The sequence below is a fragment of the Salvia hispanica genome, chromosome 2, assembly GCF_029641045.1.
Source record: "Salvia hispanica isolate PSC_SH4W2 chromosome 2, Shi_PSC_v1, whole genome shotgun sequence".
Taxonomy (NCBI): domain Eukaryota; kingdom Viridiplantae; phylum Streptophyta; class Magnoliopsida; order Lamiales; family Lamiaceae; genus Salvia; species Salvia hispanica.
Genome location: NC_142693.1, coordinates 6,770,570 through 6,835,672, shown reverse-complemented (window position 1 = coordinate 6,835,672; position 65,103 = coordinate 6,770,570). Strand labels below are relative to the sequence as shown.

The following is a 65,103-nucleotide window of genomic DNA, read 5'->3' as shown; positions in this document are numbered from 1 at the left end:
AGGACCAACATGTTGGTGGAGTTACGATTATGAAGTCCATATTATCAATGATCTTCCTTCAAGTATCAGTGCCCCAGACTCTTCTATACCATTGCGGTTGCATTGTGCATCCGGAGACGATGATTTGGGGTATCATACTCTTCACACACAGCGTGATTTTCATTGGAGTTTCTGCATGAACATTATGCGAAACACCCGTTTCATATGTGATTTATGGTGGGGCTCTACAATCGCAAAATCATTTGACGCGTTCAATTTGGACATCGGATTAACGTGCAACACAACTTGTAACTGGGTAGCTAAACAGGATGGCATCTATTTTACCGGCAATCGTGATCCTACTGCAGACTTGATAAAGAGATATAATTGGGCTTTTATTGAATGATACATCCTTTACTTTATATCTGACTTTCAAACATTGATTAGAATTAGCATATATAAATTTTAAGAAAGACAAATAAGATTATTAGTTACCAAAATATGATAATAGGGTTTATATCACATATTGTACTTCAACAACAATTCCTTTACGATCAAGGAAACTTGGTAGTGACATAATTTATACTCCATTCATCCCATAAAAATATGCACATTTTATATCAATAGTCCACTAACAAATACTCCAATCAATGACGGATCCAGGAATTGACACTCGTGGGGTCGAATATATGACTACAAAATAATGAAATATAATATTTAATTAATTATTTAATAAAATATATTATAATTTAAATAGTTTATTTTCTATTTAGTACTATATTTATTTTTAAGTTGCATTAAAATATTTATTTAAAATAATCACTTTAATGTTTATTGATAAATTAGAAAAAGCGAATAAAGAAGTATTACGTTAACATGATATTATCACCAATAAAAAATTATTAATATAATTATGTTATGTTAATCAATAAGTATTTTAATTGAATAAGTCTACCCATCACAATTTATGTACAGTAAAGATTCTAGTTTTAATAGTAGGCCCAATTTTAGCCCATTTTATCAACTATAACGCGTCTTCTTCCCCAGTAGATCTGAACCCTGACTCTGCCCTCTCCATTCTCTCAACTATTCTTCCCAAGACATTCTCTATCTTTCCTTTTATTTCCAGCGAAGGATGAAGGATTGTGGTTGAAATCCGTTGTTCGGGGTCAAGGCGGAGCTACGGTGGGTCGAACGTGGAGTTTCGCGGGATCTCGGAACTCCATGAATGGAGTTTCCGGCAGTGCTCGTCGGACGATGGTGGGGTCGGTCGACCCCACTCGATCCCACCTGGGTCCGTCATTGACTCCAATTACTTTTTCTCTCTGTCTCTCTTACTTTGCCAATTGTGTATTAAAACTCGTGTAGACCTAAACGTCCATATTTTATGGGATGAATGGAGTATGTTGGATCATCAAACTTTGATTGTGATGACAAATGAGTGTTCAGTTTGCAAGATTGTATCCCGAGATTAAATATGTAGTGTGTTTGGTTCATGAGATTAAATACCACAACTCAATCATAGATGGATAATCATGGGATAATTAGTCATAGCTAACCTCCTATGACTAAAATAATCTCACAACTCTATCCTAGATTGTATCGTGTACTATTTTATCTAGAAAATCGAACACCACCTTAATGATTTATTTCAATTAATCTCATCCTAATGCTTTTGGTGGGCTACGGCTTCACATCAGAAGATATATGTATGCGTAGATCCGGGAGATGTGCGATGTTACAAGAAAAAAAGAATATGCGGTTTAAGTGTCAGACTTAAATTTAATATTGCTTGGACATGCAACAAATTGACCCAAGATAGCACTAGGCGATTTCCTTCTTCTTCGGGGCGACGTTGGAACCAAACGAAGGAGGCGGCCATGCAAAATTTAAATCCGGGTCTAGAGTAACTAGTCGTCGGGGAGGAGCGATCGCACTCTCCTGCCCCTCCCTGAATCCATCGAATGATAATTTGTCTTGGTCGACCTGCAAATTATGATTCGTTTTTTCCAAATGTATAAACTTATTAAAAAACATCTAAATATTTTAACATTGAACATTGTAAAAATAGAAATAAAGGTAAAATTCACCTCTCTTATATTATGGGACCACAACTTTAACAGCTCAACCTTTAATAAACATAAATGACTAATAATTAGCTAGCAACATAACTACTAGTATAAGAGTATTTAGTTTTAATTAGTAGCTAATTCTCATGCATGTTTCATTGCCCACCTACCATAAAACTAAATTGCACCAAAACTTGGAACACCTTCATTCAAATCAACCTTGATTTCCCTTACTTTCACATTTTAATCGAGATTACATGATTCATACAACAAGATGAAAAGCATCTTAATTTTTATTTATATTATTATCATTATTAGTATTTGTGGTGCTAGTTCTTCGCACGTTGTAGGTCCAACCTGTTGGTGGAGTATAGATTTAGAAGTTCATATTATCAATGATCTTCCTTCAACTATTGGAGCCGAGGACCCTCCTATTCCATTGCGGTTGCACTGTGCATCTGTTGACGATGATTTGGGATATCATACTCTTCCTACACAACGTGATTTTCATTGGAGTTTCTGCGTTAACTTTTTTCTACCCACTAGTTTCTCATGTGATTTATGGTGGGGCTTTAAAATCACAAGATCATTTGAAGCGTTTAATGTAGGAATCAGTTCAACGTGTGATACGACTTGCAACTGGGTAGCCAAACAAGATGGCATCTATTTTACCGGCAATCGCGATCCTACAGCAGGCTTGGTAAAGAGATATAACTGGGTTGAAATGGATTGATAGCGTTTAGAAAATATTGGTTTCCGAGTAACATTGCCCAAACCATTTGGGCTGACAAAACTAAATCTTATTACTCTAAACTTTGCTTTGTTCTCTTTTTTTTTTTTTTTATTACTATAAAAACGTTGATCATTATATATATTAAATTTGAATATAATATTTTTAATTTTACATGTCAAGTGGGGTCGGGCGGGATTAACAACCCCGCCACTAGTCCATGTTATAGTCTGGGACTTATCATGGTGGGTGTATGTTACACATCTTAGGAAATGCATTTTCATGATTCGGATAGCTACTAAAAGAAAAAATAATGATCTTCCAATCCAAGCGGATGCAAACGATGCTCATCATTCTTCAACTGGCAAGCTCCACCCACAAGTTTTGTTTTCTAGATCCATCACTCATTATAATAAGAAAAATCTTTAAAAAATAAAAGAAAAAATGAGTTACGAAATCCACACTCGCATAAGATATGATGGCAACTAAAATTCAAATTTTAACAAAATGGAATGTTCAAATTACATGTAGCCTTCAACTAGAAACCCATATATATTCATCAAACAAATCGGCTAGAAACTACAACACAAACCATTGATCGTCATCTCAATAAAAGATTGTCTTGCTAAATGCTAATCATTATTTGCTAACAAAAGCTAGTTTTATCTTCAATGTGTGAGATATAAAATAGATGGTGTATCATTCGAATTCGGACCAATAATATCTCTTTACCAAGCCTTGTGCAGGATCTTGATTGCCGGTAAAATAGAGGCCATCGTGTTTGGCTATCCAGTTACAAGTCGTATTGCACTTTAATCCAATGTCAAAATTAAACGCTACAAATGATTTTGCAATTGTAATGTCCCACCATAACTCACAAATGAAACGAGTCGTTCCCCAAATGTTCATGCAGAAACTCCAATGAAAATCACGTTGTGTGAGAAGATAATGATATCCCAAATCATCGTCGTCAGATGCACAATGCAAATGCAATGGAAGAGAAGAGTTTGGGGCACCGGTGTTTGACGGAAGATCATTGATAATATGAACTTCATAAAAGTTATTAGTAACTGAACAGCTTCGTAACCTTCGTCTTTTCTCCATGCCTAAAAAGCTAGCATGAGAAATACTAAAAATTATACAGATGGAAAATATGACCATTTTCATTGTGTCGTGTGAATTATGTAATCTCGACTAAGTTGTGGAAGGAAGTGAGTTTAAATGAAATTAAGGTTCATTTGAATAAAGGTTTTCCAAATTTTGGTGTAATTTAGTTTTATGGTGGGAGAGCAACGAAGCATGCATGAGATTTATAGGTATATAGTAGTAATTGCTAAACACTAGTATTAATTACATTTATCCATCTTCAAATTATAATAATTTTCTCACAATAATAACTTGAGGCTGAACAAATTTCTCATTAGAAAATGTGTACCATTTCATTTTGTTTCTGTTTCTAGTACTTTAGCTTAATTTCGTGATTGTTAGTTAGGCTTTACTAACAAATTGGCAATATAACTATTAAGAATATTTACTTTCAAATAGCTTAGTTGATTCTATGATTTACTAATTCATAGTTAGAGTATAGTATGGGAAAAAAATTCTAATTATACTGCCATATTAATTAACCATGATTAATTTAATAATTAAAATAACGAATTGTAACCTTCATACATGCATGCTTCGTTGCTCACATACCATAAAACTAAATTACACTTGCAATTCACCAAAAAACTTAGAAAAGCTTCAAATCAGACTTAATTTCAGTTTTCTTGTGCACTCATTCCTTAATTAACTCCACATCTTGGTCGACATTACGTAATTCAAACAAGATGAAAATGATCATCGTTTTTATTTTTATATTTATTTGTATTTCTGATGCTAGTATTTTTGGGTTTAAGAGTAATTGCTTACTTACTGGGTTTTATGAAGTTCATGTTATCAATGATCTTCCTCCAAACAGAGGCATCCCAGACTCTTCTTTTCCATTTCGGCTGCATTGTGCATCGGGTGACGATGTGATAGGAATTAACGTGAGGTTAATTCCTATGGAAGAGAAAATACTGAAGAGAGGAAAACAACGTGACTTTGTAGAGATCTGGAGAGATTGGCGGTTTCTCCAAGAGGGAGAACCGATGGAGAGAACGAGATTAATAATTTAATTCTTCATTCTGCTTGATAATAATAAAAGACTTCATACATATTTATAATATGAGTGGTACAAAAAAGATCTCCTAAACTAGGGAAGTAAATCAAAAGCAAATCAAATCCTAACCACTAGGGAAAGTAAATAAAATCTTATCAACTAAATAATACTAAAACATAAATAAACTAAATAAATATTTGGAGACAATATCAGCTCCCTTCCGGAATAAAATAGAATATCAGGTCCCTATCAACTCTCCCACCGTTGAAAATCACCTTGCCCTCAAGGTGGAAGTCAGAAAAATAATCTTCCATCTCGTTGTCTTTGTTTGGATCTTCGTCTGCAAACAAAATTATATCGTTTAGGACAACAACGAGTGATGGAGAATCCGTCTTTGGACATGAGATCTCTTCCGGGACTTCAGTGACATAACCAATGATGACAACATTGATTTTTGGGTTACGGGATTTTGGAGGAAATTTGGTTTCCACCAAAACCATTGGCACATCCAGCTTTTGAGGCGATTCGTCATCAATTTTTACCATCTCTTCGATGATGGGATCAAACTTGACATTTGTTGTTGGCTCATCATCCTTTTTTGCAACAAGCTTAATGACAGAATCAGATGTGGCCTCCTTTTGAGCCATAGCCTCCTTTTTAGCTAAATATGCCACTCCCTCTATAATTTTGTTGAGAAGTTTATTCGTCTCAGCGAAATAAATGGCATCCTCATCAAAATTATGATAAACAGCATCTAGAAATTCTTGCCATGAGCAATCAGGATTCGAGCGTCGATACTTGTGGAGCCATACGGGTATCAGAAAACAAATGATAGTCAAAATACTCCTGAACATCCAAAATCCATCTCACATGGTTAACACCAGAAAACCGAGGAGGAGAGTCTGGAGGAGAGTTTGACAGCAAGACGGACATGGTGGTAGAAATCAATAGGAGGATGAGAACCTAATGAAAGCACCAATTTGATAGGAATTAACGTGAGGTTAATTCCTATGGAAGAGAAAATACTGAAGAGAGGAAAACAACGTGACTTTGTAGAGATTTGGAGAGATTGGCGGTTTCTCCAAGAGGGAGAACCGATGGAGAGAACGAGATTAATAATTTAATTCTTCATTCTGCTTGATAATAATAAAAGACTTCACACATATTTATAATATGAGTGGTACAAAAAAGATCTCCTAAACTAGGGAAGTAAATCAAAAGCAAATCAAATCCTAACCACTAGGGAAAGTAAATAAAATCTTATCAACTAAATAATACTAAAACATAAATAAACTAAATAAATATATGGAGACAATATCAGCTCCCTTCCGGAATAAAATAGAATATCAGGTCCCTATCACGATGATTTGGGATTCCATACTCTTCCTGCACATCGTGATTTTCAATGGAGTTTTTGTGCTAACATTTGGGGAAGGACTTTATTTTTTTTTGAATTTTGGTGGGATAATATACTTATAAAAACAATTGAAGTGTTTAATTTTGAGATCGGATTAACGTGCAATATGACTTGTAATTGGACAGCCAAACATGTTGGCATCTATTTTACCGGAAATCGCGATCCTACGGCAGGCTTGGTAAAGAGATATAATTGGGATCCAACTGAATGATAATATCTCTTCTACTTAAACTATGTGCTATATGTCCTCACACATTCATCACAACTACCTTCTTAATCATATACTACTACGACTATTATTATTCAAAATTTCAAATAGAAACCTTCCATTTTAATTAGGAAATTCTTCTCCCTCTAATGAAAGGGAGAGTCATTTTCCACTAACACAATTTTTCAGCATTAGTATTAATTTCAGCATCTAATAATGAATTTCCTCCGTTTCATAATAGGAGATCTATTTGGTAATGACACGGGTTTTAAAAAATATATATAAGAAAAATGAGTTGAATAAGTTAGTGGAGTATGAACCTTATTTTTATATATTGATTTTATAATGAATGTCTATTTATGGTTAAAGTGAAATATGACTCTTATTTCAGGGATGGATGGAAATGACAAAGCATGACTTTTACTCAGGAACTTAGGGAGCATGACAAAAAAAAAAAAAACAAGCTATTCGTAGCCCTATTTTGAGATCATTTAGTCGAAGTATAGAATTAGGCTGCATGACTTTTTCATTGAAGTATAGAATTTATCAAAATCCAAATGATCAAAAGTCAAAACTAGTAGGGAAATTGTAACATCCCGAATTTCCGAACCCTAATTTGAGAGCCCTTTTAATTATTAGTAATGACGTGGAGTCGTGAATGTATTTATTGTATGTGATGCTATGGCCGAGTTGAGTCTAGGGTTTGCGTTGAAAGTTTGAAAAGTCAAACTTATTGATTTTATGATGTGACATGTGATTTATTGAATTATGAAATTTATGTGATTAATTAATTTATAAGGTGAATTATTTGTTTAAGGGTGAGTGAGAATATTAGAGGAAATTCCCATAAATACTTGTCACCTAAATTTTTGGTTTTGTGATTTTCGACCCCTAGCCTTTTGGAGGAAGAATTCTATTTTTCCGGATTTAATTTAATTCTTGAGATTTTTATCCAAATTAAATCCAAAACTCAATTATTCCTTATTCTTTTTGGGAGAAAAATCGAGCCCTTTGTTTTTCTAGTGATTTTCAAAAATCACTTGTTATAGGGAGGAAAGAATTATTTTATTAATCCCTTGTTTGATTTCTTTCCATACCTAGAATTTAAATATTCTACCAAATCTTTCCATACCTTAATTTAGTCAACATTCAAAAAATCCATGCCTTATTTAGGCACCAAATCACACGCCTATTTCTAGGCCAATGGGGGAGAATTTTTATTTCATTTTTGCTCCGTGATATTTTATTCTACTCCGTAAAATATACCAAAACGAAACCATGGCTAATTAGAAGGCCTAATTTTCGAAAATTCCATGTTTATGCCTTAGAACTTATTTTTGGTATTTCTTCTTCCCTACTTCACAATATTATTTTATTCATTGTGTAGAATAAAATCTTACCAAATATTCTATTCTATTTACCTAAAGATCTTATTGAGCACTATAAATAAGAGGAACCCCTAACCCTAGCCCCATAATTTTCGCCTCCCTCCCTTCTTCACTCTCTCCAAATTTTTCTTCTTCCATTATCCATTATTTTGTCATCTTTTGAACAAGAATTGAAGTTTGATCCAAGAATCTTGAAGAACCAAGCCTAATACTTAATTTCTACCGTTCATTTTTCTCATAAGATATTTTTATATCCATCTTCTTGTTTCTACTTGATTCCTCTTCTCTCTAACCGATTAATCGGTCTTCTTGAACCCTCATGCTTCTTGGTTGAGTGAAAGGGGGATATAAAGGGATGTGGGAATATGTTTCATGTGTGTGTGTGTGTGTCATGTGTGTGTTGTGTTTGTAGAGTGTGTTTGATGGCTAAATATTATGGTACGATAGACATGATTTTTATTGATTAGTAATGATAAGATAAATCGTTGGGAAGAGGGAAAAACATCGAGACATGCATCAGTAAGAGTAGTGTTGAACCTAATTTGTGATATGTGTGCCTATGTGATTAAAAAAGGTGAAACCTCAGTTGCGAAGCCGGATAGCAAAGGAAAGAACATACTTGAAACCTAAGCAGTCGAGGTGGGCTTTATTCTTAAACTCTTTTACTTCTTGCAAAAATATTTATTGGTGTTATAAGGGTAGTTTAACTGTTATGCCATGCCTATGTTTGTTTTGTTGTGATATTGTGCGCCTGATGCCTAGTTTGTGAGTTCGCTCCATTGGGCTAGGGCTGTGGATATGTTATACGAATTCGGGTCTGAGTACGGGCCGCAAACCCTACCAGGCTGTGTACACGAGGGGATCGGGAGCTATCATTGCTAGTCGGCCGGTCTCGTGGGCGAAAAGTGTGGCCACACTTTCGTCGCACTATGGAAAGATTGTGATTTATGAATTGATGAGAAAATGGGGAGTTGTTTGATTGGCCAATCTATCTTAAATATTTTGTGATACTCGTGAAATCCTCTTTAAACTGCTTAAAACTCGAGTTCACTTGGTAAGGGTGGCATAACTTATAAAATGTTTTGGCAACGAGTTCACTGAGTATTTCAAAATACTCAGCCCTGCATGTGTTTTCCTTATGTGCAGGTTGAACGATGACGAGCGGTGGCGGGTGTTGAGCATGATAATTAATTAAGATGGATATTTGAAATATCAAGCGTAGTTGTGTCTTCATACATAGCTATTCTTTCTCTTGGTCGTTTTCCCGCTGAGTTTTGATACACTTATGTTTATTTCGAATATGTTGCACTCTCCTTTCGAGTTAGAGGCTTTAGACTATCTTGTGGTTTTTATCTTGGAAAACTATGTCATACTCTTGACATTGTTGAACGTCATTTATTACACCTTCCTTTTCTTATTCGAGTTTCGAGGTTAAGTTATTGCTTTAAACACTCTGATAGTTCTTTCTAATCTTTTGTTCAACACTCTTTAATTGAAACCCTAGCCTTCGTTCATTTCTTTGAGTCCGTTTTGGTAGCAGTCGCCGCATTTATTGTACACTAGGAAAGCGGGCTGTTACAGAAATCCTACAAAGGTCAAAATCCAAACTATTTTATTTTTAAATAAAAAATTATACTTACTGTATAAAATGGCAGTACTATATTATTTAAATGATAAAAATGGTTGAGACAAATATAATTTGAATGGCATCACCAATATAGTTTGGAAAAAATAAATTAATTTATACTCCCTCTTTTTTCATTAATGTTGAGACATTTTTTTATAATAAAATTATTTTTAAAAAAATTATTGTTATAAATAAAAGTGATTATTTTTACAGTAGGCGTGTGCCCCTTCTAAAAATGGCACAACGCTTGCAAATTCGTTAATTGCGTAAAATATATAACATAGTTACCAAATTGTTCATTTAACATCATGTTGTATCAAGGCTAGTCCTCTTCCCTCTGTTGGAATCATAGTCTCTCCACGGTATTTAACAATTTAGAGCACACAATAAGCCAAGCTCTAGTATCATATCAAAGAACTAGTATCAATATCTAAGCACAAAATAACTGGATCACTTTATTAGAAAGAAAAGAATATGCTTAGTGTTCTAATCAGCTTTGAGAAGAAGATGATTACGTACAAAATTAATATCCCCTAAACATAATACTAATTCTATGGTGAAACAAAGCTTCCTTCGTACTCAATGATATTATCAATCGTGTTCGAGCTCTCATGCATCTTGAAACATCCGATCAATTTCCGAGCACGATAATCATACAAAATCACTTTGCCCGACTGACAATCAGTATTATAATTCATCCCAATAGGAATATAATCATTCCGAATACGCAACTCTCTAAGGACCACACAATTATCATTCTTCCTAATAGGAATATCATCAATCCACCAAATAGGAATATCATTAATCCTCCTAATAGGCGGGGCCGCAGAAAAAGAACGCAGTTCCACATTATTCACATTATTCCAAATAAGTTCACTTCCTTCACAGCTCAACTCATAAATCTTCAACTTCCATAACTCTATAATAAACATAACAAAAGAGCACTCACCCTTTGCAAGAATCATTGAGTGACCAAGTACACTGTCACACAATATTGTGATTGTTCGAAACACTTCATTCTTTATATCAAAGCTTAGTATAATCTCCTTACCAGTTGTGTTTTGCCCTTTCCAGTGTGCAAAGGATCCATTCTTGCAAACCGACTTGATGGGTTCATTGATGACCAAATTTGGATCCAAATCCAATTTTCTCCAAGAATCTGTCATTGCCAAATACAGGTTGGCGTGCAAACATCTAGGCTCCAAGGACGACAGCAGCTGCACCACTTTGTAATCTTCGTGGAAACCCAGTCCCACCACTTGGTGATTAATGTGATGTCTTTGGGAGTAAGTAGGAGAAACAGGTAAAATCTTGAATTGACCTAAAAAGGGATTGCATATTGCAATGTCTAACGAACAAGGAGAACTTAGGCAGACTAGACCCTTAACCGCCTCAGATACTACCCTTAGGTAGATATATGAGTCGTGCGACTTCAATGACTTCCCGTTGTCTAGGAGATTTATCGAAACTTGCTTCTGAAAAAGACTATATTCACGATTTAAAGAAAAGTGTAGATATACCTCCTCATCATTCTTGTTGTTAAGCCGCAAGGTGTGCTGATATTTAAAGTGTGAAGAATCAATGATGTAATACCAGAATTTGCAGACACTTATGAATCTCAAGAGGGATCGTACAGGAAGATGCAAGAGGATCTGGAACAGCATATAGTTGTTCATAGCTATGTGGCTGAATGCTGTATAATTCTATGAATTGTTTGAATATATTATGCGATGTGCACGTTTGGAATTAGTCTATATATAGAGTGCATATTTCTGTTATTATTTTTGTTAAAGATTAAGCGTCCATTTAATTTCCTTTTAGTATAGATTTATATTTCCAAGTCAGAATCCTGTTCATATATACGATGATTTGATTTCCTTTTAGTATATTTATTTATATTTCCTTTTATACTATTTTGATTTCCTTTTAGTAGATTTATTTATATTTCCTTTTATACTAACTCAATTAAACATTGGCCCAATATTTAACACATTTGATGTTTCCATTATTCTGAAAAAAAATATACATTCATAAGTAGAGCTATCGAAGCCCAATTGCAATGTTTTGGGCCAATTGATTCATTAATATTAATCACGTGTAATTATGAATGAGTTAAAATTCTATAATTAATAAATATTTCTACTTTTTGATGTCAGCTCCATCCTTTCGAATTCTGATAGGTGGCATTATTTCCGCTTTTAAAATATTGTTAGACTTACTATTTGTTTAATATATTGAAAAAGGCTCGAGCCGACAAGCAGCAAGCAAAGGTTCAAGACAAGCGGTTAAATGTCAAGCTGCAAAAATCGAAAACAGAAGAGTACAACGACATTTAAGTCAAACACCAACAGACAGGCTAAACTCTAAACACTCAAAGAGCCAAAGAAACATCAACCCCAACAACACAAACTTGGTATCAATCTTCACTCCAGAACCTGAGGTCGTGCACTTGATCGATTGACATCTGTGTTATGGGGGAGGTTAGGACAGTCACCTGTATTCCATAACGTAAGTTGCCAAAATGGTCTTCTCTTTTCGATCTTCTAGTTTGGCTCAAACTTTTGAAAAATCATTTTATTATGTATGTTCCAGATCGACTAAAGATATGATATAAAATATAGAGATCACATGTCTTCTTGTCACCCTTTTGAAGAGAGGTGCCCAACAAAGAGAGGAAACACGCCCCTTAGGAAACCTTTACTATGTTAGACAGGGACGGATGTACATGCATCCTACAGGGGGCAAATGCCCCACCTCAAAAAATTTCACTAGTGCTATTTTGATCATTATTTTTTAAAAAAAATTGAAATACCATTATAAATGCCCCTTCATGGATAAAGTGTGTGCTGCAATAAATAGGCCATATCTATCCCTCGGAGTTCTAGGTGGAGGAGAGTGAGTTCACAACATCATCCAAAACTTGCACCGCGATTCCTTTGCAAGGCCGAGAGGGACGTCACCAAATATCCTATCCCGGAATGCATGTGCAATGCCAGTCACTCATTTGACACAATAAGGACTAACGTCATCTCAACTAATGTCATATGGCGTGATCCTTCAACTTCATGCCCGACAGACAGGACGCCTACGGCTCTTCTGGTGGCGATGCGATCGACCTTGGCCAGACTCTGCTGGCTTGTGATGGTATATTTATAGCTCCACGAGTCTGTCTTGTTTAGTTCAATACATCTTTAGTGAGGAGCGTGTATAGTTATAGGATGCATATATGTACTAATTCTTTTATTTATTCTTTATGTTGTAGTATTAAGCATAAGAAAATTGATCAATACAAAAATTGAGACCAAATCCTGAGATTTGACAACTTTCACAAGTTTCAGGTATATCTAAAAAATGAACACGACTCTAACTCTATCGATTATGTACGGCCAACTTTCAGTCGTTTACCACAAGTTTCAGGTAAACAGCTGAAAGTCATTATTCTTATAATAAAATTATTTTCAAAAAAAAAATTGTTTTATAAATAAAAGTGATTCTTTTCACAGTAGTGTGTGCCCCTTTGAAAAATGGCATAACTGCAGATTTGTTAATTGCATAAAATAAAGTTACCAAATTTTCACATAAACTTGAACTGATATGTGGAAAACTAAATAATCCTGCATTACAAATTAAATTATGAATAACAATAAATTGTTCATTTAACATCATGTAGTATCAAGGCTAGTCCTCTTGCCTCTGTTGTAATCATAGTCTCTCCACAAGATTTAACAATTTAGAGCACACAATAAGCCAAGCTCTACCGATCATATTATCGATTTTCTTCACCATCTCCGACTAATAGTATTAGCTCGGGAAACAAACAATCTTGAATGGAAGGTAGGTTTTACAAAGAGGGATTTATGAAATGCAATTAATCCTTTGGCTGTTAATTACCAAACTAGTGTGATTTACAGAGTATATTAATCACACTTTCAAGAAGCTGAGAGCAGGGAGGGAAGGGAAGGGAAGATTCACAGTTTTCTTTTTGGGGTTATTGAATGGAAGAGACACGGCCGATTTATGGCTAATTTACACTTCACTACACTCGTTACAGGTGACAACATGGCCTCGGCCCTTGACCTCCTAGGGATATACATAACCTGAAAACGTAACCACCAATGAATAAATGTTAGGCAGCCAATCCAGCAAGACAGATATGAAGCTAAAAAAGAAAGCTACTAAATCTCAGTAGCAGAAAGAGTACTTAATTCCTTGATCATTAATCACAATATTCAGTCCTCAAACCAGCAATAGGATAACTAAAAAATTCAATACTAAGCTGTTGAAGGAGCTCAGCATTTGCTTACTCTTCCAAGTAGTAAACCAGAAATAAGTGTTTTTGCATTCATTTCTATTTGGATTCGAGAATGATAAGCCAGGTTAAAATATTTAAGACACGTGGCATGGCCGACTCAAATAGAAAAGTGATATGAAATGCAAGGCCTATCAGATTAGCTTAAGCATAGAACCAAGGCACCACAACTCTAATTCTGCTTTTTATGTAAGTTAGACAACCTGTCCTAAACCACCAAGCCATTACAACAATGGAATTAATAAGAGCTAACAAAATACACCTGATAAATACATTTTTACCATAGAAATAGTACAGAACCTCCAAGGTAGAGTTAATAGAGTACACATTTTATATGGCCAGATAAAGTTTAGCATCACAACTCGCTATTATGGCAAACATGTCATCTTTTTATCCCAAATGACTAACTATCCAAACAGTTTATAATTAACAGCTATAAACAGAATGCAAGACAAGTGGTCAAGGCAGTCAACAAGTTTGCAACAAATTGTGTCCAGCCAACATGTGCAGGAAATAACACAAGCTCATTGAATCAGCAACCCCAATATTCGGCAAATAACTTTCTCTGTGATAGGCATTGTACTGATAATAAACTAAGCAAAACTGTGTCGCGGTGATTGTGTTATCAACCAATCTCTTAGAGAAGTGTGGATCTTTTCAAACAAATAGTTCTCAGCAACCACCCCCATGCCCCAAAAAAATAGTCGTCACATATGAGAAAGGGGGGATATGGGAAATGCATAAATTAGATAAATCTAGATGAAGGGAAAGTATCAGACTTTATAGAACACAAATTCAATCAAGTGAGCCCTAAGCTAAGGAGTTCTTAATGGAGGGAGATTCAGAGAACAAAATTCATAGCGCAAAAGATGGTTGCGGCATGATTCTTTCTCCTTTAAGAAGCATACACCAAGGATGTAAGCTAGAGGCTACCGTTTAAACCATATGGGTAAGTCAAGTTCTAAACCTTCATAAAAATCACACTCCCTCCGTCTCATCCTAAGTGACACATTTTCCTTTTTGAGATGTCCCACCCTAAATGACACATTTCTTAATATAGAAACATCACTCTCTCTACTTTTTCTTCCCTCTTACTTCATTAGCTCCACTTAACTCACAAAACAACACTGCATAAAATCACGTGCCAAAAAGTAAATGCACTACTTAGGGTGGGACGGAGGGACTACTATTTTAGATGCCACCATGCATGCCAACACCCCTCCCCCCCAAACCAAATGACAGAGAACAATTGTAGCAGTAGAGCCAACAAACGGGTGTAAAGGTAAGTGTTGACAGTTCATGCATAAATGTCTGTACTTTACTACTTTTACAAGAAACATCATGATTTTACTAAAAGAGTGTAAGCTTATATACAATCTTAATCAAACTGAGGTTAAAAACCAATTGGAGACAATCACCAAGCACCTACCATAGAGTTCATTTCTGCTGCATTTCCAATATATGATCACCATTCTCTAATCATTAATTGCTCACCTATATTGATCATTTACAATGTTCAAGGAAAAGGGCTTATTTTTGCAAGGTGAAAAGAATATTGAATTACACACTAAGTGCAAGCAATATATACTTCCATCTTTCCATGTACCAAGCTAAATTATTTGTTCAACGTAGCTTTCAGAAAACTAGTTCTTGGCCAACTATGTAACAGCATATCCAATGTCTTGAATGTAGCCTAATCACTTATGAACTATGAAAATTCAAAGAAAAAGTAGCTTTCTAGCAACACACCTTCTGACACCATTAAACTTAGCAAAACCTCGTTCTATGCTTATTCAGTAGCACAAAAACATTTAGGTGAAGCGAATGGAAGTTTATCAAGCACATTGTATATGAAATGAGTACAATTGGAATAAAAGATGACTACTTCAAAAAAAGCCCTCTTTCCTTCGCGTAAACTAAAAAGTGTTGTATTAACTCTGGAATAAGTAAAAATGTGAACTTCAAGAAACAAAAGTTATTCAAAACTAGTATCAATACCAAAGCACAAAGCAACAATTTTTTTTCAAATGGCAACTTAGGTAACCAGCACTCCAAAAGCAAGAACATGAAATAGCATTCCATACAATCAGTACATGCCTACAGCCTCTAGGATCATGCTGCACACTGATGTCAATCTTTGAAAAATGAGTTCTTTGAGCTTTAATATTCAAGAACACTTTTTTTAATGCAATTTATATCATCTAATAGGTCAAGACTAAAACTTTTGCACATATAGATAGCTTCAAGAAAGTAACCAAATTCATCCGATTCAACTCCAAAACAAAAGAAAGAAGTAACCAAATTGTACCTCTAATTTATGGCGTAACAATACAAAATCCAATTAGAACTCCCCACCAAAACCTCAGCTTCGAGCAAAAGCATCAGTATCGTCAGTTCCTCCTCCTCCGCCTCCTCCTCTCTCCTCCGCCTGCCACCTCGGCCAGCTCGACACAGTCTCGACGCTGTTTTCCCTCTCCAAAACTCCATCCCCTCTCTCCACCTCCCCGATCTGCGTCGGAGAAAACAAATTCCCCTCACTCCCACTCCCACCATTACTCTCATCATTATTCCACCGATGCCTCCTCGCTATATGCCTCAGCGTGTCCCTAAACCCGTACAAATCCGCCTCATCATCCACCAATTCCTCAATCCTAACCGATCCCACAAACCCCTCCGCCCCCCGCTCCTCCACTGCGGGCAGCTTGTAGCGGCAAACAGGGCACGAATTGTTGATCTGGAGCCACGGCACGATGCAATCGGGATGGTAATTGTGGTTGCAAGGCATGACCTTGGCGACGGAGTCCACGAGAAAGGGGTCCTTGCAGACGGGGCAGAGCATGGAGGCGTCGGTGACGGTGAATTCCTTGAGGGAATCGATGGAGGATTTGGGGGCGGGGTCGGATCGGGGGTCGGCGGCGGCGGAGGTGAGGTGGTGGATGAGGCGGTGGAGGTAGGGGCTGTTGAGGAGGAAGTTGTCGTCGGGAGGGGGAGGGGGGGCGGCGGAGGAGTCGTCGATGTCCATGTCCATCTGCTCGAGGGAGTCGCGGTGGCAGTGGGGGCAGAGGAGGGCGTTGGGGGTCGGGGAAGGGGGGAGGCCGATGCTCATGTCGCAGGAGTGGCACCAGTAGGCGGGGTGGTAGAAGAGGCGGGGGACGACGGTGGAGGGGGAGGCGGACATGATTGCGGTGGTTGGGATAGGGATTGGATTGGATTGGGTGTTGGGAATTTGGTTTGGGGGAAGAGAGGTGAAGTGGGGTTAGGCCTTACGTTTCGTCACGGTCCGTAGGGGAGACGTCGATGTTGACTTTTAACATTTACACTTTATTAATTGTGTAATAATGAACTAATCAATTTATCATTAACTCTGGACTCGTTTAAATATGAGTATGGAGTATATTGAATCAATATAAACTACTCCTGGATTCTATGAAATTGTGCAACTAGTTTGGGACGAATACTTATATAAAATGTAGGTGATACGAGTAATAGAATATAAAAAATACTTATAAGTAAAATAATAAATGAGATAGTATATAATTGTGGACGGATATCAAAATAAAAATGATGATTAGATGTTTGAAACGGAGATATGAAATGATTGAATGAATTAGTTGAAACTTGAAAGAGTGTTTAAGTTACTTTATTATTTTTCAAAATAGTAATCTCCCCTTCGTTCCAAAGTAATAGAATCATTTTATCATTTTGATACGTTCCATAGTAATAGAGACATTTCCATTTTCAGTAAAAGTCAACACATTTTTCCAGATCTACTCTACTCTCTCTTACTTTATTTTTTCTTCATCTCTCTATCTTTTTTATTTTCTAATTTACTATCTCTTTATCTAACTCACCTAATACAATTTTTCTTAATCTCCGTGCCGAAAAAAAACGTCTCTATTACTATAGAACGGAGGGAGTACTCTTCTACTCCCTACGTTCGCCATTATGAGTCTCATTTATGGGCGGCACGGGTTTTAAGAAATATTAAGAAAAGTATGTGGAAAAAAGTTAGTGGAATAGGGGTCACACTTGTATATATTAGTTTTAAATGAAATGTGAGTGGAATGAGTAGTGGAAGGTGGGATCCTATTACCATTTATGGTAAAAGTGAACCGGGACTCTTATTCGCGGACGGACTAAAAGGGGAAAACGAGACTCTTATTCGCGGACGGAGGGAGTATTTCATAATAGGAGTTATATTTGGTGTGGACATGAGTTTCAAGAAATATACTACCCCTCCAGTTTTACTATAGTTGAGGTGGAACTTTTGGGCATGGAGTCTAAGAAAGGGATGTTGAGTGTGTTAAATAAATAGATAAAAAAGTAAGAGAGAGGAAAATGTAAAGAGAATAAAGTATAAAGTGAATAAAGTAGAGAGAATAAAGTAAAAAAGAGAAAAGAGTTACTATTCCCTCGTCCCACAAAAGATATCACACTTTCCTTTTTAGTTTGTCCCACAAAAGATGTCACATTTCCCTTTTTGGAAAAAGTTTACTCTCACAAGAATATAAAAATTATATTTTCTCAATCCATTTAACACACAAAACAAAACCTCCTAAAATCTCATGCCGACCCACAAGTGTAACATCTTTTGTGGGACGGAGGGAGTACCATATATGGAAATGACTCAATTCTGAAGAAACTTCCCAAAATGGAAAAATGATTCTACTATAGTGAAACGGAGGGAGTAATAAATTAGAAAAATTAGTGAATATAAAATCTATATTTTTATATTAATTTTATAATAAAATATAAGTAAAGTGAGTTGGTAGAATATGAAATCTACTTATCATTTTTGTTAAAAGTAAAATGTGCCTCTTATTTTGGGAAGAGAGAGTATCGTAACGTATGTCAATTTGAGATATACTACTAAAAAATATACTCTCACTTTAAATAAGCAAAACAAGTGGAGCAGTAATATGAAATATAAGTCGTGGAATATTTTGTAAGTTAATTACAGTTCAACCTCTATTTGTGTGGAGGTCTTTTGTTCTTTTGACTACTCGTTTTCACCAATACACGAGTCAAAATACAAAAAAAGCCAAGAATTTAGTTTGAAGGTCGAATCAATAAAGTGACAACATTGAATTTTGAGGTTCCGTAATTACACTACCAAGTCTAAGATTGTAATTTGGACCAATAAGAAGTTCAAAAGATTAATAAAATTGAATGATAGTCTAGACACCTAAAATCCTCAATTAAGTTTTAATTTGGATGAGATGTATCCTCAATTAAGTTTTAATTTGGATGAGATGTATATCTAAATTACAGCTATTTGTTTGTGTGTTTAACAATGAAGAGTAGACCTATTTATAGGTAAATTTATGCCGCTTTTGTAAACTTTAAGAGAATTTTTCAATTTAAACTCATTTAAGAAGAGTGGTTGAGCCGCAATGGTTAAAGTCATATATATACGACTTATTTTTTTAACTAAAAAAGGAGAGCAAAAACTCCTTAGAATGTATTAAAATGAATCACAAATGAAACGCTTTGTATTATTTATTCAAATCTAAAACTCTTTGTAACAATATGAAACTATAATGTAAGTAACTCATACAACAAAAGGTGCAATTATATATATAAATAAATTAAAAAAGAAAAGAAAAGCATCAAGACGCTTTGGCCGAGTGGTTAAGGCGTGTGCCTGCTAAGTACATGGGGTTTCCCCGCGAGAGTTCGAATCTCTCAGGCGTCGTTTCCTTTTTTCATGTCCTAATCATCAATTTTGAGTCATTCGATTGGATATAGAATAAAGTCTTACACCAATTCATACATTTAGAAATTCAAAAACATTAAAATTCCAAGGAAAACTAACTACCATAAGGTCCATAACCATACAACACAAACACACATTTGCCACAATAACTGAAAAAAAGAAACAAAAACAGAGCAACACAAGTAAAACATGAAAAGATGATGATGAATTCAATTAGGCTTAGCAGTCTTGGAGGCCTCGAGATCGGCGGCCTTCTTGAGGAGATTCCGATCGCCCTCCTCGAGCGCCATCTGAATAGGGTTGGAGCCGAGGCCGTCCGCGATGGCCAGCAGTATGTTCCTGATCTCGTCCCTGAACTCCTTCTGGTCCACCGTCCCGCTGTTGTCGCAGTCGAACCTCGCGAAGATGGAGTCGTACAGCTTCGTCACATCCTCGGGCGACATTGCCACGTCCACGCCGAAGTCCGTGTCCACCAGGCGCGTCGACTCGAACGCGCGCCTCAGCTCCGACCGCGACAGCACGCCGTCCTGGTTCAGGTCCAGCGCCACGAACGCCTCGTCCACGCCCTTCACGAAATGCTCCTCGTCGTTCACGAACGACCTCACCGTCGTCCCGTCGATCATCACCACCCCCATCTCCGATTGCTTTTTGGTTAGTATTTGAGTTTGATGATCTCTGATTAATTTCGTTTCTTTGTAGAGAAGGGGTTGGGTGAAAAGGAGGCCATGTTGAATTTGGACCGTCGGATAGGTGGAGTCCTATTCATAGATTTCGGCCACGTGGCTCACTCGGTAATTCAAATTACTACTACTATTATTATATGGGGGCATCGAATAAATCGTGCTCTAATTAGTGGTATGAGAATATTATTCTATTTTGGGTGCTTTTGTTGGCCGTTCCTTTGTCTATGTGGTAGGATTGTCAAACCCTTACTTAGCTCATGCTTCATTAAATATATCATGTATGTTTTTTTGAAGTAATAGGAGTGGTATATATTTATAATAGCATGTTTGTTCTTTCAAGACATTGAAAAGCTAGATTCTCTACGTGTCAATAATGAGGTGAAAGATTTAATCTAAACCTTTATTTTTTATCCCAGTAAAAGAATAACATATGCACAAAGTAATAATCAAACTGTAGTCCTCCAATTTTGACTATACATGAGTATTATAAGCTTCATGTGAGGACCACCTTTTTCCACTCCAACCACTTTCATTTTTTCATGTCTATTTTTTTGTCTTAAATTTAATTTTTTATACTTCAATTGAATTTTGTCAGATTTTTCCTAAATGAATTTTAGGTAAAAAATATTCTAGTGTAAAGGAATTAAGTTACAAATTAATTTCAACAAAATATACTACTCCTACATTTTAAACTTTACTTAATGTAGTAAAACAAAGCAAGATCATTATTGATTTCATGCAAGATAGAATTCTCAAAATAACTGCCGATGCAACAATTGCCACAACTCATGTTACTTCAATTAATTAACCCCCTATTCTTCCATAATCAGATTTATTCAATTTGAGTCTAACAAGGAAGATCCCCTTACTCTCCCAATTACAACTACCCCTATGAATATGATCCTTCCTTTTCTTCCCTTCAAACTTCTCCGGCCATTCACACAACCCCGGGTTTGCCACGCGTTCGTGTGTCCTCGCCACGTCATCGCAGCCTTCCACGACATCCACATCAGCACCCAAAATCTTAGCCTGCATGGCCGCGAGAACAGCCTTGACCGCCACGTCAGCATCCCTCCTATTCCTCAGCATAATCTCCCCAATCTGAGCTGGCGTGAGGGCCCCACCACCCTCCACGCACCTCTCCACGTCAGCAAACAGCGCGTGCGAGTCAAGCCCCAGGTAGTTCCTCGCCAGCGCCCTCACGGCGTGCATCCCGCACGTGCCGAGGCTCACGTGCACGTCCATGCGCCCGCGCCTAAGCAGCGCCGGATCCACCGCGCCCCGGTGGCTGGTCGTGAACACGATCACCCTCTCCTCCCCGCAGCACGACCACAGCCCGTCCGCGAAGCTCAGCAGCCCCGACAGCGTCACGCGCCGCGCGTGGTCCACATCCTCCTCGCTGCCTCTCTTCGCCGGCGCCGGCCTTCCTCTATCTCCGGTTAGATCTATCGAGCAGTCGATGTCCTCGATCACGATGATCGAACGGTTCGTAGTCTGGAGGAGTAGAGCCCTGAGCTCGGAATTGTCCTTCACTTTGCTCAGCTCCAGATCATACACGTCGTAGCGGAGGAAATTCGCCATGGCGGCGATGAGACTGGATTTCCCGGCGCCGGGAGGTCCGTACAGTAAGTAACCCCGTTTCCATGCACGGCCGATTCTCTTATAAAACTCTCCGCCGTCAGCAAACGCCGTTAAGTCCTCCACCAGCTGCTTCTTCATCTCCGGCTCCAGCGCTAGCGTATCGAACGTGGAGGGGTGGCGGAACGCCACCGACGACCATCCCGAATCGAACGAGCCGCGTGCGCTGTTAGTGAAGAGGCGGCGTTCGACCATCACGCGCTCGAATTCCGCCGCACGCGCCGCCACATGGTCCAGATATGGGGCGATGATCGTGAGCCTGGAGTGCTTGGGGAGCTTGAGCGTGAAGGTGCGCCTTTCCTCGACCGAATCTTCAACGGTGTCCACGTGGTGGGTCCAGGAGAGGCGGTGGCCGCGGAAGGAGTCGACGACGGTGTGGCTGGGGGCGACGGAGTAGGAGATTCGGGTGGAGGATTTGGAGCGGGAGAGGGAGAGGCGGCGGCAGGTGGAGGCCGGGTTGATGGAGTTGAGGTAGAGGGTGGCTTGGCGGTAGAGGTCGTTGACGTCGACGCCGCCGTGGCCGGTGAATTCGGGGATGTCGAAGGAGGAGTGAGGGCTGAGGAGGTCTTGGAGGGAGTCGGAGAGGCAATGTAGCCATGCAAGGAGTTGAGTTGGGAGAATGTTTTGGATCATTGTTAGAAGCCCTAATAGAGACCACATTTGAGATAATATTTCCATGACTATGTTTGTTTCAATTAATGTTGCTACCATGTGTTAAAGATAAATTAAGATCTTGATAGAAGAAGACAAGAAGACATCTATAAGTATAAGCACACACACATATTAATTAGGGTTTTGAAAAGTTGATGCTTTGATGGGTGAGGAAATAAGCTGTAAAGAGGAGTACTATATATATGTATATAAAGCTAAAGATGGATTGATAAGACCAATTTTCTTGCTTTTGCTTTCACTGTTGTTGATTTTTGGAGCATCCCTAATCCCTATATTTATCCATATATTTTCTCTTGTGAATCTATAAATTCATTTGTGTATGTTGTCGACTGCGCATTAGTCAGTATTGAATTAACAAAATAAATCTTTTTGAGTAAGATTTAGGTGTTTGAATTTGGAATGTTGGAACAATATTCTATATAAGAGTATGATATATTGACCTTCTAAGCTAGGATAAATAGAATACTAGTAGAAGTTGTGTGTTTGAGTTGGTCAAGCAGTAGATAGAGTGTATTGTATGAGTTTTGGATTCTAATTCATCGTGGTGCGGCCTTTAAATTTATATTCCCTTCGTCCCATAAAAATAGACCCAAATTCTTTTTTCACATGTCCCATAGAAAAGTCTATATTCATTTATTATCTTTTTATCATTCTCTTTTACTCAATCATTTATGGATCAAACCATTTACTGTACTATTTCAACTACTTTTATCATACTCTTACTTTATCAATTATGTATTAAAATTCGTATCATTTCAAATGACTGAGGAAGTTTTTATTTGCCATTACAAAAAAGGAATACGAATAGATGTTATATTCTTGTAAGTACTATTTACAAATGATCACTAGCATTGCTTTACTTTTATGCCTACCTTTATCTTTAATTTGTTCTTCAAATGTTGAGACTTTTTAAGTATGATTATTCTTTAGTAGTTGGGGTAATTTACTATTGTGACTCATTAGATCAGGTAGAGCAAGGTTTGATTAGGTTTCTGGATTTCTGTATAGATTACGCAGTCCTATTTGTTTAGAGTTGCATAGTGATGCGATGCAAGCTAGAGCTTATTAAAAAGTGACACATACTATTCATCTCCTTTCAAAATATCACTCCATTACTCATAGCTTTTATAAAAGTTATTACTCATATTTTCTTATCCAAATCTATGAGACTCCAATTGCCCTTTCTTTTTTTTAAAAATCACTTTTTATAAGTCCCTTTTATTACACGCCCCTCTTTTTAGGTCGTCAGCATGTTTGGTAAAGCATAATTTATGAGAATCAACAAACAATGACAAAAGGAAAATGCCAAATAAATTGACTTCACATGGAAAGCCCATAATTGATTATATGTAATCCAACTCATTTTATTTTGGTAGCTGCGGCTTTTCAATCCACTCCCTATATATAGTGGTAATAAGATTTTTCTTAATTTGTTTTGAACTGTAGATCTTAATAATTTATTATAATTAAATTAATTTGGGATCGATGCTTTCTTTGTGGTATATGGAGTATTATATGCACGTACACTTTTAAGAACTCTTTGTGGTAGATAATATAAAAGCACACTTTTGTGGTAAAGGAACTAAACAAACAAAGGCCAACCTAAATGAACTTCGTTTTGGGTGTACCAGCAGCCGTTTATTTAGTGATAGAACAAAATTAAAATTATATTTAAATGATATTATAATCAAGTAAGTTCAAAATTATTTAGTTCATCTATATAAATACTAATGGATTAGTTTAAACATTTTTATCAACTTTATCCTCAAAAGTAAACGTTGCTCTGATGATTGCTATATTTATTTTGTAAGTACTACTACCTCCGTCCCCCAAAATTTGCTACACTTTGACCCGACACGAGTTTTAAGAAATGTAATGGAAAGTGAGTTGAAAAAGTTGGTGGGATGTGGGTCCTACTTTTAAAGTATTAGTTTTATAATAAAATGTGAATAGGAATGAGTTAGTGGAATATGGGGTCTACTACCAAAAATGATAAAAGTGAAGTGTATCAAATTTTCAGGGACGGACTGAAATGGTAACATGTATCAAATTTTCAGGGACAGAGGTAGTATATTTTTTTTAATATGTTTTGTCATTTAGTTGATTTGTATAATCATCAAGTTTTGATTCCTAGGGTAGAGATTGGGTTTATGGTGGGTCACAGTTAAATATGCGGCATGTCTCCACTGGGTTGCATAAATTTCAAAATTCAATAATAATGCGATAACGTTGCCAGAATATTAGCTTTTGCCACGATTATAAGTATAACAACTTTTCCATGTAGTTGCATAAGATGTGGATTTGAATATAAATTGCAATATAGTTTCACATAAAAGAAACACATTTTGTGGGGTATAAACTTTTAAATTTGAAAGCACTAACTTTTACATAATCATATAAATCCTAGAATTGTCTAAATATGATCTTTACTGTGCTATAGTCAAATTCTCAGTTTAGTAAAAAAAATTTATTAATAAGTACTCTAGTGTTTTTAATAATTAACATATTTTAAATAGAAAAAAGATAAATTGATAGAGGCTTAACATGTTTACTCTTCTAAGGGTTTATTCGGTTGGCACATAGAAGACAGTTTCTTCTACCTTATTCTATTTCTTACATAATCTTATCTATATTTTAATCATTTATCATCAATTTTTCAAAACAGGTTCGAAAATGAACCGTCTCGCTTACGCTGAGACGGAGGTAGTACTTTTTATTCAAAATGGCTACTACTGGCTATAGTCACTTTTCCCCCCTTCATTTTTCGCCTTCAATTTTGTTATTTTAATTATATTTCAGATTTTGGAGTACTAATTATTACTATCTCCGTCCCCCAAAATTTGTCTCACTTCGATCCGGTACGGATTTTAAAAAATGTAATGGAAAGTGAGTTGAAAACGTTAGTGAATTGTGGGTCCTACTTCTATATATTAGTTTTATAATAAAATGTGAGCAGGAAAGAGTTAGTGGAACATGAGTCCACTATCAAAAATGGTAAAAGTGAAATGAGACAAATTTTGGGGGATAGACGAAAATGAAAAAATGGGACAAATTTTCAGGGACGGAGGTAGTATTCATTATATGTAGTTTGATTTTATTTTAGAATTTGATTGTCAATATATTCCACTATTATGCATTGTTTTGATGATGAATAGTTACAAAAATATAAAATCATTCGTATGCTACTTTGGGTTTGTGTTAAAATGACAACCCCTCTTAAAGTGACACCGTGACACCACTTATACAACAATATTATAAACGCTACACAACAATATTATAAACACTACACAACAATCTATAGATTGTTGTATAGCGTGTTGGATATTGTTGGCCAAGAAAAATTGTTGTATAGTGTACAAAATATTGTTGACCGTCTTTTTCAGATTTTTTTTTTTTGCTACGTGACAACTTATTATTCGTCCACGTGTAAAAATAATTGGCTAGGAATGGTGGTATGATATTATTTTAAAAGGTGATGACACTCTAACACTCCCCTGCTACTTTGACAATCAAATGCTAAAATAAATATGAGTCCTATTTTTATACTATTTCATATTAGTTTTTTAATAAAATATGAATGAGATAAATTAGAGGAGTGTGGGATCCTTTTGCTAAAAATAATAAAAATAGAATGAGATATTTATTAATGAACTAACGAAAATAGCAGATGTGTAACATGTAATCGCGAACGTAACGAGTAACATCAAGGATCCGAATCCAATCTCAGGTTTATATATGCTGAAATCCTGCCTTGAACCGACCTTGCAAAACTGAATTATGATGGTAAGATATAAGCCCAAAGCGATAAATAAGCATTAAAATGTATACTCTTTAACCAATTACGCCCAACATACTAGGTATTACAGGCCTTAATCATTACGTGAAGTTTGGTTTTATTTATGACTTAAACAGCATACTATTATAATTTTATTACGTGAAGTTCTGAATAAGGAGCATCATTCTGATTTGATGATCTCAAGAAAACTTTTCTAAATTTATTACGAATTCTATTTGAAAACTGAAGGACCATTTTGAATATGCTGTTGTGCTTTCATGTAAACCAATGCATTAATTAAGGGTGATGATCTCAGATTTTGCCTTATTGTTGTACCTTTGTTTCTGAGAAGCATGATGAATTAGTTATTCTGTTGGGAAAACAGTTGAGTGCAGAGTCTTCACTACTTGTAGCATATAATAGCTTTTGACTAATGAACATCTAAGATTATAATTTGATCTAATTGGAAGTGTCAATTGTGTAATTTGTGTTGTCTTCTATTCTTCGAATCAGGGGCAGTAGTTATTTGAAGTACTGTGGGTGGGTTGTTAACCACTTTTTGGTTCTGTACTTCTGTTAATTATATAGTCAAATGATCAGATAAATATTGATAAATGTTGCCTTTATTCATGAAAAAAATTTACCCCAGTAAATTATATAGAGATCTTTTACTCCAATCTACTGAACTTTATTTTGCATGCTGACACAGAGAATAAATTTTCCATATATGTTCATTCAAGACCGGGGTTCTTGTTAATATTCAGCAACTACAAGATTAATTTTTTTCTTAAATTCTGATTCTGTTTAACATGAACTTGCCATTTTATTCCAGTTCCTTGATGTACTGCTGTTTTGTTTATCGATATTATGGTCTTGTTCCTATATTCAGTTTCAAAGAAGTAAATTGGATATATAATGTGATACTCTTTAGCATTACTTCGATTTGTATGTTGATCGACTTTATAAGAACGTTGTCGTCTATGTTTTATTAGCCTTTTCAAGTGAATCTAGCTAGTGATGCTTTATTAGGTAGATTGGGGAGCAGCAAGCATGATCCAGGTAGAGCGTATTTTGCTTCGAAGTGCACTGATGGATCCTTTCAATGAGCGGTTTCTTTTCCTTTCAGGCAGGTGAAAGCTAATTTTCGCTGTTATAATAAGTGTTCGGCATACCTCTCTATAACTTCAGCTGCACATATGACTATTTAGTATCAACGCCAAATAGCTTTGTAGACAGGTTATGCCGATGCATATTCCTTGATCTCTCTATTTACCTGTGAAATGATTAATAATTTCAATTGCTGGTTTATCTTTCTTTTTTAAGCTTTTGTATATGTATTTTTATCTTTCCTTGAGCCTTTCCTCCTTGTTTTTTATTTCCAATAAACAATTTGTTGTGGATGCACATTACGTCCGAATTCAGTTAGCTTATGATACCTCCTCCTTAACTATTGTGGTTGCAGTTTTGCTGGAAAGTCGTTACAATCCAAAAATGTATCCAGTGATTTCTGTTGACGACTGGAGGAAGGAGTCTCAGGTGACTTGTGATTTTGATCTTCACAGAGTTGAACTAGTGTGAACGATACATCCTTATAGAAAAAGATGTGAAAATAGAAATCAACATATTTGCTTATATCTATAGCTTGTTATCTGTCTTTTGTTTTTGCAGTGGGTTGTTTTGACCAGAAACCATGCTAAGGTTGTAGTTGAAGACAAAGCTGTATTCTCTATATTTCAGTTACAATTCAAGGTTGGTATTGTCTTTGTTTTGCAACATTGTCTGAATAAGAGGTAAATATTTTTCAGTTCGAAGATTCTCAATGCTTTCTTAAACATGTTGTAACTTCGTATTTGTCTCCATACTCTGGACTTCCTAAAGGGGCGTTAATTCTGAGACATATATTAGATTCCCAATGCATAGGAATGAGCATTTGAAGGATTACTTGATCAAACAAGCTCAACATTGTTCGATACAAGCATCCCCTAACGGAATTAACTGATCAAAGGAGCAAAGATAATTAATCAGAGTTCATAAAGGATCTCATTCACCTTATTTTGATGAATAATTCTTTGGCAAGGATCTCATTCTTCCTACATGTTTCCATTCCCTCAAGCATTAAGGCTTCACTTACCATCCCCGGTCCCTCGAATTAACTTTCATTCAGAAGTTAAAAAATGAAGCCTTGTCTCCAGCCTAACATCTATTTTGAGACTGAGTACAGAAGAGAATGGTGCACTAGCAAGGGGAAACCCTCTCCATGCTTCCTTTTCGCCAGGAAATTCACGCGCCCTGCTGCCTCACGTCTTCTTAATGTGGTGAGTTCATTCTATTCATTATGTTTATATAAGAAAGATAATCATTGATGACATACGTAACAAGGAACCAATAGTTACGATTCTTCTGTAAAACACTTTGTTTGTTGCAGTCTGCCTTCCTGTTTTCCGAAACTTGAACACAGATAGCACACTGAGATTAGCAACTGGAATTCATACATGTGAATAACCTTAGCTAGTGAGTCATCCACACTGATGAAGATCAATGTCGAAAAGAGTTGTATTTCGTGATGTAATTGTTGTAACAAATGTTATTAACGTTGTTTTACCAATATCTTTCAATATTAGGTACTATATTCTTAGTTCTGGTTTGTTAGCATAAGTGGAACCTCAAATATTCAGTAATTCTGCAGCTTTAGCCCGCCTTTAGACCTTCAGTGGTAGCCATCTATATTTTTAGTTCACTATCTTCTTTTTCTTAGCCTGAAAAATTCTTCCACAGTTTTAATTGTTTGGATACTTATGATGTACAAACTTAACAAGTTGCACTAATTCAGAATTGCGCTTTCCAGCCCAAAAACTGTTAACAATTGTGGAGTTTCTTCGGGGTCAACGTCTCACTCAACCCAGATAGGGCTTTAGGCCGTGCTGAGTCACGTTGGCTCCATGTTCTACTTTTTTATGTCATAATGTTGGAAGGAAATCACAAGATATCAGGAGTATAATATGTGATTGATATGGAATTATACTATACCATAGATAGAATGCCAATTAATGTAAATTTAGGTTTACCATAGATAGAGAATGTCTAGCCTATATAAAGATCTGTAATCCTTGTACATTATAATCAGTGAATAGAATGAACATCCTTTACCGATCTTAACATGGCGTCAGAGCAGGAATAATCTTTTTTTTTGGCTCAGAAAATTCTCATCACAGCCAATATACCTTTCTCGACTCTGTTCTGCCTTTTTAGTCCACAAACCAGAAAATCAGACCCTACATATCGAAGATGTCAGATACCGAAGATATCAAGAATGAACCAGATCAACCAACAAAGTTGAGGAACAGCAAGAATGTTACCGTGGCATTCAAATTGAATGCCAGAAATTACCCACTTTGGTCAAGACTTATGAAAGTCAAGATTGGTGGCCGGGGGGCTTATTCCTACATCAAAAACGATCCCCCAGAACCGGGGAGCAAAGGATACGACGACTGGGAAGAAGATGACTTGGTGGTATTTTCTTGGATTGTTGATAATATCGAGAATGATATTATTGCCGATTTCGCTCACCACCAAACATGGAAGGCACTTTGGGATAGCCTAGCTGTGACGTTCGATAGCAAGGCAGACAAGTATCTCATCTACGACCTGGAGGAAAAAGTAATCGCAATCAGACAAGGGAATCTCGATTTAGAGACATATTACCGGAGAATCCACGGGCTGTGGATAAATATTGACCGCTGCCAGAAGCAGCCTGTGACGTGCTGCGACAAAGGAGTTTGCCAATACAGAGCCCATCTGAATGAGAAACGCCTCTTCAAATTCTTGGCAGGGCTAAACCAAGAATACGATTCGATCCGGCGAGATATTCTGAAGGAGGAGCCATACCCATCAGTAGATGTTGCCTACGGGAGGGTGAAGAAGGAGGCGGCTCGACTTAAAATCATGCCACCGGCGTCCTCTCCACCCACCGTGGAAACCGACGGCGGAAGTGCCGATTCATCACTTGGGGAGATCGATCACGGCCTTGCCGCCCAAACCAATCGCCAGCCACACCGGAACGGACCATCACCGCGCCCAACCGCCACCAGCCGACCGGGAAACCGCCCCGACACATCCAAACTATGGTGTTCCCACTGCGGGAAACAAAAACACACATGGGATACCTGCTTCAAGAGATTGGGGTACCCAGAATGGTGGGAGGAGCGGCAAAAGGCGAGGGCAGCGCAAGGTCAGGCAAAATTCGCCGCTGGAGTGAACAGCGAAGGAGCATTCCGTCAAATTGAAGGCGGAAACCGTGGGGAAACCGCCGGAACTGGGTCAGCGGTACGCCAGGAGGGTCCGTCGGGCGGCGGCAACTTGAAGGGCGCCGGAAATTTGGCCGAGAGAACTCAGGCAGGAGGCGGCGCATCTGTGATAGGAGGTAACGGGTTTGGTATTAAACCAAACCCCCATGATAATGTTGAATTACATAGTTTACCCCATAAGTTTAGTTATTTAAAGAATCGACCCCATTCTTTTAGGAAGCGCCCCCCTGATTCTCTGGAAATTAAATTTGACCCCAAATGTTCCCAATCTTCACACACAGACCCCAATATGCCTAACTATGTGTCGAAAAACCCCTTTGCACCACTACAAAATATTTCCGCTGCATTCCATGTTGAAAATATGACTGATATACACTCGAGGGGTTGGATTTTTGACTGTGGGGCAACAGATACCATGACACCGGAGAGGGATGACTTTATTAATCTAAGTGAGGTCACTAAAACGTTTATTAGAACTGCTAGTGGGGATCTAATTAATGTTGTAGGGTCTGGAACAATTGAAATATCCCCTACCCTTCGCCTCACAAATTGCCTATATGTTCATACTTTATCTCAACGACTGATGTCAATTAGCCATGTGGCGAAAGAATTAAACTGCACTCTTCTAATGCATTCATCATTTTGTATTCTACAGGATATTCAGACGAGGAGGATACTTGGGCGTGGCACTGAGAAGCAAGGACTCTACTACGTGGACGAGATAGCTCAACATGGCAGTGCAATGCTGGCTCACGGGTCCACGAAATAGGAAACTTGGCTTTGGCACCGAAGACTAGGACACCCCTCCCCTGGTTATTTTAAACTGCTTTATCCGAACCTTTCTATTCCTACTGATTTTTCTTGTGAAACTTGTGTTTTGGCCAAGAGCCACAGACAGTCCTTTAAACCTACAAATACTCGTATGAATTCTATGTTTTCATTAGTACACTCTGATGTGTGGGGTCCTGCTCCGGTTGTGGGAGGAAATTGTTTTCGATATTTTGTGATATTTGTTGATGATTGCACTAGAATGACTTGGGTGTATTTTTTGAAACATAAATCGGAAGTATTTGATAGATTTGTCTCTTTTCTTAAACTTATCCAAACACAATTTCATACCACAATCAAAACCCTTAGGTCAGATAATGGGAGGGAATTTGTTAACTCTACCATGACTCAATTCTGCCAGGAAAAAGGCATAATTCATCAAACTTCTTGTGCCTATACACCTGAACAAAATGGGGTAGCCGAGAGAAAAAACAGAACTATCCTTGAAATGACCCGAGCTCTAATGATTGAATCCAAGGTACCAAAACACTTCTGGCCTGAAGCTATTGCCACATCTATTTACCTCATGAACCGCCTACCCACCAAAATCCTTCACATGAAAACCCCGCTCGATACCTTGTCCAAATTAGCCACAGTCCCTAAACACTCAAACCTCTCACCTAAAGTTTTTGGTTGTACCGTTTATGTTCATATCCCTAAACATGAGAGAACCAAATTGTCACCGTGTGCTACAAAATGTGTATTTGTGGGATACGGGCTGAACCAAAAGGGCTATCGGTGCTTTGATCCCAACTCCAGGAAGATTATTACCACCATGAACTGCAATTTTTTGGAAACCGAATTCTTTTACCACACCCACCTTGGTAGTCAGGGGGAGAGTGATCCAGGTAGTTCCAAGGACTACCTAAGTTGGGTCGTGTCATTGCCAAGCTCCTCAATTGAGGACCAACCCGATCCAGTGGTCACTGCCGCCGAGCATGTCTCGTCGCCAGAGTCATCTCATCCGCCTCCTAGTACCTCTCCTCCGACGATATCCGAGGTAATTCCCGAACTCAGTCAGAATACAAGTTCTGTTTCCACTGACTCTGTTGACGTAGAATTGGTCGAACAAGAAAATACCATTGATGGCGATACAGGGAGATATGCACTTCCCTACCGGAGTACAAGAGGAGTGCCGCCAAAAAGGTACTCTCCTGAAAAGATTGGGAAGAGGAGTCGGTATGGAGTTGCAAATTTTGTGCAAGGAAATTTGACAAAAATGGCACGAGCATTTGAGGCTGCCTTGTATGAAGAAGAGGAGATCCCACAATCAGCTGATGAGGCAATGAAACATAAACAATGGAGGGAAGCCATGTTCACCGAAATGAAGACACTAATGAAGAATAACACTTGGGTGAAAGGCAAGTTGCCTGAAGGAGTGAAGACCGTCGGGTGCAGATGGGTGTTCACAATAAAGAGAAGGCCAGATGGTACTATTGATAGATATAAAGCCCGACTCGTGGCAAAGGGATATACTCAGACATACGGCGTGGATTACTCTGAGACATTCTCCCCGGTGGCCAAAATCAATACTGTGAGAGTACTATTCTCAGTTGCCGCTAATAAGGACTGGCCGCTTCACCAGTTCGACGTGACCAATGCTTTTCTGCATGGAGAGCTTCCAAAACCAGTCTTTATGGAACCTCCGCCTGGATTTGCTAAGGAGTTTCAAGATGGAGAGGTCTGTCAGCTAAAAAAAACACTATATGGATTGAAACAGTCTCCACGGGCATGGTTTGGGAGATTCACAGAAGTGATGAAGAAATACGAGTACAAACAGAGTAATTCCGGTCATACTCTGTTCCTCAAGAAAAGGAATGGCAAGATCACGTGTCTGATTATATATGTAGATGACATGATCATTACTGGCGATGATGAGGAAGAAATAGTTGAGCTGAGGAAGAACCTATTTAATGAGTTTGAGATGAAAGACTTGGGACTTCTGAAGTACTTCTTAGGAATAGAAGTGCTACGATCAAAGAAGGGAATCTTTATTAGTCAAAGAAAATATATTCTGGATTTATTGGCCGAGGTAGGGATGCTTGATTGCAAACCAATTGATACACCGATGATTCAAAATCATGGATTACAGATGAAGGAAGGAGCTAAGCAGACTGATCGAGGGAGATATCAAAGATTGGTTGGGAAACTAATTTATCTATCCCACACTAGGCCGGATATTGCCTATGCAGTGGGAGTGGTGAGTCAATTTATGCATGCACCGCAAGAAGAGCACTGGGAAGCAGTTCTGAGGATAGTCCGGTACTTGAAAGGGACGGTTGAACATGGGATTCTATTCGAGAAACACGGACACATGGAGATTCATGGATTTACTGATGCTGACTGGGCAGGGAACCCGAATGACCGAAAGTCAACTGCTGGGTACTTTACTTTTGTTGGGGGCAATCTGGTGACATGGAAGAGTAAGAAACAAAAGGTGGTGGCACTATCTAGTGCAGAGGCGGAGTTTAGAGGAATCAAGAGTGGACTGACGGAGATATTGTGGCTAAGGAGGCTTATGACAGAGTTGGACCTTTTCTCTGCACAACCGTGTAGACTTTTTTGCGATAACAAAGCAGCTATCAGTATCTCTGAAAATCCAGTTCAGCACGATCGGACCAAGCATGTGGAAGTTGATAGACACTTCATAAAGCAGAACATTGAAGCAAAGATAGTAGAAATGCTGTATGTCAAATCTGAAGATCAGCTAGCCGATATTTTGACAAAGGCTGTGAACTCAAAGTCGTTTCGAGACGTATTGTGCAAGTTGAGTATCGGGAACCCCGTTACTTAACTTGAGGGGGAGTGTTGGAAGGAAATCACAAGATATCAGGAGTATAATATGTGATTGATATGGAATTATACTATACCATAGATAGAATGCCAATTAATGTAAATTTAGGTTTACCATAGATAGAGAGTGTCTAGCCTATATAAAGATCTGTAATCCTTGTACATTATAATCAGTGAATAGAATGAACATCCTTTACCGATCTTAACACATAAAATAAAGAAAAGTGATCAACCAAGATGAATCTTTCTCTCTCGAAAATTCTGGTGAAATCAGTGCTCTTATTTAAGAGCATGGAGGTGGACCCGGACTCACTTTTACTCCTTGTCCCTAGCTAAGAGCACAACACCCACATCTGTGCTCTTAGCTAAGGACAAGCTCAAGGGTCTCATCGTTTTATTATTCAATTTAAAAACTTCAATTATTAAAAACATTTCTATATTATAAAAATACATTAAAAAATAAAAATTACATAATTAAAATCCTAAAAAATAAAAATACATAGTTAAAATCCTAAAAAATAAAAAAAATACATAATTAAAATCCTACTAATTAAAAATTACATAATGAAAGACTAAAAAATACCCTCGTGGAAAACTAGTCCTCTATCCCCAATGTTCTCTTGAGACCCCGTTTCATTCCCGCATGTGTTGCAAGTTGGTCGAGAGTCATGTTAGTCGTATCGGTCGTATTGAGTTGACCCAAGAGGGCCTACAACGAGTTGTTCGGGGTTACTCTTTCGGCGGGAACTGCTCGGGCCAGCGTCAGGGCTATCCAAGTTAGTTCCGGCAAGCTGGGTAGCCACATCATCGGAGGCGCCGTCGGATAGGGCCACTGACCTCGACCGTTTGCTAGAGGAGCTGGAGGAGGATGCTATTACGCCGCCCCTATACTTCGGATGTTGGTGCCTCTCCTGCCAACAACTGAGGTACTTGAACGGTTTCAACTCCATGCGTTGGTAGGTCGCCAAGGAGGCACTGATGATGTCGAGCTCGCTCGTGCCGCTCCCCGCCGACCACTCTTCCTAGAGGTAATACCCCTGGAACTTATCGATTGCGTCGTTGCATCTGAAGATGCAATTGCGCACCATACTATCATTGCGATAGATGGTTCCCACCGGCCGGGTTTCATTGTAAAGACGAGTGATGCGCTACCAATACGTTTCCCCGGTTTGGTTCGTGTCAACTTCCGGATCTTCGGAGACTGCCAAGTTGGCTTTGAACATCGCCATCATCTCACCGGGAGTGTACGGGGTGCGGGTGCCACGAGTAGGAGGAGTAGGAGTAGGAATAGAAGTAGGAGTAGAGCTGTCGCTCCCTCCAGATCCGGGTTCGGGTGCCCACCCGAACCCGGAGGCATTTTGGTCGTCCACCGGGTAAGGGCGGTAGCCACCCGGAACTTGCGAACCTTGGGTTTGAGGAGGGGCCGAAAATTGCATTTCTGGACTGGGGAATGAGTCGGAGTCGAACTAATCGTGGTTCCAACTGTGATTGCCGGAGCCGGACATTGTGTACTGTGGTGGGAATTTAGATGAGAGAATATGAGAAAAAAGATGAGAGAATGTAGATGATAGAATAGATGAGAATGTGATTTTTTTTGTGTTGAAGTAGGGGTATTTATAGATGAAAATGTGAATTTTGGGAAAAAATATTGAAGAATAAATTAAAAGTGGGTAGAAAACGGATATAATTTTTTGGGAAGTGGGAAAGTAATTTTTTTTATTTAATAACATTTTTTAAAAATTAATTTCGAATTTTAAAAAAAAATTGAATATGCCAACGGCTAAGCCGTTGGCCAATCATACAGCGCCACGTAAGGGTGCTCAGCGGCACGGACGTGCTCTTAGCTAAAAGCAGCGTCGTGCCGCTGGCACGGACGGACGGCTTGCAGCGACGGACGAGCTCGTCCTCACCGCTGGCACGGACGGATGGACGACGATTTTGCAACCGCTGCAGATGCTCTAATGCTCGTGAAGAATATTTTTGTGAAACGATTAAATGCAATTACACATACTATTTTGCCATATAATCTTCATGTAAACAATCATGTTGAGAAGGGAGTTAATTTATTAATTTAAACATGCGCATTAACTCAAACTAGTGTTAACCTACGCGCGACTTAGAATAATTTCATACTATCATTTTCATATCATTTTCATATTATGAATAAATAGAACAAGTGACAATATTGTTACATAATACTAAAAAACTTATAGAGTATATACCAAGAGTATATAAATCTAATAAGATATTTTATATACAAATAAAATATTAGGGATCGTAAAAAGATAAAATGACTAACTACAAAACAAATAAAATTTTCAAATCTTAACTGAATCCACGAATTGAGTTTTATAATGTGTAATCAAACTTAAAAAAATATAATTTTGTTTGAAAATTCAAAACAGAATACTAATTTAATTCCATAACTATATGGATAGATGCATAATTACTGGCATAGATTGTAACTAATTTAGATCAATAATACACGTAAAATGTAATTTAAAATATAAAGTAATATGACAAATAAATACTCCCTCCGTCCCGCTTTAGCAGTCCCATTGACTTTTTTGTCATCTTTTTGTAAAAATGATAAAAAATAGTTAAATGGGAGAAATGGTAAATTAAGAGGGAGAATAATATAGAGAAGAGTCTTATCTACATTATTGTCTCTCTTATTTTACCATTTCTCCACTTTAACTATTTTTTTATCATTTTTACAAAAAGAGGACAGAAAAGTCAATGGGACTGCTAAAGCGGGATGGAGGGAGTATAATACTACTAAACAATTATACTCCATATAGAAAATATCCCTATCGTTTTCAATATTAGTACGATTTTATATACAAATTTTTCATTTCCTAAATTCATTAGTTGTTTTAAAATTATCTTACCTAAATTAAATCCTTAAATTATGATACTCAATTAAAAACATTATGAAGCCTGCAGGCAGCAGCCCTCCCTCTTCCCTTTCTTTTTCGTTCCTTTCCCTCTTTCCTCTTGCCTTCTTTTTCAGTTTTCTTGCCTTTCTCTTTCCTCTTTCTCTTTCAAAATAAAACAAAATATTGACATTTCAAATACAATTTCCAAAAAAAAAAATGAGTTCTTACACAGTGTAACCCCAAATATGGTGTTTAGTTGTTCAAAAACCCATCGTCCTCCGCTGGCGTTTTTCATTGTTGAACTTTGAGTAAAATTCTTTTTTTGCGAATGAGTAATTAGGCAGAATGAAAGAAAATCTCTATAATTTTAATTAGGGGTGGGTAGGTACTGTATACCTTACCGAAACCATCATACCGTATACATACCGTAAATACGGTATGCGAAAAAGTCATACCTTTATCTTACCAAAGATTTCGGTATACCGAACTTCAGTATACCTTATTTTCGGTATGACGAATTTCAATACCGATACCGTACCTCATTTTTGGTATACCATACCGAAGTTCGGTATACCTTACTTTTGCGGTATATCTGACTTTCAACATCAATTAAAATAGAAAATTAGAGTTTTTAGAATATTATTTATATTTTATAATTTTAAAAATAAATTAAATATAATTTATTCATAATTATATTTATATTTCACAATAGATCTTATAATTTAAAAATATATAAAATATATTTTATATATAATTGTGTTTGTATTTTTACGGTATATACCTTAGTTTACGGTATATACCTTAATTTACGGTATATACCGAATTTCGGTATGCAGCGGTATACCGCAGTATTTGAAAATTCATACCGTTGCCTTACCGGAATCTTTCGGTAAGGTATCATACCGTACCGAAAGTCACGGTATACCGAAAATTCGATATTTTCGGTACTTTTTCGGTACGATAAGACCGGTATTTCGGTATTTTTCCCCAGCCCTAATTTTAATTAGCATTTGTTGTCGAATAAAGAGAAAATTAAAGTAATGTGCTAATTAGGATTGACTGTAGAGCCAAAACCGTTTAATCTCTTCAATAGTTAATTCTTTTTTTATTTTATTATAATATTTATAAATGCTTTTTTTATTTTATTTTTCTAAAATTTTCCTTTTATATAGATAGATAGATAGGTTTGTAATCGATTGCTAACTAATTACCAATCCCAAATTGAGACCAATTTTCAATCATTAGATTAGAAGATCTTGTGGTTAATATGATGCCAAGTTTAATATATTTTAAATTTAAATAATTATTAATTAAATTAAAAGGGTATTAATGTCAAATCCTAAATGTAGTAATTATAACTAACTACTTTCTCTCTCCTCAAAATCATCTCAAATCTTTAAATTTACGTAACTCTCTCGATTTAAATTATTTTTCCGCAAAAAATATATCAAATTAAAGATAATTTAATAAGGATTCCAACGAGATCTCAATTGCATATGTTCCGACGATGTTCGGGTGATGAAATTTGATAAATTATATTTCAATTTTCGTACATGTTGATAAGCAGCTATTTTCAATGCAACAAAAAATCTCAATATATTGTAGGCAAAATCTCAATATTATGCATGTCCAATCTCAATAAAAATGTGTTGATATTCCAATGTCATATTGTTGATATTTGTAATACACAATGTTGATATAAAAAAACACTCACGAAAATTATCATATGATAACATAATGACGATATTACCCTTTTGTTGATATTTTGTCTACAATTTATTGAGATTTTGTGAGCTTTAATCTCATCCACTTATTTTAAAATCCAAAGGTGAAGATTTAGTCTTGATTTTGGATTAGGGTGCTAAAAGCATTAGAATAGGACCCTAGATAGATATATTATAATATATTAATGGGATGCATGAAAATCCAGATATTCTCATGATACTAAATTCCCTTCATATTCACAGTCACAGGGAATAATAATTGTAATTAAACTGCAAGAATAGTGATCCAAAATTTATTCATAATTGGCAGTTACAAAATGCACATATTTCTTGCATAACTGCATGAATTTATATCAAAATTTATTCATGATTGATGGTTACACCAAAATTTATATATAATAAAATTCACAACAAAATTTATAAATATTTAAAGAGAAGGCTAAAACACGCCTACATATAAAGAGAGAGAGATTATGTACTAGCCTTCACCAAATTAATGAATGATATAAGAGCATGACACATCTAGATTAGAAGAGAGATTTGCCCGAGCTCGTATAAGTTCGATCCTAGCTATTGCGACATGTAATTTTCCAATACTCTTCTCGATTACTCAACAATTACAGTACATTAAATGAATGGAAACTTATCACAAGATGCACGTCTCTAATCTCCGATTTAAATGAATGGGTATGAACGTATCACAGGATGCATTTAAGATAACTTTACTCTATATATAAAGTAAATGAATTATATATATGGCTATTTATCTTTAAAATCATGAATTTTGATATGGTAACTTTGAAAATGGTCTTATAATTTATTTATTTATTTTGAAATGTGCAATTTTCCCAACCTGATCCAAATAGATTTTTTCGGCAGATTTTGATCCTACGTAGCTAACCGTGAAATATATTTCAATTAGTTTGAATTATACATAAAACGGCGTCATTTCGATGTCCTAATTCTTGATTTCGGTTTTTGAAGAATGACTTGCAAATCTATCGGGTTTGAAGAATATTAAATATATACTACGTATATAGTTCGTCAAATTTTATGCTCAACTCGACTAAGGAATATAGATTTAAGACCGCGCCACAGTGGGCTCAAACCCAAAACCTTTAGCCTTATGCATTACCACTCCACCTTATAGCCGATTCACAAACTAGTAATTAAATTTTTTAGAAATTAAGAAATAGTTGTGCATAACATAAATTTTGTTTTGTTTTGTTTGTTACGCTAACGACAATTCCAACCGACAACAACGGCAATGATTTTTGATTAAGGGTGTCCACAATGGTGGCCCTCTTGGGCATGCCTAAGCCACCATTTCTTGGGCATGCCCAACAAACTCGGCCCTGCTCATGAAAACTTGGCCACCACAATGGTGGCCCTCCGGGCGACCAATTAAAATTATTTTCTTATATTCTTTGATATATTTTAATTTAGCTAAAATAAAAATTATTTGCATATAATAATTAAAATACATAGAAATAATTAAAATAAACAAAATTCTAACAAAATTTTCGCTATATTATTATATAAGGGAAAATTATACAACGAAAATTTTTGATACAACGCGAACAACAAAGAGAACCCCTATCAGCCCCCTCCTCTACGGTTCCAGACCTCTTCAACCAAATCAGCCTGCAGTGTTGAATGTGATATCTCACTCCGCATATTGGTGAAGCGCTGAATCAAGTATTCATTACTGCGTGGTACACCCATCTGCAGAGGAGGGGTTGCAATACCATGACTTGTGCTAGCACCATCTTCCGGTGCCCAACGCTCTGCAGTAACGCCTTCATCCTCTATTATCATATTGTGCAATATGATACACGCAGTCATGATGTCTGCGACATCATTTTCGTGCCATTGTCGAACCGGACACCGTAAAATGGCCCATCGCGATTGGAGGACTCCAAAAGCCCGCTCCACATCCTTCCTAGCACCCTCTTGTTTTTTTGCAAAATAGGTCTGCTTCGGCCCAACTGGTTGTCGGATCGTCTTGACAAACACGGGCCAGCGAGGGTATATTCCATCGGCCAAATAGTATGCCCTGTTGTACTGCGTGCCATTGGCCACGAAGCTGATTTGCGGACCCTCACCCCGGGACTCATCATTGAAGAGATGCGATGATTGTAGAACGTTGATGACGTTGTTCGACCCAGCGACACCAAAATACGCATGCCAGATTCGCAAGCGGTAGTCAGCAACGGCTTCAAGGATCATCGTGGGATGTTGCCCTTTGAAACCAGAAGTGAACTGCCCCTTCCAAGCCACCGGGCAGTTCCTCCACTCCCGGTGCATGCAATCGATGCTGCCCATCATGCCCGGAAAATGATGCACAGTCCCGTGCATATTTATCAGTCTCTGGCATTCCTCGGCCGTTGGTTTCCGTAGGTACTCCCCTTTGAAGAGTTCTTTGATACCCTTGCAAAACTGTCTCAGCGTCTTAAGGGCAGTCGTTTCGCCCATCTGTAGATATTCGTCGAACATGTCAGCAAGCCCGGCACAGGCAAGCTGCCTAATTGCGGCCGTGCACTTCTGATATGTCGACAATCCGGGTCGACCGGTGGCATCACTACGCAAGGTGAAGCACCTGTATCGCTGAGACAAACAATCCGCAATGTGGATGAAGAGTCGTTGCGACATTCTGAATCGCCGATGAAAAATCTCCGGCGTATAACGGGGGTTATCGCCGAAGTAGTCTTCCATCAACCGTTGGTTGGCTCCGACATGGTCACGGTTGATATACCGGCGACGGTATCTCGGCCGAGGGATGGCCGCCGCCACCGCCAAAGCCGCCTCCTCCTCGTCGGCTTCAGCTTGCACCCCTGCAACGAGTTCTTCGAACTCCTCATCGACCAAGCGCTGAAAATTTTCATCGTCGGAATCCATGTTTTGAAACTAAATTGAAATCAAGTGGAAAGAGTAGAGTTTGGTTTAGGGTAAAAAAATGGAGGAGGAAGGATGAATATATAAAAAATTTTGAAAATAAAATAAAATAAATTAAATCGGTGGCCAGGGCCGCGGCTCTCGGCCCTTGCAGTGGCGGGCCGAGCCGCGTGCCCCAAGAGCCTCGGCCTGGCTGAGAGCTCGGCTCTCCCTCGTCCACCACCCATGGCAGCGTCCTCCTCTCGGCTCAGTAGTGGGGGGCCGCGGGCTGCCCAAGCCCGGGCCAAGGGCCGCGGCCCTCCCATTGTGGACACTCTAACAACCGTTTAACGATATTGGGCCACGTATTTGTATTTATTTCTCCTGCTATTTTGTGGAATCAAACGTCAACAGTACACTAAACTTTACTTACTAGAAGAAACGAAGATTAGTTATCTAATTAATGCGTGTGGATATAAGTCCTTATTCATTTATTCAGTCGTCTCTCTACTTTTATTTTCTTTCTTTAATATACAATATATTACCTTTTCTTACGGATTCCTTTTTCCCGGTGATAATGAAAGCTAATAGATGCTAATGCTATGATCGATATGATATTAATTACACTCATGCATGAGAGAGCAAAATCCCTCCGTCTCAAAATATTAGACCCCTTTCTTTTGGACATAGGAATTTAGGAGATAATTATTTAATGGTGTAAGTGGAGTTGATAGTAGAGTAAATTTTTACCATAAATAGAAATGGTTCAAGTGTATTAGGACACTCCAAAGTGGAATAAGGGTCTAATATCTTGGGACGGAGGGTGTATTATCTAAATCATGTATTTATTGGATTAATAATGCTCTAGTGTATGTTCTCGTGGTGATATATATTGTTACATTCTTATATTTCGCATTCATTATGAGAGTAGTTGATACGGGATTTATAAATTATATGTGCTTTCTGGTCTCCTAATATGCTAGTTTTGGGGACGGTTCTCGTATTTGTTCTATATATGTATACGCACATGAATGTCTTACTTTTGATAGACTCTGATGTAGCTTCTTGCGAGATAGGACCACCAATCTTGCCATACTAATGCAAAAAAGATTAAAATTTGTGTTGTAATTGCAAACTATGCAAACCCAAATTGTCAGTATTTTTATAGCTTTTCTTTTTCTTTTTGAACTAGGATGATTTTACATTTATCCTTATAACGACTCCAATTTTTGACACATTTCTCCAACTACTAAGGTAATTTCATTATCTAACACTTTTATAGTTTACTCTTGATTCTTTATATTATTACACTGTAAAAGTTTTCAATTAAATTCAAATTACTAGTATTATACTACCACCTATTATTATACTACAATATCCATTTACCCAAATTTCCTGTTGACTTAACAAAATCTTTACACCTCATTCTTAAGCGCGCCCAGCTACTAATTATTGATCTAACCGAATCTAAAATTCAAGGAAAGTAATTAAGAAATAATCTGAAACACGTGGCCAGCAGCCCACTAGCACAAGTGTAATGTAGTAACCCAGAAAAATGGCCAGTTGAGAGATCAACGGTGGATATTAAATACCAGCGGCGGCAGTTATAGTTAGTTAATCCTATGTTTGAATTTTGTCCAACATAAACACAGTACTTGTCTCCTAAGCACTCATCATCGCCGATTTCTCGACGTCCACGTGGCAGCAAGTCTCCGCCGTGGTCGGCGGTTTTGGTGGGCCCCTTCGGTGGAGCCCCCCCCCCCCCCCCCTCCCTCCATAAAATAATACTGAAAAGTCTGAAATTAAAATAGGTTTTTCTTTTCCCCTTTTAATTGTGTACTTTAGATTAGAGTATTATTTATTTGAATTTGACGACAGAAAGTGTTTACAATAATTTTAAAACGGACATTTGATTAACACAGTAAATGCGATAATATTTTGCTGGTTATTATACGATTTTATAGGCAATTAAAGTATGTATTTTTTGTCCTTTGATAGACTCCTGCAAAAGTCTGGTCGTCGTCTTCATTGTCCCCTTCCTACCCACCTTCTCACTATTGGATTAAGTTTATTACTAACCATCCAATCCAACTCTACCATTCATTTTTTTTTCACATCATCAATATTCATTCAGTCCATTCACACTTCTATTTTTATAATTTATCAATAACCACCCAACCACCATTATATATTTATTTTTATATTATTTATTAATAATATTATTATTACATGAAACATTTATTATTGTACAATAAAAATTTATAAAAAATAGTAAATGACAAACTAAAAATTATAAAAATAAACATATAAAAAACATAAATTACAATAATTGAAATACGAAATTGAAAATACATAAATTTTGGAAAGATTAAAATTTGGAAAATCGGATAATATATTATTCTCATCATTCTCCATAGTTAGCAACAAAGAAAACTATTAAAAAAAATATGAAATTGTATCAAACAAGAAGGATTATAGGAGAAAAAAAAGATGAGATATTTTTGTATGGCAAAAATGAAATGACTCATGTAACGTGGGACATGGGGAGTATTAAAGAGAGAGAGAATATTTAAGAAAAATTCATTAAGCACGTAAGCAGTCGCTCATTTTACGCCCAAATAGTGTCCTAGTTGAACATGCCTCCATTTATTACTACTAATAAAATTAGTAGCCCAATAGTATATTTATTTATGAAGTCCATTTACATCTTCAATTGAAACTAATTTATAAGCGCTGTTTTCACTTTATCTTCTTTCCCAAATAAAATTTTACTAAGTAATATAAAATTTTTAAAAGATAGAAATAATACTAGTGAGATATGGAAAATGGAGTGGACCAATTTTATTTACTCATATATGAGCTGGAAGATAAAATGTCATTAACGCGTGAAATTTGTAATATTTGTTATTGTAGAGAAAATTCCAAATGTGTTAAGCCAATCATATTTGACGACGGTAACCAATAGTTGTTGTTGCGCATTTATGGCAGAAATTATAAACAATTGTTGATGGACACATATACTCCAGGGATGAGATCCTCTACGGTGCTAAGCACCGTGCTGTGCACCTTTCTCTCTCACAAAATGAAATTAAATAATTAAATATAAAAATGAATTTTTTATTCAATTGGGAGGGGGAGGGGTGCACAGCACGGTGCTGTGCACTGTAGAGGATCTCAGCCCTATACTCCACGACTTCTATAAATTGATTGGTGACTAATACAAGTAGTTCAAAGAGTTTCAAAGCATACAAGAGAGAGTTTTGGTAAGGGCATTTTAAGAGATGGAAAAGTGAAGATTTTTCATCTCTTAAAATTATAGTAGCTCACTCCTTGTGTTTTCCAAGTTATGAAATTCTAAATTTGTGTTTTTCCTCGGAGAATTTTTTGTTAGCTTTCTTTATATACACATAGTGTAAGATTTTCAAGAATTTGGTCTTGTGATTTTTTTGGGTAAAAATTCATGTCTCACAATTTTATACTACTTCATTTTCTTAGCTTGGTCTTATTTTAAATCTACAAAAAATAGTTACAATGTTTTTCCATTTTTGTGGATTCACGTATTAATGATGTTTTTTGGAACATGAATCCAGAAATGGAAGAACTAGGCGAAATTACAAAGGCCCATTACCGAGCAGGATCTCAACGGGTCAAAGACTTAGCATATGATTTCTTCAAATCGATGGACACAGATGGAGACGACCAAGTCGATAGGTCCGAGTTCCTAGCCTTCATGAGGCAACAAGGCTGCTATCCCTACATGCAAAACCCTTCTTTCTTCAATAAGCTCGACGTAGACGGCAGCGGCACCCTTGAGTTCTTCGAGGTCATGACGCTGTACTACATCATGAAGAGCGGCCGCCCCTTCTGCGACATGTGCGGCCAATTCATCACCGGAATATTCTTCTCTTGCGTCCAGTGCTTTAAGAATCCCCAAACCTCGTACAATCTATGTCTTGATTGCTACAGCGGGGAGAAGAAATGCAATCATACTCACAACGGCCGGTCTCAGTTCTTGGACAATTTTGTGTTTTTGCAAGCTATGAGAGATCCGAAGCTTGCTCATGCGTTGGAAGTTAATTTTAATGAGGTAATGCGTTATATTTCTAGTAACATATATATTGACATTTTTTTCATCATTTTAGCCTTTTCCACTCAAATATTGGATAATTGGTACCTAATGTTTCAAAACAAATTTATATATTTTGCAAATTTTTACAATCGGTAATTAAATCTATTGTTTGTGGCTGCAGGTGGGGAATAGGCCGACAAATGCCATAGTTCCATTACAACATGATAGCACTGTGCATATTCAAAATGCAAATAATGTTCCAGGGCCATCAAACTCAAAGTGGGTAAGTATGCAAAATTTTTGTTTATTTGAACAAGAAATTATAGATATGGAAAATTAGTTTTATGAAAATGATATTATTGTACATCAATGAAACTCCAATTGATTAACACATAGCTCTTTCTTGATGCATCTCAGAGCAAAGTTAAGCTTGCATTTGATGCATTTGAAGCATCAATCAACGTTGGGATCCTTTCCAACGCCCTCGGCCTCTGCACTATTATGTAACAATATGAGAGAGCCAAACAAAGTCATAAAGAAAAAGGGCGAAAAAAGTGTATTTCCTTTGTACGCACAGTCTATGAATGTTGATTGGAGTACTTCTTTTCTTATTCATGTAATATGCATCCCTTATTTTTGGGTGTATGTCTAAGTGTGAAAGACGTCATTTTAAATCCAAAATATGCAGTACTATTTTCTTGTATGACATTTTACAGCCAGATAATTTTGCTTGGACTCTTATTATATTCTATATATTTATAATAAATTTGCAAATAGGGACGTTTAGTCAGCTCAGGACTTGTGGGTTGACTCAATATATAGTTGGCCAAATTTACAGTATATATATATAGCTGGAAATTTCTAACCCGAGAAAAGATGGGGCGACAATTTCCTTATACTAATGGTATTGTAAGCAGTCTAAGAATATTGATTGGAATTACTGCATCGATCTCTTATTTTTGAGTGTGTCTAGTGTGAAAGACTCATTTGAAATCCAAAATATGTAGTGCTATTTTCTTGTAGAGTATGACATTAATTTTACAGCCGGATAATTTTGCTTGGTTATATTCTATATATTTAGGATAAATTTGCAAATATGGACGTGAGTTGACTCAATATATAGTTGGCCAAATTTATAAGTATTAATAGCTGGAAATTTCTAACCCGATTTTCTACAATTTTCTAGTCTAAAATGGTTGCTTTTGATGGCTACTTATTTTTTGGCACCATATATCGTGTAAGCGGACTTTTCAGCGATGGGGAGAATTTATAGTATATGTCTAGGGAAACTTGAGAATCTCAGTAGAATAAGCCTCACAATAGTCGTTCTGTGACAAGTCTTAATTTTTTTTTTCTTAGGAAAATGTTCGTAGTTATATATCATAAGATATGTCAGTTAAAAATTTAGGCATATGTATGATCAAAAGTCTTCTAAAGATGTATAACGTTAGATTAATCATGGTAAAAGTGTCAATGAAATCTTTTTTTGGAATAGTGTACCAGGACAATAAAGATATATTCGACTTTTTACAAGTGTATCTTGTAAAGTAAAATTGTTGATTTTCGTAGACTAAGTGTGAATACACAGTTTTGTTATCAACCCCAATTTGGATTGCACCGTGTGAACTTATGTATTGATACGTATTTGTGTGAACCCTTAATGTTGAGAAAGTTTTTCTTTACAATGTGACGTCTTAAGAGATCCTTTCTTCCAACCAAAATGTAAATGTAAAGTAACTCATATATGGAAGAATTGTAACATCCCTAATCCAAATAATGTATTACTTGATACATTAGTATATTTTATTATTTATTTTTTATATAAATTAGTGGTTATTATGTGTGTTAATAAAATTATCACGTTATCAATTATATATATAAGTTAAACATCATGTTAGCTCATTAAATTAGCTTAGACGTGATATAGTATATATGTACACGCAGAGTGAAATAATTAAACTAATTATATATATGTATTCATAAAAATGGTATAGGAGTATGTAAAAAGTTTACAAGAATGCATGAGGAAGGTATATATGTGTAACGTGTTTGTGCATGGAATATGCCTTAATGCATAGTGATTAATAGTTTAATAATATAAATAGGTTGCGACATATGTGGCTACTCATATTTTACACCGACTCTTTTGAATATACATATATATATGTCATAGAGCTGTCAAGTAGTTAGAGTTGGTTATTTTTCTGTTATGCACTTGGTAGTTTAGATTAGAGGTTTTATATTCTGCTCTTGTCGTATCTACACCAAACATCCTAATTGTATACTCCCTCCGTATGTCATTAGGAGTCTCATTCATGGACGGCACGAGTTTTAAGAAATGTTAAGAAAAGTGGGTGGAAAAAAGTCAGTGGAATAAGGGTCTCACTTATATATATTAGTTTAAATGAAATGTGAGTGGAATGAGTTAGTGGAAGGTGGGACCCTATTACCATTTATGGAAAAAGTGAACCGGGACTCTTATTCGCGGACGGACTAAAATGGAAAAACGGGACTTCTATTCACGGACGGAGGGAGTTTAAGGTACTCGTGCTTGTATTGAGAAACATTCAATCAATAATACAAAATCAAGTTTCTCTACAATTTTTACTCTTCTACTTCCTTCGGCATAATCAGCTGATCAAGATGATTATGAACATGCACAGGCTTGATCACCCCTTCAACCAACTTCTCTCGAATGTGCTTGGTGCGCTCATGGAACACCGAATTAGAACTAATGTAGACCGCCGTCTGATTATCACTGCTTCACATGAATTCCAAAATCTTTAAGTAAAGCCACAATCCAAACAACTTCTAGCAATCTCAATACCCAAGAAATATTTAGGAGCACCAAGATCTTTATACTTGAAGTGAGCATTTATAAACTCTTTAAAACTGCTGATCTGAGCAGCATTGCTACTAGCAACCAGAATGTGCATGTCTTTGAAAGTTTCATAATCGAACTACTTGTGTAGATATAATATAGTTTATCATATTGAAAATGTGCATGTCTATAAAAATCAATTAGAATTCTGTAATCTGTAATTCACAACTGTAAATTTTTTTGCAAAGATAAATCTGGAACTGATAAATATCAAAGCAAAGAATATCCCAATATTTATTATTTGATTTTGAATGGATTTTAGATATTTGTTGGTATACTTCTAACAATCTTTTGTTCTACAAGTAAATAAAAGAGAAGACTACATCACAAAGGGAATCATGAAGATTAAAATGACATTACAGAGCAAATGTAGATTCTAAGGTATATTTAAACTTTTTCCTGATTGATGATTTGAGGTTTCATAAGCAACTCAATTTCTTTATTTGATTAATTTCAACAATAATGTCAGCAAAACATCATAAAAACACCAGAAAACAGAAAACAGTACCTAAAATAGGAATTGAAAAGAACAAAAACTTAGGAAAATGAGAAAAAAATTGTGTATGCGGTTGTAAAATTAGGAGCAAAATGCACTATTGCTAAGTAGCTTATTTCTTTTTGTATCAATATTGATCTTGTTGATTATTGTTCTTCTTTCTTTAGATAGTGATGGATTAAAAGAAAACTTGGTTAGATTAGGTATTAATTATATAATGTTTCAGATTTAAAAAATCTTAGTCAACCTAAAATGTTTAATTATAACAAATAAGTTAAAAAATATACTACTATAATGTTTCAGTTTTAAGATAACTACAAAGATAATATTAAGAGCCAATTAGATTTTTACTCACAAAAGAGATGAGTAGAATCCAAAAACACCTGAATAACTATAGAGATGATATTAAGATAACTCTATTATCATCAATTATATTCTTCTTTAATAACTACATTAGAATGCAGTACACTTATAGTCACAAACAATAATTTTTTTTACCAAAATATAACTTCTATACATCAAACACAGAGTTAATTGTGTAGTACCTCATTATCTTCTTCTTCTTCTTCTTCTTCTTCTTCTTCTTCTTCTTCTTCTTCTTCTTCTTCTTCTTCTTCTTCTTCTTCTTCTTCTTCTTCTTCTTTCTTCTCTCTTCTCCTACTTTTTGCTGCGCCACTGTAGCGGCGTGCATTGCTGTGATCGTTAGAATTAGAAGCAACCTTCCATATTTCAATTGCACCTTCTCTTATTTCCAGTGGTTTAAACAAATATAAGAAACAACGCATAAAAAATGGATTTAAGATAAGTATCATTGACATGAGATCTGATACAAAACAATACAGTAACTCAAAAAATAATGAATAGTGGTAAAGTGGAAAGTTATAACTAAAAAGGGAACAATAGATTTAACAAAATGTAATACATTAACTTAATGCTGAGCCTGAAAAACAAACACAAAGGAAAAAGCTCATCCTAGCAGCATGACTTTCCAAAAGGATGGCAAACAGCACCAACAAATAATCAGGTTAAATTTGAGAAATTCACATCATGACATCTCTTAGCTAAGCATCCTGACAACAACTCATCCTCAACCTCCTTAGTTAAAGAAGAAGAAATAGGAGTAGCAAAAATGGGCTCTTCTTCAATCTAACAAAATAAAGAAATAACAAAAATTTAGAAGAAACTTAAATAAATAAATTAAAAATAAGAATGCCTCTGGGAAAAAACAGAGGCATGGTTAACTTCTTTCGAGGAGATGAACTGCAAGTATAAAATTTCAAAGTTAAAACAAAAAGAACTAATGAAAGGTTGCAGGTTTGACAGGAAAGAAGATGCAAGGAAGCAGATTAAAGAAAGAGAACGAAGAAACAATTCATCAGAACCAACAATTTCAGAAGCAAAAATAGAGGAGGTAAAAACAAAAAATATTTAGTTGTTAATATCAGTTGATGAGTATGTTTCATACAGTGATCCTTGAAAATAACATGTATTGCAGCATAATAAACATACATGCAGCAGATATAGATGAGCAAAGAAGTAACACAAGGATGCTCCATATAAAATCAAGGTAAAAAAACGAAGCAAAACTAACTTTCTTGCAATAGATAATTCTGGAAAAAACAGAATAAAAAACTAATCCAATACAACTAATCAAATGTTTCTGATTTGAGATAACAAAGGAGCACACATGCAACAAAGAAGATTCATCAAAGAGGAATGTATTCAAGAAATTTGAGAGAGAAGAAACGATAAGGTAAAAACTGAATACAGAATTATATCAGTTGCTGAATGTTAGGGAGATTTTGAATATTGAACAAAAACGGATAATCTGAAAGTCGTGATAAATCACTTTCAGATCAAATCAATTTCGGTGGTTCTACCAAAATATTTGATCGGATAAAATTCAAAGAAATCAGAGCTTCTGTATGTTGATGTTCGAGAAGTATATAGAACCAAAAGAATCGATCAGATTAAGAAGAAGATGAACCAGTGCATCTGTTGGGGGAAAATCGAAAATAACTAATTTTCAAAAGGTTTCCGAAATTACAAATTAGTCCTTTGACTTTCAGATGAATTTCTTACACAGCAACTTCGTTGGAAATAAAAAATTTCTTACACAACTCGACCCCAGCCAGGGGCTGCCACCCCTTGGACCCCGCTACCCGGGGGCGCTGTCCCCCGTCCATCATAATGAATTCAAATAAGCGTGCACTCTGCACTTCCATACTTATATGATGTATCATTATGATAATACTGATAATTCAAGTTAACCCAATTACACTAAAATATCCAACACTGAATTCAGTTGAGAGTGAGGAAGATGCACATATTGGTATTTATAGGTATAAAACCGTAGGCTAATGGGGGAGGGACTGCTCTTTGAGATTAATGTGCATGTTCCCAAAAATATATGTTTACAATCAAACAAACTAAAAGAAGAGCAGTGGATGAATTTCAAGAATTCACGATTTGCCATTTGTTGGTAGAACCGACCCTCCCAAAAGGCCGAAACTTAACGTAGATATTAAGATAAGCCCAATACGATATAAACAAGCATTAAATGTGTACAGTATCAAACATTTAGCAAATTAGGCCCAGTATACTAGATATGACATGCCTTAATTATTTCGTGCATGTTGGCAATTGAAACTTAACATATAGCATATGACTGTCCCATATCAGTGTCAAGAGAAAACTGAAACTAATATATAAGTCTCATGGGCCTTTCTCCTATCACCAATTGGTTTTAGGATGGAACCCATAGATTTCTATCAGTGCATACTAGTAACAGTTTAACTAGCGTGACAAGTTTGGTTTTATTTATGACATTAACCGCATATTGTAAATTTAAATCCTAAAACTTACTTACAATTCGTTTACAGCTCAGAATAACGAGCATCATTCTGGTTTGATCATCTCCCATGCATGTGCACGATGAGCTCGCGAAGGCGGCGACAATGGAGAAGGGGAAGGTGGTGTTGTAACTTGTAACTAAGCCTTTTGGCAGTTGAAATTAAATGTGGTTAATGAACAACTCAACTCGTGGTCCATTTAAAGTTGTCAATGACTCAATATCTTTAACCTTCTGAAAATATAGTACAGTCGTTTATAAGCCGAAAGTTGTTTAATGTCTATCCCTTTTTAACCAATAATATGTAATAACAATTTATTGCTGCCATACTTGAAACTTTATTAATCTGTCCATAATTTCTGATTATCGTAAAGAGTTACAGATTTTGGTGAACGTTCACCAGACTCATCATAACAACATACTAAAATTCCTAAACTGACAAAGGCCTCTTAAATTTCCAAACATTTAAGAATAAACTAAAGTTCTAATTGTGAATAAAATATCTTAGTTAATTCATTTGCATTGATAAATTCTAATTGAATTTGATTCGGGACTGAATAAGTTTTTGTCTTGTATTTATACTCTAAATAGATTTGTTTATTGGGTAACATAGTACTGGCTGAAAGAATACTCTCTCCTTTATCCCTTAAAAATACTCCCTCCGTCCCCCATTAGAAGTCACACTTTGACCGGGTACGGATTTTAAGAAATGTAAAAAAAGAATTGGTTGAAAAAGTTAGTGGAATGTGTGACTCATTTTATATTGATTTTATAATAAAATGTGAATGAATTGAGTTAGTGGAATGTAGGACCTGCTTACTGTTTATGGTAAAATTGAAGTGTGACTCTTAATTGGGGACGGATTAAAATGGAAAAATGTGACTCTTAATCGAGGACGGAGGGAGTAGAATTTTTTTTCTTTTTTTCGACCGTTTTCAAAAATAAAAATTTTCAATATAAGGAAATTTCTTTCTCGATCTCTAATGAGATAGGGGCATATGGCCCATTTTCTGTAATACATTTTCTTTTTACCATCTCTTTTATTTTACCAATTTTACATTAAATCACATGTTGTATTAAAAAATTTTATTTTTAAGAGACGAATGAAGTATTATTTATATTATTTTATATAATACTATATATTTAGTAAAATGACGGCCGGCGTTGTGATACGACACTTACGATCCTATGTGAGCACCATAAGTTGATTGATGCTCCGATTCAAAAATTGGATGTTTGTGTTATATTTTTTGCACTAGAAAATTGCATTGTCATTGTAAATTATTAGTATCTTCTAATTGCTTCGATATTTACAACGAGAGAAGCATCAACATTTACCTCTATTATTAAAAAATCATTCATATATTAACCTAAAATATTCTTGAACAAATTAAACAACATTGATAGTTGGTAGAAACTAGAGACAAGTGAAACTATAGTAAAGTAAGGTTGATAGTTAACGAATTAGACAAAAGTTGTAAGATTAAAGGAATGGAAACTTTGATTATAATAGTACATGACCATTAACTCTAATTTTCTCATTAATTAATACTAATTAAAACGCAACTATACATACAACACACACACACAAAGAAAACAAAAATCACCACATCACACAAGAGAGAGACTAGTATATATCAAAGTAACTTGATAGTTACTGAATTAGTTGAAACCATAAGAACAAACTAAAAGGTAGAATTAATAACATAGATTATAATAGTACACCATTAACTCTAACCCTCTGATTAATAATTAAAAAGTTAACTACACACCAAAAAAGAGAGTAGAAAACAAAAAAAGTAGCCCAAAACAAGAAGAAAACTCGAAGAAGATGTACAATATACACATCAAAACATGAGGATTAAACTATTTAATTTGTTTAATCAAGTATCCTTAAACGACGTCGCCTGATCAACTAAGCAGCGGGAACCAGCGCTCGCGAAAATCGGACTGGTAGGAGATCATGAAGAAGAGGAGGACGAGCAGGAGGCCGACGCCCCAGGGCGTGCCGCCGGCGCGGTGGAAGGAGTCCTGCTCCGGCAGCGGGAGGAAGAAGAAGGAGGCGTCGAAGGCGGAGAGCAAATGCACGGCGAGGAGGAGGAGCAGCGGCGAGAGCATGAGGAGGAGCTTGATCTGATCGAAGAGGCCCTCGAAGATGGACTCGTAGTTGATGTACCAGGTGATTCCGAGGAAGGTGAAGAGGATGATGAGGAAGCAGCAGAGGTGGACCGGCGGAGGGGAGTGGCTGTAGCCGTTTGACATCACTGGAATTAGTGTTTTTAATTTTTAAGACTGTTTTATGTGGTTGAGATTTTGGTCGCTTTTATAGAGAGAGAGGAGGGGTGGGATGGGGTGGGGGGGGGTTAAGGTTTTGTTAATTACTCTGCGTCAGGACCACACGCTTTTTTAATTTTGTAAATAATCTCTTTCTAAGTGAAATTAGTTAGTTATATGGAATGGGATTTATTAGTGGTATTAGAATTGACAAGGAAATATCAAGTTAAATATATGGAGCTATTGGATGCGTCATAAATTATAATTATATAAAATATGAGCAAATAAAGTTAGTAGAATGGATTCCACCATGGAGGTAGGTAGCTACATACATGAAAAATGACTATTTTGGTGGATTGGTTAAAATGGCAAAAAGTAACCACCTTTTTTTGTTGCGAATGAAAGAAGTATTAGTAGTATACTAGTTCATAGATACATTTGATGCATTTGCATAGTTACATTTCAATTATAATTAATAAATCCTAATTAAATGTAATAAAATTTAATGAGGAATTGTCAATTTTAGAATAGATAAACAATAATACATCTGATGTCAATAGGTCTGCGTCTTTCATTCCTAGCCACTATATATGTATCATAATTAATAATTTAATATTGTGAAGTACTGAAGTCTATGCATTGAAAGTCAAATCTTAATATTTTCGAACCAAGAAGGGGGGAAATTATTACCAGTTACGACCACGTAGACTTCCTAAAGTCTACTCCATTTAATTATTCTACGCAAATAATGAATATTTAAAAAAAAAAATCAAGCTCATATTCTCCTATATGTCCAAAATAAAAGATACAGTTATATTATTCACGTATCACCAGTGCTTATCATTATTCATTCATACTTTTATTTGATGTGTATAAAAGATCATATTGTTATGTGATGGAGTGACAGTATCAGTTTGGATGAGGGAGAAATTAACATATTTTTATACTCGTATTTAGTTTGTTTAAGATAATTAATTGATTTTATTTTTCTTGTGAAATAACGTTATTTTCTCCTTATTTTGCAGTCGTGTGAAGGGCGAAGATCAAAATTTCCAAATCCGAAATAATCAAGAAATTTTGAAATGTGAAGCCCCTAAAAAATAGTTAGGGGTGAGTCTAGGGATCATGTATGTATGTGTGACCGCCCCTATATGTAGAGATTTATTTCAACCACATATTTTCAAAATTTTCAATACATATTTTTCATTTGCGTATCGATTCATTTCTCAACTAATTAATTATTGAAAAATTTATAAGGAAAAGGAAAATTACCACTTTTTAGAAAATTCACCATTTATATATTCTTTGCAATTGCACCGAGATTATAGCTCTACCAATCGGCATATTAGTAATGTTCATATGTCCTCTGTTTTTTTGGAAAAGAAACTTTTCCTTTAAAATACAACTAAAAAAAGGGACATCGAAAGTCGGGGTGCATGTGGCTTAAGCACTGTTGGTACGTATAAATAAATAATTAATTAAATGAATTTTCTTCCACACGAAGAATTGGGGTTAGTCCTTTTTGCTTTGGATGCATTATAATTTAATGGATTCTCTTTCCTTTGATGGATAAATTAGACTTAGTCCTATGAATAAAGTATGGAAAATACGTAATGGGCGGTGAAAATGTATGTGCTTTATATTTATATATTGGGCCAATCACTGCCCTCTATCTTACACGTGTCACCGACCAAGACCAGATCTCGTTATCCCTGCCACACTTTTCCTTACATGGAACTTATATTTCATAATCCAATTTTTAGCTAAAAACAGACCTACACAGTGTCTTTCCATCACATTTTGCTTTTTATGATTCGTCTAATCACACTACATGTATTTTTATGAATATAAAATAAAGTAGAGGAAGCTATGGCCGCATTCTTATACTTATAAAATTTGATACATGCTTATAAGTAAAATGGTTAGATTAATTTTATATCCAACTTATGTATAGAATGCATGATATATAGTGTTACACAAGGGTTGAATATTTTCTCATCACTTAAAACTTATTTTGATGTAATATTATAATGATACTTATCTTACTTCATTTAAACTTACTCCGATGTCATACTTTCCCCCTTTGTTCAATTTTAGAAATTGGAATTCTGCTGGAGTTTTGTAAGTCTTGTCGTCGTATGTTTCTAATTGTTTATTCCTTTAGTTCCATGTTAAATGTTTTATATTTTCATGTTCGGATATTTATCATTATACTATATTTTAATAACATTTTCACTAATTTTGATAAATGTATTTCGCGTTTCACTAACTTATCATTTCAATCACACGATTTTATAAAAGTATAACTAACATTTTCACTAGATTTTTACATTTTTTTTTTTACATTTCTTAAAATCGAGAAACACATGCAGAATAAAAGTTGGACATTTATTAATAACAGAGAGAGAGAGTATTATGTTTAAGTTGGGTTGACATGACCCATATTATATAGTACTCTCTCCGTTCCACAATAATAGAGGCGTTTCATTTTGAGCTTTCATTTTGAAAAAATGATAATAAATAATTAAAGTGGAGAGATAGTAAAGTAAGAGAGAGAACAATGTAGTGAAGAGTCTTATCTACAATATTCTTTCTCTTATTTTACTCATTCTCCACTTTAACTATTCATTATTATTTTTTCAAAATGAGTGCTCAAAATGAAACGCCCCTATTACTGTGGACCGGAGGGAGTACTAATTTAGTATGGGTTAGTTAGTTGTAGTGAAGTTGAGCTTATCCAAACAAGGTAGATTAATTAAAACCTCACCTAGCTAGATGACTACGGGCCCTGCAGTTGATTTGCTTCTAACGTTCGTTTCCAACAAATACAGTGAAGAATACGTACCAAAAGTCAAAATATGGTTGAAAATGAAAAGTTATAAATATGAGATACATACTTTATTAATTTAATTAAATGAACGTTGAAAGTAGGTAAAAGAAATTGGCATGCTGACTGTTAAGGAAATACAGTAATTTCAAAATTTCCATTTTTCCCACTATCATATGTTGATGATTGATGCAAATTTCATTAGTACTTCCTCCGTCTCACTTAGGAGTTCCGGTTGAGTTCGGCACGAGTATTAAGAAATGTAAAGAAAAGTTGGTGAAAAAAAATAGTGGAATGTGAGTTATAATATTTTATATTAGTTTTATAATAAAATGTGAATGGAAAAAGGTTAGTGAAATGTGAGGCTTGATACCATTTATAGAATATTCCAACCGTAACTCCTAAAAATGATAAATCGAGACTTCTAAAATGGGACGGAGGGAGTACTATATTAGGTAATAGAAAGATAAAATCAAAGAGATTATAGAAAGATAAAATCAAAGAGATTATATAAATTTTAGGAGAGATCGGATGATTATTGAAAGGACTATTCTTTGATTGTGATATAGATTAAAGTACCAATCAAACAATTAAATATAAAAATAAAAATATAAGAAATTGGTTGGGGGCCCAGCCCACGCCAGCCTCCAACTCCACCACCTGTCACAGACTCACATAGACAAATAATGTGTAGACAATAGTATATTTTTCTTTTGATAGGGAGTGTAGCTTAATCACGATTCATGAAAAGAGGAGAATATTCTGGATTAAAATAGAGTAGTATGCTTTATCATAGTAACAATTAATTAGTGTGAGTTCTTGACACCTAGCTCTATATTCCATCAGATAATAACTCTTCACTATTTATAGTCAAAGCCCATGACTACAAAATCAGATTTTTTTTTCAGTCACTTGTTCTTTCTAGTTTCAGCTATTTACATATGTAAGATTATGCAGAAATCTAGTATATATAATTATTAATTTCATGTATTGTTAATAGGCGATGACTAGATGGAATGTGGCCCGCAAATTTTCTAGTGAAAACTAGCACTACTACTATACAAATACAATCTTACTTGCCCCACTTTCTTTTGTTTGTTATGTTTGTATCATAATATGTTTGGATTTAAATCTCAACCAATAATTCTTGATTAAATCATGAAACATGCGTTGATTTCTGGCCAATTTTTACAATGTATGAAACTTGAATTAAATATAAAAAAATTTCATTTTTGCATATTTGTCCATGGTGAAATTTTCATGCGCTTATAGGTGACTGATTAATGACAAAGAGATGTACTAGTACTAAATTGGCATTTCGATGAATGAAACTAGAAAAAAATGAAAAAGGAGCCTTGTGGATTAAGGCAAATGGTCCACGACTCCACGAGACTAAGAATTGTGAATGGTAAGTCTATTTGGATCCACATCACCTCGAGTCGGCATTTGTTTGATGTACTAAAGTTTAACTGTTCATATTTGGTGGTATCTTTGGCATAACACCTGATGCAATTTTTCCATAATTGTTAATTAGAATGTTTGAGATAGAATACAAATTATGTATATACAATTACTATAAAAGGATAATTGTTGGGGAGACCATGTTAACGATTAACAATTTATAATATAGATTAAGATTCATATTCAGACACGATTGAACAAAAAATGAATAAAATCACATTGGATAAGAATTTGAGCCTAATGTTTATCTGTCTTATATCTACAAGCCTGCTGTGAAAGAACATTAAAAATGTGTTGATAGCTGTATTGCAGTTTCAGCTTTTTGCTAATTCATCAAATGGTCTACATCACACCCTTCATCATCGACTCCTTTCACTGGTACACTTTTTTCACCTTTTTTTTGGCTGCACTTCATCATCTAAAACCTCAATCGTTTTTGTTGTGATTCCTCTCTTTTTTCGGCATCTTCTCCACTTCAACATGAGGCCTTTCTCAATCTTCCAATAGCCACGGTAAGTCACATTGGCACTATCTAAATTTCTTCTACTCTAACTCTTTCCGGTGTTCATTGTATTCCATCAATTTGTTTTAATCTGATATCTGTCAGTGCTCTTACTTGCTCTTTGACTTGAATCAAAGAGAAATTTCCAACGCCATTAGCTCCCACGAAGCCCTGAACTTCCCCAGGTCGGGTACCGTGACCATGTTAGAAAGCAACAGAAATAAGCAAGTTGCCTCTGAAACTTCGCCTGAATGAACAAACCTATGCAATATAACAGAGTTTGGGCCGGCAGGGCCATAACGATGGGTTGTACCCTTCTTGGAGGCGATACTCGTCCGTTCCTCATCCGACATCTCTCTCGCTCTATTCAACTGGTTTGGTTTCTAACTGAGATTATAACTTGAAACCACAATCAACAAGACTGTAATCCTATTTCAATTCATCTCTCATCATGCATTCATATTTATTTGAATTTCTTTTGTTAATATCATTAATATAAATATATTATCAACAAAACTCAAATATTATGAATAGAGTTAGATTTCATATCAAAATTAAGAAATCTAATTCTGACGATGAGTCCAAGTCATTGTAACCTGTTGACTAGTTGTGAGCCTTGTGGTATAATCATTACAGGGCAGCGAGAGAAATGAGTTATGAATAGAAATAATTAGAAGTAATAAAAACAAGATATACACCCGCTAAGTGGTGTCGTTGTAGAAAGAGCTCACAATATATATTTACATATTTATTAGGTAAAAAATTAATTTTAATTCTGAGATTGCAAAGATCATGGTTTTATGATCTTAAAAGTACAAATATATGATCATAAATTGGAAATAATTATAGCAGTACAATATAATATATACCTATAAAAATAGTTGATTTTCACGCATTCCTTCTTACAATTTCTCCATATCTTAACTTCTTACGAAAATATTTTGGACATACGAACAACGGGTGCGATTCAAGGTTAGCAGCCAGCCACTTCAGCCAACTAAGTTCCCTCATCTCGGCATCAAAATCAACATTTTCTTCCACACCCAAGAGTCCAACTATGGTATAAATTCAAATTCTAGATCCAATTCGAAACCCGCCCTATGCCCTCTTCCCTTCCTTTCCTTGGACAGTTCCACCACGGCAACCACCCACGTCATTGCCCGAGGTCGCTTGTCCTACGATGACGTACAAGAGGCGGTCGGAAAACTCATCCGCAATCATCTCCGGGGCGACAAGCGCAGCCAAGCCGCATTCCCCAACAGTATGGGAGGGGACGAGTTCGTGTGCACGCCTGTGATCAAGCTCCTATGGGATCAGGTTCTCAAAGCTACTGGAATTTCAAATGAAGAGGAGCTCAACAGAATGGTCAGTATCAAGCATTTCGAATTAACTGTTAATTTGAATATACGGATCGGATACTATTATACGTATATATTTGGCAAGGGCCGCATGGCCATGGCTACCTCGGGGTTCCGGATGATGAAGTTTTGTGGTGATGTGGCGGCAACAGAGACGTCTTACCCTTGTGCCATCTGCTCAAAGGAGATCGTTGGGGCAATGGCATTTCGTTTGCCGTGTACTCATTTGTTTCATGCCGAATGCATAGTGAAACGGCTGAGGAAGAGTCACCGTTGTCCTACTTGCTACTACGAGATGCCAACCAAAAAATGACTATTTTTAGTGATGTTTTATTTCAGCAGTGGTGAAGCCATCAATATATTGATTAAGTATATACTTCATCTATTCCATAGCAGTGGAGTCATTTTGTCATTTTGGTACGTTCTATAGTAGTGGAATTATTTCCCTTTTTAGTAAAAGTCAACATGTTTTTTCTCACTTAATTTATTCTCTCTACTTTTTTCTCTTTCTAACTGTATTATCTTTTTATTTAATACATTACACATCTTTTTCTTAAACTCTGTACCGAAAAGAATTGCATCCAGTACTATGGAACGGAAGCAGTACTATATATGCAAACAACAATTTATAAGACATATAGGCGTAGTTGGTTTGAGATGACATCTCGTGAACCAGACGGAACACGTTTGACTCCCCGTGGCGACATATTTCTCTACTCTCTATTTATGGTACACAATTTTTTCTGTTTTGTTTTTCAATTCTATACTTTTCTATTTGTTCTCTTTTACACCATTCCCAACTTGATTTTAAATCTTTGTCACTAGATAATTGAAAATTGTTTTCATCTATATTATACTGATGCACTTTTTATTAGCACTAAAAATACCTGCAAGTTTACAGGGTAGATCCAGTATAGCTAAAGGTCAGTACTGGGATATCGAACACAAGGAATAAGATTGCAACTGACTATCATATACTAAGCGTCATATACTATCTAGAGACACGAAGTATTTTTTGTTTTGGTTTTATAAACTAGACATAAATAAATAAACAAGTATAAAACAAAATAATACAAAACATGCTAAATGAATGTAGAGTTTTAGGAACCAACTACTTGTTAGAGTTTGCCAGCCCCTTCACTACTACGACCTTGTGATGATTAATCTCACATAACATTTACCTTTATGTATCTCTAGGATTATTAGAAAAGTCACGATTCTCAGATAAGCCTTCTTTCGAGTGCACCTATCCAGTAGATTAGACTCTAACTATCAAAGTCTCCTTCCAATAGATTAGATTCTTACTCCTTAAGTTCCTAAGACTCAAGCCCCTCACAAAGGGTCACCACTCTCGAGTGCAGATAAAACCTATGTGTTGTACTCATTCTTTTTACCACGTTGAACTAGCTATCTCTCGATTAATCTAGCTAAACGGACAAAAGAACAATAAAAGCACAAGAACAAGCAAAACAATCACAAGAGCTAGGAAAAAGTTCAATTCAATAAATCAAAACAGGTTCATAATAGTCATCATCAAAAAAACTACAAATGATGTTTAACTACTCATAGACAAGTAGTAAAAATAATAAAAGTACGAGACATGAAAGAAATTGATAAAACACAAGGTTGAATCTTCAATCTTCAGTCTTCTCTTGTCTAGATCTGTAGAGCTCCGCTCCAATGGAAAATGGATGAATTATTTGTGGAAGATGGAATGACAGAATGTGTAGAGGGAGAGAAGGATTGGAGATTCAGATATGGAGAATGATGAATTAGGTTAAGAGGTTTTTATAGGTGGGAAAAATGTTTATTTTTGATAATTTTCATGCTCTACAATAAATGGGAGAGATTTGGGCAACAATTTATTTTCTTCCCTGAATTTCCGTCAGTTTTGACTGCATTTCGCAATGTTCGTAGAATAGTCGTAATTTTCTCCACAGAATTCCGATTGAGACGTGCAAGATATCCACGTGAAGCTCTTTCGAATTTGAAGAGAATGGTATGCATTAATCACTTATTGGACTTCAACATTGCCGGGAAACTCGACTTGAACTGAGGCTGTTGCACCTTGGCCCTTTTTGCACCTTTACGTCTTTTTCTATCGTTTATCAACAAACACGTCAAAACCAAATGTATAACATATGTAATCTAATAACATAATTTGCATGCTTGACATTTAAAAAGAGTCAAATATAGTCCTAAAAAACTACTTACATTAAAATTGAAAATATTATATATTGGAATAATTATATTGAACCTTCTGATGTCACCGGCATCGAATGAACCTTACGGCCCCCTATGGTAAAAATCTTGGCTTTGCCATTGTATTTCGGTAAATGAGTTTGTAAGTTTAATGTTTTGTTTGAAGATTTGAGATTTATGTTCGTTTATTTTAAGTTTATCCTCTAATTTGTTCAATCAAAAGTTGATGAATTGAAGAGGGCGATAGATACCTGCATTCCTTCCTTAAAACTATTGTTCCATTAGTATTTGTTTATGATCGTCACTGCCTTGATGTAACTGTTAATGTTGGTCATCTAGTTTTGGGCATCAAACAACAAATTGGGCCAAAAGAGAATAAATCGCATACTGCTGGGCTAATGAAAGAGTTCACACTTCGTATAAACATAAATCCTTAAATATATAAAATCGAATCCAAAGGCCCCAACTTAGTGAATTACTACAAATTACAATACACCTTTAATATGTCTTATGTACATTTAGTCTATATAAATTCCTCATAATTAATCAGCAACCCAATCTGCACCAGGTGATAAGCGTAAAAAATGACTATTTATTGTGGATGCATGAGAGAGTATTGTATTTTTGTAAATTATGGTATTGGTCCCTTAAATTAAATGGCATTCTGTATCATGTGTATGTTCAATAAAGGGGAGTATTTCTATGTTTGGATATTAAAAAAACTCACACGGCTGGTATGAAATCGGCTTTATGCATCATTTCCTCCCTAGTCAAAATATAATCAAATATGGCATTAGACTGCTTTAATAACTATTGATCGATATTTTCCAATTTCAATTTTGGTAGAAAGTCGGAAATCATCTCATTTTACTTATCATCGTCGAATTTATTAATCAGGCTATAATTCAACCTTTTGTGAAAGTTGAGACCATAGGCTAAAAAATGCTGCTATATCCTACTCAAGTTATTTACTTATTCTTTGTTGTCAAGTTGTAAATTGTAACCATACTAGGGAGATCGAAGATTTTCTTCGTAACACCTATCCATCCCTAGCAAACGAGGGACCTTGTGAAAAAACACTAATAATTGTACCAATTTCTTTTGTAAAACTAAAATGGAAACGATCTAATGACAAAAGAATAATATGACAATTCCTTTGACTTAGTTTTTAAGTAAATTAATTTCAATAACGCAAGCAAAATACGTCTTCTGTCCCATAATAGGAGTCAAATTTGGTGTTGGCACGAGTTTAATAAATGTAGAATAGTGAGTTGGAAAAGTTTGTGAGATATAAGTTCCACTTTTTTATATTGATTTTATAATAAAATGTGAGTGAAGTAAGTTAGTGGAATATAAGTCATACTTACCATTTATGTTAAAAGTGAAATAGGGCTCTTATCATAGAACGGATCAAAATGACAAAATATGACTTTTATTGTGGGATGGAGGAAGTATAATTTTTATCATCAATTACACATTTATACTAGCGAAAATAGTGGCCGTAAGACATGGACCGCTTTGGCGACTGCCTCATCGGTCACTCATTGAACTAAGAAATGTTAAATAAAGGGTGTGAGCATGCAATTGCAAGCACACATAGTGGCTAGCAGTTATAATTCATTATGTAACGAATCATGACATAATAAATTCTTTCAACTTAGTTGAAATCTATGTGAGACTAGTCTCGCCTCGGTCATAGACCTGACCTCTCATGGACTATCAGCTTATATGATTCCTCGTGGATTCGACTCTTCGTGGGCCACATAGCCCATATGAGTGACACAAGACACACCATTAATGGTTATAATCATATAACCATTACTCTCACAAATATAGTGAACTTCACCTAATGTGATTTAATTCAAAATATACTCTTTACGCTTTAGTCGTCCGATTGACGGCCGAATATAAAATGTCACAATTGAGATACAATAAAATATGGTGAACAAAAAAAATTATTTTAAGAATTATTTTAAAAAAATACGGATCAAGACATTTAAGTTTATACCAATTCTATTATATCTTTTATCAATAATTTCTCCTAAATATCTTTCTTTTCTAGCGGTCTATACTATTTTGTGTTTCCTTTCATTTATCAGAATAATTTACACATAATCACTTATGTAGTGTTTACATTTTCTCATTACCTTTCATATCTTAATTATATCTCCTATATATAGTCATATATGTTCGACGTTAAAGTACCACTTAATTAGCTCTTATAACATGCAGTGACATCAAACGTTATTAAACAACACCACAAAATATCCGAGAATATAAATCATATGTTCTTGCATCAATACGAACCATACCTTTTTAGTAACAAGTACTAATCATACCATTTAGTATCGGAGGCCACATCAGTATGTTTGGCGTCTAATCTTGGGTATAACGTTCTACCAAATAGAAGCTCGAAGAGCAAA

The 65,103-nt window shown here is 35.9% G+C and overlaps 6 protein-coding genes, 1 long non-coding RNA gene, 1 other non-coding gene and 1 pseudogene across 10 annotated transcripts; 3 read left to right on the top strand and 6 right to left on the bottom strand.

Moving 5' to 3' along the window:
* Window positions 1–10,115: 10,115 nt before the first annotated feature.
* LOC125185727 (putative F-box/kelch-repeat protein At1g12870) lies at window positions 10,116–11,240 on the bottom strand. Its single transcript, XM_089064806.1, has one exon. It carries the CDS (start codon window positions 11,238–11,240, stop codon window positions 10,116–10,118), a length of 1,125 nt encoding a protein of 374 aa, XP_088920932.1.
* Window positions 11,241–13,159: 1,919 nt separating this feature from the next.
* Window positions 13,160–17,140, bottom strand: LOC125202226 (uncharacterized). The gene is made up of 2 exons (XM_048100588.2): window positions 16,182–17,140; window positions 13,160–13,661 (listed from the first exon to the last, which is right to left on the bottom strand). The coding sequence occupies exon 1, from the start codon at window positions 17,049–17,051 to the stop codon at window positions 16,236–16,238; it is 816 nt and encodes a 271-aa protein (XP_047956545.2). The 5' UTR covers window positions 17,052–17,140; the 3' UTR covers window positions 13,160–13,661; window positions 16,182–16,235.
* A 2,346-nt stretch (window positions 17,141–19,486) lies between these two features.
* On the top strand, window positions 19,487–19,568 carry TRNAS-GCU (transfer RNA serine (anticodon GCU)). The gene has a single exon. It is a non-coding gene; the product is annotated as a tRNA-Ser (tRNA).
* An 18-nt stretch (window positions 19,569–19,586) lies between these two features.
* LOC125219480 (uncharacterized) lies at window positions 19,587–20,512 on the bottom strand. Its single transcript, XM_048121464.2, has one exon. It carries the CDS (start codon window positions 20,222–20,224, stop codon window positions 19,799–19,801), a length of 426 nt encoding a protein of 141 aa, XP_047977421.1. The 5' UTR covers window positions 20,225–20,512; the 3' UTR covers window positions 19,587–19,798.
* A 464-nt stretch (window positions 20,513–20,976) lies between these two features.
* On the bottom strand, window positions 20,977–22,721 carry LOC125217774 (AAA-ATPase At4g25835 pseudogene; annotated as a pseudogene).
* Window positions 22,722–40,484: 17,763 nt separating this feature from the next.
* Window positions 40,485–41,783, bottom strand: LOC125185687 (uncharacterized). The gene is made up of 2 exons (XM_048082270.2): window positions 41,216–41,783; window positions 40,485–40,693 (listed from the first exon to the last, which is right to left on the bottom strand). The coding sequence occupies exons 1-2, from the start codon at window positions 41,781–41,783 to the stop codon at window positions 40,485–40,487; spliced, it is 777 nt and encodes a 258-aa protein (XP_047938227.2).
* Window positions 41,784–44,899: 3,116 nt separating this feature from the next.
* LOC125203335 (uncharacterized) lies at window positions 44,900–46,531 on the top strand. Of its 2 annotated transcripts, none has more exons than XM_048101763.1 (4): window positions 44,900–45,022; window positions 45,350–45,846; window positions 46,010–46,111; window positions 46,246–46,531. In XM_048101763.1, exons 2-4 carry the CDS (start codon window positions 45,352–45,354, stop codon window positions 46,333–46,335), a joined length of 687 nt encoding a protein of 228 aa, XP_047957720.1. In that variant the 5' UTR covers window positions 44,900–45,022; window positions 45,350–45,351; the 3' UTR covers window positions 46,336–46,531. The 2 variants fall into 2 exon arrangements, with proteins under 2 accessions (XP_047957720.1, XP_047957650.1); XM_048101693.2 differs by lacking the exon at window positions 44,900–45,022 and adding an exon at window positions 45,046–45,209.
* Window positions 46,532–53,773: 7,242 nt separating this feature from the next.
* On the bottom strand, window positions 53,774–54,360 carry LOC125218356 (uncharacterized). The gene has a single exon (XM_048120013.2). The coding sequence runs from the start codon at window positions 54,316–54,318 to the stop codon at window positions 53,968–53,970; it is 351 nt and encodes a 116-aa protein (XP_047975970.1). The 5' UTR covers window positions 54,319–54,360; the 3' UTR covers window positions 53,774–53,967.
* A 4,435-nt stretch (window positions 54,361–58,795) lies between these two features.
* Window positions 58,796–61,036, top strand: LOC125219694 (uncharacterized). 2 transcript variants are annotated; one of them, XR_016135368.1, is made up of 2 exons: window positions 58,796–59,130; window positions 59,258–61,036. It is a non-coding gene; the product is annotated as an uncharacterized LOC125219694 (long non-coding RNA). The 2 variants fall into 2 exon arrangements; XR_016135369.1 differs by having other exon boundaries at window positions 59,226–61,036.
* The last annotated feature ends 4,067 nt before the right edge of the window (window positions 61,037–65,103 follow it).

Bases quoted from the DNA above. Each gene is read 5' to 3' on its own strand.
- LOC125218356 (XM_048120013.2), bottom strand. From the start codon at position 54,318: ATGTCAAACGGCTACAGCCACTCCCCTCCGCCGGTCCACCTCTGCTGC.
- LOC125185727 (XM_089064806.1), bottom strand. From the start codon at position 11,240: ATGAACAACTATATGCTGTTCCAGATCCTCTTGCATCTTCCTGTACGA.
- LOC125202226 (XM_048100588.2), bottom strand. From the start codon at position 17,051: ATGTCCGCCTCCCCCTCCACCGTCGTCCCCCGCCTCTTCTACCACCCC.
- LOC125203335 (XM_048101763.1), top strand. From the start codon at position 45,352: ATGGAAGAACTAGGCGAAATTACAAAGGCCCATTACCGAGCAGGATCT. The intron at 45,847-46,009 runs GTAATGCGTTAT...TTGTGGCTGCAG, and splicing joins TGGAAGTTAATTTTAATGAG to GTGGGGAATAGGCCGACAAA. The intron at 46,112-46,245 runs GTAAGTATGCAA...GATGCATCTCAG, and splicing joins GGCCATCAAACTCAAAGTGG to AGCAAAGTTAAGCTTGCATT.
- LOC125219480 (XM_048121464.2), bottom strand. From the start codon at position 20,224: ATGGGGGTGGTGATGATCGACGGGACGACGGTGAGGTCGTTCGTGAAC.
- LOC125185687 (XM_048082270.2), bottom strand. From the start codon at position 41,783: ATGGATTCCGACGATGAAAATTTTCAGCGCTTGGTCGATGAGGAGTTC. The intron at 40,694-41,215 runs GCATGATGGGCA...ATATGATAATAG, and splicing joins GACTGTGCATCATTTTCCGG to AGGATGAAGGCGTTACTGCA.